The following is a 72089-nucleotide window of genomic DNA, read 5'->3' on the forward strand; positions in this document are numbered from 1 at the left end:
GTAACCCACCAGGGTTCCCTAATAGCTTGTATCTCCGCTGTTAACCCAAAATCAAAACTATAACCTGACAAATGGCTCACCTTTCAAAGGATTTTGAGGATGTTGCCAAATTGCCTGAATTTCATACTTTTGAATGGTAAAACCTTTTGACTTATCACAAACTGCTTTAATGCTATTTCACTCACCTTTCTCAAATTGAATTTCTAAAGGAGCCTGCACTGACCATTCAAAATTAAAAATAAATAAATAAATAAAAAATTACAGTTTGGCATGTCTAAACATTTAGGGCATGTCTGGTGTGAAGGACTAGGACCATACTAGAAGTTCCAATTTAGAATTAGACATGCCTAAGCACTGAAATCTACTCAACTAAAGTTTAGCACTATTTTGGCACTAGATAAAGATCAACAGAAATCAAGAGGGTTTGGACTTAGTCTATTTGTGGCTATATAGAGATTCTGGGCTGATTCCTTTGCCCCCAGGTTCTGTCGCTCCTTGTCCTACAGCCACAAACAATCCATAGGGCACCCATCCTGTCTCATCATTCTCTTTTTGTGGGTCCTGAAGCATGCTTCTCAGACCAGCACAAAAAAATTACAAAGAAAGATATATAACTGATGTCTTATATTTATCTGTTGCACAATACAATATCAAGCAATATATATGTGAGAAATATTACCTGGATTGATAGCATCTACTTTTAATATGCCCTACACAAAAAAGCATAAAAATTGAAAATATATAATCTACAAGGAGAGGGGGGGGGTTGAGAACATTCCATTACTATAATATGCCTTGTGGCCTTTAGAGACTGAACTTTTCCCAGCAGGCAAGTAAGTGGCATGCTCTCCTTCCTTCCTTCCTTCCCTCCTTCCTTCCTTCCTTCCTTCCTTCCTTCCTTCCTTCCTTCCTTCCTTCCTTCCTTCCTCTCTCCCTTTCTCCCTCCCTCCCTTCCTCCCTCCTTTCTAGCCTTCCCATCTGAGTGTCTTTTGAGTCCTTAATGTCTGATCTGCTTTAAAGGCTGGATCACAGCAGATTTAGGTAGGGATCTAACCTGCACCTTGACCTGCGGTTGCCTGGTTGATTTAAAAGCTGGGAAATACTCCAGATAGGCAGATTTATCATACATCCCTGTTTAAAATTTTACTAAAATAAGTGTGCAGCACTCAAATATGGGCAGCAAAGAAGAAAGGTTCCTAAGAAATAAATGCCTATAAAGTGAATTACATCTGCAAAGTGACATGGATGTCCAAAGCTACATTCATTAAAAGGATGAATGCTTGCAAAGGAGAAATGCTTTGCATTCAAAATCCAGTGACAAAACATCTCATCAACAGTATGAAAAAGTCTGATAGAGGAGCTAATCCAGTAAAGAATGTATGTTTTTTTTTTCGTTTCAGCAGCACTGAAACTCTCCTTTAAGCATAGTAATTCTTCTGCATTGAAGCTTGAATCTATTGAAGCCATTAAACTTTTCTATTGTTCAATTCAGCATTTATGTGGCAAAGAAGAGTTAACATATAAAATGCAAACAAATATTTACTTGATAGGTAGGCAGATGGCAGACATAGAATACCAAGTGTGAAATATTGATTACTCTTTTTCCATTTGTGAAATGCCATAGAAAATGGATTTCCATTTCTAAAATTCTGAATAGGAAAAAAGTAATAGCATTCCACATCAAAAAATGTCTTTGAGGGCAACAATCATTGAATATAACTGTCTGACTATATCCTTGCATATTCATTGTTAAACTTATGGTATTTAAACTAAAATTTATCTACACGCTTTAAAATCTTTTTGTTCAATAAGCACTACCGATTAGGTGGTTCCACCCCAGGCATTTAATGGACCCGGAGGGGTTCCAAATAGCGCTTGGGGGTTTTCCTAATTCCCTCCTCCATGAACCGGCTGAGTCCTTGGTCACTGCTTGGAATAAGGTGGCATCAGGGGCATTAGACCGGATCGCGCCTTTGCGACCTCTCCGTGATTGTGGATCCCGGAGGGCACCTTGGTTTACCGAGGAGCTACGGGAGATGAAGCATCAGAAGAGACATCTAGAGCGATGCTGGAGGGCTAGTAACTCCGAATCCGACTGGACACTTCTAAGAGCCTATATTAGGACTTATTTAGTGGCGATACAAGCGGCAAAATGTTCACATTTTTCCGCACTTATTGCATCTGCAGAATCTCGCCCCGCCACCCTGTTTAGGGTGACCCGTTCCCTACTTAATGTTCGGAAAGCTGGGGAGCCCTTACAGGGTAGAGCGGAGGAATTTGTGCAATTCTTATCAGACAAAATCGCTCGGATTCGGACAGACCTAGACTCCGATTGGGCAGGGCCTTTTGAGATGACTGGGGCAGGTCTTAGCTCAGTTTTATGGGATGAATTTGAGTCTGTGACCACTGAGGAGGTTGACAGAGTGGTGGGAGCAATGAGTGCCTCCACTTGTTTATTGGACCCGTGTCCTTCCTGGTTGGTCTCGGCTGCCAAGGAGGTGACACGAAGCTGGCTCCAGGTGTTGATCAACGCTTCGTTGAGGGAGGGGTCTTTTCCACAATCCCTGAAGGAGGCAGTTGTGAGGCCCCTGCTCAAGAAGCCTACCCTGGACCCGGCTGATTTAAATAACTTCCGTCCAGTCTCCAATCTCCCCTTTGTAGGGAAGGTTGTAGAGAGAGTGGTGGCGCTCCAGCTCCAATGGTCTCTGGATGAAGCGGATAATCTAGACCCTTTTCAATCTGGCTTCAGGCCCGGCTTCAGCACAGAAACCGCTTTGGTCGCGCTGATGGATGATCTCTGGTGGGCCCGAGACAGAGGTTATTCCTCTGTCTTGGTGCTACTTGACCTCTTAGCGGCTTTCGATACCATCGATCATGGTATCCTTTTGCAACGACTTGAGGGGTGGGAGTGGGAGGCACCGTTTTACGGTGTTTCTCCTACCTCTTTGGCCGGTCGCAATCGGTATTGGTGGGAGGCAGAGGTCAACCCTGAGACCCCTTGAATGCGTCGTGCCACAGGGGTCAGTCCTCTCTCCCCTCCTATTTAACATTTATATGAAGCCGCTGGGTGAGATCATCAGACAGCACAGGGGGAGGTTTCATCAGTATGCTGATGATACCCAGTTATATATCTCCTCCCCAAGCTCTCTCAGTGAAGCGGCCGATGTGATGGGCCATTGCCTCTAAGCCGTGAGGGTCTGGATGGGGGTTAACAGACTCAGGCTCAATCCTGACAAGACCGAGTGGCTTTGGATGTTGCCTCCCAAGGATCATGTCAACTGTCCAGTGTTGACTCTTGCGGGGGAAAATATACCCCCTTCAGAGCGGGTTCGCAACTTGGGTGTCCTCCTTGATCCACAGCTGAATTTGGAACATCAATTGACGGCTGTGGTTGGGAGGACCTTTGCACAAGTTCACCTGTTGCACCAGTTGTGACCCTACCTGGACCGGGAGGCTCTCCTTACAGTCACTCACGCCCTTGTCACCTCACATTTGGACTACTGCAACGCGCTCTACATGGGGCTACCCTTGAAAAGTATTCGGAGACTACAGTTGGTCCAGAATGCAGCCGCAGGAGTGATAGTGGGTACTCCTCGATACATCCACGTTACACCTATCCTCCGTGAGCTGCACTGGTTGCCTATTGGTCTCCGGGTCCAATTCAAGGTGTTGGTCATTACCTTTAAAGCCCTATATGGCTCAGGGCCAGGCTATTTGCGAGACCACCTACTACCTCATAATTCCCTACGTCTGGTTAGATCCCACAGGCTCGGCCTCCTTCAGGCCCCATCGGCCAGCCAGTGCCATTTGGCGGGGCCGCGGAGGAGGGCCTTTTCTGTGATGGCGCCCACGCTTTGGAATCAGCTCCCCCCGGAGATTACGACCGCTCCCACCCTGTAGGTCTTCTGTAAGCTACTTAAGACCTGGCTTTTCCAGCAGGCCTGGGGTTTATAAAATCTTACCCCTGGATGATTGTTTTTGTATTGTTGTTTTGTTATGTTTTATGTGTTTTTTATTGTTAGCCGCCCAGAGTCCTTCGGGAGTGGGGCGGCTTATAAATTTTAAAAATAAAATAAAATAAATAATCATAAATTGCTTTATGTTTTTATTCTTTATAAACAAATTGTTATAAATAATAGTGTGCAGTTGATTAAGAGATTATTCTTAAATTATAATAATAGGAACTACTGATTTGCTTTTTCTTCTGTTCAGTTGCCTCAGATTATCAGAGAGTGCCTACATATGTCTCTACAGTTTTCCTGGCAAGATTTTGCAGATTGCCATTACATCCTTCCTAGGGTTGAAAGAGAGTGACTGGTCCAATATCACCCAGTTAGTTTTGTGCTTAAAGTGGGACTAGAATTCAAGGAATCTTGGTATCTAGTCTGATGTCTTAATTATTACATCAAATTTGCTTTGTTACTGTTAGGATTATTACCCAATTTACTGGGATATTTACTCAATCTCAAATTCCCACCATGGCTTCTGGAAATATACATGTAAAAGTTCTATAGTTCCCACTATACTCAGGATAAAAGCTGGAGATTTCAAATGAGGGTTGAGGATAGAACAGTTTAAAGATAAGTTGCCACTGGCTCATTAATTGATCAGCCTATATGGCACTTTCACATTCTGCTTCCTGAAGTTTACAATTGGAAATTGGCAAGGACAAGAGGAGAGAAAGAATAAATGATCGGGTTTTTTGACATATGCCATGGGGATGGGAGAATAAAGGGAGTATATAATGGAGGAGTTTGATGTTATAGATCCTGAATTCATGAAATTTGAACTGATCCAACTGAACAGTTTAATCAAAGGTATCCATCCTTCCTCAAGGCCAGTAGGTATCCATCCTCCCTTAAGCCCTCTATTTGCTGTTATTCAGCAGCTAACACTTGGTTTGTGAAGCACTTGGCTAAATTGCCCACTGAAAGTGGACTGCTAATAGTTCTCTATTCTAGGGCTTTATAGCTTTGTGATAATGATGTCAATGGCAAACACATAGGTTGCCATGTCTAAAAGCCAAAGCTGCTTGCCAATGCAGCCTAATGGAGCTCGGCAGTGAAGAGAAGAGTTGAAAACAGATTGCAAATTTGAATGATAATTTGGCTCATTGATTTCCAGAGAAGCAAAGCAGTGCGCTGATGACCCAAAATGCAGAATCTGCAGCTGAGCAAAAACTCCATCTAATCCAATTCATTAAGGCAATGCAGGATGTTGGAAAATTGTGTTTATATATATATATTTTCTAATCCATCAATCAGTCCTGATTAGAAAGGATGGGTTTTATTAAAAAAAGTTTTCTGAAGTTATACTTTCTTATACACACATAGATGAGTGTGTGTGTGTGTGTGTTTGTGTGTGCGTATGTACATGGGTGTCTGAATGCATGTCCTCAGGATTAATGTGGCATCATGTGATTGTGTAGTGAAAGATAATACAGAACAATATAATATACATATACCTAAGTGACAAATTCTTACAAATATTGAAAGCAAGGGTAGAAGAAGGAATGACGGGTGTTCAGTTTATTATTAATATTTGATTTATTGCCGCCAGTCCAAAAGATTCTGAGCAGCTTACAACTTCAAATATATAGTTTAAACTAATTTGAATTAGTCCTACCTTCCTGGTGCTGTGAATTCTCTTTGCACCAAAATTCTGTTCCAAGAAAGCTGAAAAATCATATATTTGTATCTATTTAAGCTGTATTTGCATGACAAACTGAACCTCATTTTAGTCAAAGAAATCAAATATAGTAAAGTAGTAATGGGCATTTTTTTGGTCTTAAGGAGAAGAGCATTAGGGTAAATAGAGCAAGCAACAAATTCTACTTCACGAAATCTTGACCCTGACTACTCTGTAACCCAATCATAATCTCATCCAGACATCTTGAGATCTATTTTCAAAGCTGTGTTTGTCTAATCTAAGGATTAGATTTGTGAAATGGGAAAAGAAAACCAGATTTTCAGTGTGCTGAAGTATGTGTCAAATAGCACATCTATTGTTTGCATAGTGCTTTTATATCAGGAGTGCTGTTATATACCATTACAATGATATGATATTTCAGCTGAGTATTATATTACAACCAAAACAACAACTCTATAAGTTCTATAAAATTCATTTATGTCAGCTTACATGCAAATCTAAATAGAAACTCTGAATATTAAACAGTTATTCTGTACGGATCTGTTTCTCTAAAAACCTATCCAGTGTTTTTAATTGTAGCTGGATTCTTTTCCCCAATTTCAATTGGTGTTGTTAAAACTCAGAAAACAGCATCTGGTCAGCATCATCTAGGCGAGCACATTGCATATAATTGCCAATGGTTTCTGTTTAATCAGGAAGACCAAATGTATCACATGTAGAAAACTGGCAGCTTCAAAAAATATTTTGGGTTTAGCACAAATTTGGCCCTAAAAAAGCTCCATTCCCACCAGCCTCTGAAAGAGGCTTGTGCTCTTTTGACACTTCAGGTGATGAGCCTTTTAGTCATGATTATTTACTGACAATGAGTAGTTCCTTTTCATGGTGATTTTAAATAAGCCAATCCATACTAAATATACTAACTCTGCTTGTACAATATTGAACTTTTGATTTTTTTGAGGAGATGAGTTGATTGGATGCAGATCTGTCTATTTGGGGAAATATTACAGATCCTGCACAAATCACAGGTGGATAATATGGTCTCTGAGGTTGCTTCCAAGTATATGATTCTATAAAATTAAATATTAGAATATGAATTCCAGATCAGCATGTTTACACCTATCTTGTATATAGTAATGTACTGTATATGGCGATAACCTTGAAAAGTTGCAATTGGTGCAGAAAGTAATAACTAGACTGCTATTGCAGAGTTCACATGATGTCTAATCAGAAAGATCTATGCAAGCTACCACCTACTTGTCAGGCATAAATAATAGATTTAAACAAATATAAATAAACAGATTATTTGTGATGCTGCTACTAAATGAGTTATGTTCAAACACAGAATATTAGATATATATTGTGAGCAACTTAAGTAGCTGCTCTCTGTTTTGAAATATATTTTCAGCAGGACAAACACATGGCTGTACTCAGCAGATGTGTGACTAAACATTTGGCTCCTTCCCAAGAATATATATTCCATTTTAAATCAAATTTAAGTACATATTCACCTTTAAATCAGTGTAATTATATGTGCTGTAGGGAAGGCATTTCTCATTCACAATTTATCATATTCTAAGCCATCCTAGAGCTCTTAAAAACTGCTTAAGCATAAACTCTTTTTCCTGTTCAGACCTTCTCAGTTAAAATGAAAAAGTTCAGGATAGTCAATCCTATTAACTGGTTTAACTGGTGGGTCAAAAAAGCCAAGATGTGCTTTAATGACCCTAGTTATGGAATCAAACTGGCAAGGCAAGTTTCAAGATTAAATGTCCTGAGTACCTTCATTGAGTTGAATATAATATTATACAATATCAAAGAAAGGAATGATCAAGTATGACAAAAAAAAATTGATAGCACACAAGGTGATATTGTGTGTGTTTGGTGTATATTGTGTATATGTATTATGACCCAGGTGGTGAAGGCAAGGCAGGCCTCTAAAGAGCTCTTTATTTCTCTTAAACAATGTTCCAGCCAACAGCCCTCCAACTACTGGTAAGGTTCCACCCTCACGCTACCCTGAAGGCAGACATCCTCATTCCCCCAAATAATAGCCCTACAGTACCAAGAAAGCCCCCAGAGTAGGAGCACGCTCACAGGGCAAGGTCCAGGGTTCCAAGTCCAATCCACCAGGTAGGGTCCAGACACAAGACAAGGGCAGTCGAAACAGGTCCCAGAAAGAAGCAGTTCCAAAGCTCCAGTGAAGCAAAGGCCAAACGTAGGCCACCAGAGAAGGATGAGGTCCAGAACAAAATGAGAAGAGCAATCTTCCAAATGAGGCAAGGCAAACAGCAACACCCATGAGTAAAATCCATGGGAGTATAAGCCAAAGCAAATAATTGTTCCTGGCAAAGACTGACTCCCCATGGCTTTTCCTTAAGTTATTCCCATCCAGGTGTTCTTAGTGAGAAGGGATGGGGAGACCTCCTCCCAAATAGCCTTTCAGCCCTTCTCTGGGCTTGCCTATACACCACTCTCCCTACCCTTGGAGAGGCAACTGTTCCTCATCAGAGGAGATTGGCTGCCTGTCAGCACCACTGCTGGTCAATAGCCGATCCTCCCCTGTGACTGTGCAGGCAGGCAGCTCTCCATATGGTCAACCACCTCTCCCAATGCCTGAGGGGTCCAGGATAGCATCATCCTCAGCCCCTGGCATGCCTTCCCTATCAGATGGTCTCAGCTCCAAATCTTCCTCCTCTTCCTCTGAACCAGCCTCTGAGGGAGGCATGACAGTATGTGTCAGTGTGTGCTGTATGTATGTATATTTTTAATTTCTTGATTGATGTATTTCTAATAGTGCACATTATTTTGTATAATTAATTTCATTGTATAACCATTCCATGTATAATTGAGCATGATTGCTCATGACCTCACTCAGAACTATTTTACATTAAAATAGTTCACAGGTTTACTTGAAAAAGTTCATAGTCATTCATGTTTGAGAAGTTACATTTCACAAATACTTCACAGTAGATACCAATAGCGGTAAATAACTGCATTATCAAATTTATTCATAAAAATAATACCTCAATAAGACTGCCATTTTTTCTATTTATAGTGGCTACATAAATGCATTTTTGGGGGGTAAATTTATCCATTCATTCTGCAGTTGGAGTTATAATGATTGAAAAGCTCTGATTGATATTGCAATAATCATACAAATTTTAAACAAAGACACAGGAAACTTAGTCTCAAGTAGATGGGAAATTAATTCACACTCATTTGTTACAGTCTCATAAAAATATCATCAAAAGTTGAACCATTTATAGAGATTCTCAGTCATCCCAGTTAGGCAACTGGACTTTCTTGTTTTTCTTTGAAGACATTTTGCTCGTCATCCAAGAAGCTTCTTCAGCTCTGACTGAATGTTGGGGAAAGGAAGGATTTGTATTCCTTGCAGACAGATGTTGTCTTGGAGATAGATGTTGTCATATCCCTCCCCTCTATTGAGAGGAGGCTGTTCAGTTTTGACATAGATGGCATCTTTGATCCCTCTTTCAAACCAGCGGTCCTCTCTGTCCAAAATGTGGATTTTGCTGTCTTCAAAAGAGTGGCCTTTGTCTTTTAAATGCAGATGGACTGCTGAATCTTGTCCTGATGGACAAGCACCTTGAAAAAGCACCTTTGGGACAAAAATTGAACCCTTCCTACATATTCTGGGTGCTTATACAGGCTTCTTTCTGCATAAAAGTAGCTGCCCTGGAAGATGTGGTTAATTACTACAATTGCTGCTTTCCTAGTTGAGGAAGATTGATGAGTGAGTAGAAGGAATATTTCAATGCTTTTGATCAAAGCCTCACCTATTAAAATCCCTCTTTGAACCACAATTTGGCCTGTGATATTCCTCAGTATGAAATTTATATCAAAAGAGTGGAAATAAATTGGAGAGGAAAGGAGGAGAATCAACCTAATTAAATAACCTCTGTACAGCTTTATAGTGATCAAAGAACAGGGTCAAGTCTTCAGAAGATTACTCTCAGTCTGGTACAGGATCCAGCCTGTCATTGAGCTTCAGAGGAATGCAGAACAAAACCATACCCAGGGATTTCTACATCATTGCTCCTCCCATATCCCATTTCACTTCTCATCCAAGAAACTTCTTAAGTTGAGTTCTTCAGAACTAAAGAAGCTTCCTAGATGAGAAGTGAAATGTCTTCAAGCAAAACAAAGAAAGTCCAGTTGCCTTTTGAAAAAACACCTTTGGGATAACCATCACCTGAATGACTGAGAATCTCCACAGACATTTTGCTCCTTCCATGATTAACCAGAGGTATGACATTCATTCATTCATTCATTCATTCATTCATTCATTCATTCATTCATTCATTCAGTATCCTGTCTTTATTATTTTTACAAATAATGCAAGATGGCGAACATGTCCAACACACATCTTCCTCCTCCTATGAGGTGCGGTTAGGCTGAGAGAGAGTGACTTCTGGCTTTCATGGCTAAGGTGGGACTTGAAGTCAGAATTTCCCGCTTTCTAGTTTCATGCTTTGACTTCTATAAAGCTGTCCAGTTTTGTTTTCTTCTTTTCTTAGTTTTGTCAGTCTTGACTGGAGGATCTTTTGCAATCACTTTACTTCTAATAATTATATTCAAACCCTTTTTCTAAAAGATTTTTGCCCATCAGGTTAGCATGGCTTTTCTAAAGCTGATGTGGGGGAGAGGATTTTTACATAATATTCCCTCATGAGCCAAATTGTGCCAGGGCATGCTGAAATAGTGACCTGTATGAAGAAATGAATCTGTCATATATATCATAGTGTCTTTCATGCCTGAGAAGAAAAACAAAGTGGCTTGTTTTTCAGTGGAAAGAGGTGATACCGTTAATAAATTTGACTTTGCCAGTAAACAGCAGTATATACTTCCTGCTTTTTGAATCAGTTCAATATGCCAGTTCTGAAGAATTTTTATAACTGTCTTTGCATATTTTGCTAAATACATACTGACATAATAGTGACTCTTTTTTTCTTCACTGTCATTAGAGATATTTTTTAGTTCCTGTCTGTTTGCTTTCTCTACTTGTAACAATAGGTGACGTGGCCTGCAGTCCATATTGTCTGAGACTAATAAATTGATGCCATGACTATATATGTGTAGCATTTGGTTAGAAAGCTAAGTCTGACTTGTTATAGAAAAGATATAAATGTGGTGAAGGATCATGGGTACTCCCCTGAAACATTTCTTACTATTGTATTAATTCTCCCAGTATAGAATATTTGTATATATAGGTAATCCTTGACTTACAACCATTTGTTTAGTGACAAAAATTAGGATGGCATTGAAAAAAATTTGCAACATCCCAAAGGTCACATGATTAGGTGCTTGGCAACTGTGAAGATTGCAAGCTGCAGTGAGGTGATGTCTCGTGTTAATAACCACAGTGATTTGGGGCACAAAAAGTCATAAAATTGGGTTCTGTCACATAATGCCTCACTTAACAATGACACCATTTAATGGTAAATTTTATAGTCCCTATTGCAGTTATAACTCAGGGACTACTGTACTGTATAGAGCAGATTTCCTAAAGTGTGATATGTACTTTCACTGAACAGGTTCATTTTCTGGATTTTTAGAGGAGGAGTGTACATTAAGATTACACTAAAGAAAGGTGTATGGCAAAATGCTTGAGACAGCTGAAACAGAACAAAATTCTTACTTTTCTAATTGTGATTTTTCCTTCCACTTAATATCCCCCAATTAATTATTCTGGAGTTATGTCAGCGCAGAAGGTCACGGTTGTTAAGCAGTGATGGGATTCAAATATGTGAACAACCAGTTCTCTGTGTGGATCCACTTCCGGAAGTCCATTCTGGCCTGGGCAACAAAAAATTAGCTACCGGTTCTGCCAAACTAGTGCGAACTGGCTGAATCCTACCACTGTTATTAAGCCTGATTTAGACTGATAATTTTATTTCTTTCTATGTGTGTATACACATTCAGCTAAATTAGATTAGTAGCATCTAATGATTTGACTGTTCAGGAAGATTTATTCTCTGTATAAAAAATATTTGTTATATATGAAAATTTTACCAAATGTATTCATATTATTTATACTGATAGGGGTCATTATGTGGCTGTTATTTATGGATCCAACTGTCATTTATGGACCCAATTGTCATTTATGGGCCAAGTGCCAGTGACTACATTTTTGTTTCTAAGGCTTTAATTTCTCTCTGTGCTGCCAGAAGGAGCCATTAATTTATGTTGTGTATTGTAGAGAGAAGTATGAATGCCACTGATCTGTGTCTGATATACTGGCTTAAGCACTTACTATAAAAGATTACATCACTAGAACAGATAATAATTTCAAATGCTTAATGAAAAAATCAATATATTGCTGAAACACCTCAAACAAGTTGAATATATACTGCAGCTGCAGAAATAGCCTGACTTGAATGTTTCCTTACCCATGCAGATTTAGCTGGCCAATTTCTTTAATGGTATCAAGATATAAAAAGTCTCACAATGCTGTTAATAAACTGCTTGAGGTAATGATACTCGCTCCATTAACTGGCCAATACCAAGAAAGACAAGAGACACTTGTTCTCACATTGCCAATTGAAAGAACTTAATTTATCTTCTTCAATGTAAAAAAAAAAAAAGAAAAATCTATAATCTACAGTGGATAAATAACGGTGATACAATCGTTGTACATAGCCAGAAGAAAGAATTGTTCATTCCTTTACTGGGAAATAACAACAACAACAACAACAATAATATAATAATAATAAAGTTGGATGGGATCTTGGAGGTCATCTAGTCCAACCCCCTGCTCAGCAGAAAACCCTATATCATTTCAGACAAATGGCTGTCCAGCCTCTTCTTAAAAACTTCCAGTGTTGGAGCATTCACAGCTTCTGGAGGTAGATTGTTCCACTGATTAATTATTCTAATTGTCAGGAAATTTCTCCTTAGTTCTAGGTTGCTTCTCTCTTTGGTTAGTTTCCATCCATTGCTTCTTGTCCTGCCTTCAGGCGCTTTGGAAAATAGCTTGACTCCCTCTTCTTTGTGGCAGCCCCTGAGATATTGGAACACTGCTATCATGTCACTCCTCGTCTTTCTCTTCATTAAACTAGACATACCCAATTCGATCAACCTTTCCTTATATGTTTTAACCTCCAGTCCCCTAATCATCTTTGTTGCTCTTCTCTGTACTCTTTCTAGAGTCTCAACATCTTTTTTATTTCGTGGTGACCAAAACTGGATGCAGTATTCCAATGTGGCCTTACCAAAGCGTTGTAAAGTGATATTAATACTTCACATGACTTCCGGTGGTTAAAGCGGTGGAGATGGCGGCTACTTTGTAGCCGTCCTCCTGAGAAGGTGTCAGATCCGCGGAGCACAGCGTTTACCAGCTGGCCCGCGGCTCGCAATCCCCTTCCCGGGCGAAGGGAAGGGGTAGAGATCGCATGAATAGAGGTAGAACCTCTTAACTCTCCCTGGATTTTTATTTTTAGGGGGGTAGAAAGAGGGTTCCCTCGGAGTTCATTGCCTTCTCCGCCTCTCAGCTGTCTTTGTTTCTTCGGAAACAAAGCGAGACGCCGCTACCATCTCCGTACTTAAAGAAACCGTGAGTAATCTTAAACCGGACAGAACTGTTTAAAGGATTTTATTTATAGTTTAGCTTTATTTTATTTTTTTTAGTTTATTTAGTTTATTTAGTATCTGCTGATTTTTTTTTATTTTTTTGAGCTTTCTCTTTTTTTTCGGGCGGAAAAGTGAGAGTGAAAGTAAAATGGCGTTTTGAAAGTTTTTTTTCCTTTAAAAGACGGATCGGCTGAATTGTTGTTTAATACTGCTTTTTTTTTACTTTTTTTACTTTTTTATTCTTGGGGACTTTTAGATTGATCTTATTTTATTTTATTTTATCTTATTTTTAATTTTTTTTTGGATTACTTATTTTTATCGGTATTTTTAAGAAGAAAGGAAGATAAATTAAAATGGCTTCAAAACGACAACCAGCTACTGCAGCTTCTAAAGTAACTTCTTCTCCTGCTACTTCTACTGTGCAACAACAACTTAAAATAATACCCTCAGTGCAGCAACCTAAATCCACTCCACCTTCACCTCCCCCATCTGGCACATCAGCACAAGACATTAAAGAAATAATGGTAAGTGCTGTCTCACAGTTTAGGGAGGAAATGAAACAACTTTTGGACCAGAATAAATCTGAAACTAAGGAGGAAATGAAGAAAGAGATGAAGGAGCTTTTAGAACAGAATAATGCTATTTTGAGGGATGATATACTTCTAGCTCTATCTGGAATGGCCTCAGTGGTTGTGAAGCTGGACTCCAGAGTAGAGGAAATTGAAGAAACAGTTGAACTTTTGGATTATAAATTTCAAGATATGGAGAAAAAAGTGGAGACTTCACAAGATGATATTCTTATGTTTCAGTATAGACAGATGGAATATGCTTTGAGAATAAGGGGTCTGAAAGAAGATAAAACTCAAGATTTGATGGAAATGGTGATTAATGACTTGGCTGTTATTTTGAATATTGATAAAGAAGAGTTACGTGGGGATGTGGAAAGAATTTATAGAGTTAATTCTTGGATTGCAAAACAGAGGAATTTGCCTAGAGATGTGGTGATATATTTTGCTAAGAAGTCTTTGCGAAATCAGATTCTACAAACTTTTTATAATAAAAGATTTCAGATTGCTGCCCAAGATATTATTATTTTAAAGGAAATTCCACCTAAAATTTTAAGAAGCAGAAAAGATTTTGCTTTTTTAGTAAATGAACTTAAAGCAAGACAAATGCCATTTAGATGGGAGATTCCGATGGGCATTGTTTTGAGCCATGCGGGGACACGTTATAGACTTAATACAGTTGCTAAAGCTAAGGAATTTTATAAAACGGTCCTGGGAGCAGGCTCTCCTTTGCCCATGATGCATAAAGTCTTGAGTGACAAAGAGATGGAACAGAAATCTGAAGGTACAGGGATGATGACTGCTGGACAGGTGGTATGGATGTCTCAACCAGAGGTTAAAGAACAGAGAATGACCCGTGCAGCACATAAACGTAAAGAAAAAGAACAACAGAAAAAAGAAAAAGAAAAAGAAATTGAAGAATCTACTCAGCAAATTGCTTCAGTGCCGGTGGGAGGAGCAAGACCCAAAAGCTCTGCTACATATTCATCAGCAGCAGAATTTGAGCGGATCTTCTCCAGGCTGAAGGCCAAGGGAGATGGCAAAGCTCCTGTCCTGGAATGTTAATGGATTAAACATTCCTCAAAAGAGAAAAAAAATTTACCACTATTTGAAACAACATAACAATGATATTATTTGCTTGCAAGAAACTCATATTACAGCTAAAGATCAAAAATATTTAAATAATCCTCGCTTGGGATCTCATTTTGTATCTCCCGCCCCTGGGAAGAAAGGGGGTGTGGTAATCTATGTTAAACAGAATCTATCCGCTACCTTGTTAGAATCAGATCCTTACGGAAGATATGTTATGCTTGAACTTGGTTTATATGGCAAGAAAATTCTTATTGTGGGGTTGTATGCACCAAACCAGCAACAGGAGCAATTTTATAGGTTACTACATCAGAAAATAACTTTGTTGGACTATAGATCTGTGATTTTAATGGGAGACTGGAATGGTGTCTTAGATATACAAATGGACAAAAAAGGCTCTTCTACCTTTTTTAAACAGGCTAAATTACCTAAAGCCTTTTTTGATATGAAAGAAGATTGGGAATTGAGAGACTATTGGCGTGAACGTAATCAAGAAGAAAAGGATTTTACGTTTTTCTCAGATAGACACCAATCTTTCTCAAGAATTGATTTCTTTTTGATCACAACAGATTTATACAACAGGGTGAAGAATGTAAAAATTTTTCCTAGGACATTGTCCGATCATAGTCCAGTTTGGATGGAACTGTTTGTAGAGAAGGAAGATAGGAGATCCTGGAGGGTGAATGAGAATTTATTTAAACAAGAAAAAAATGTTCATAAATTAAAGGAATGTTTAAAGGAATATTTTACTTTAAATATGAACAAGGGAACATCAATGTCAATGGTCTGGGATGCAAGTAAAGCTTTTATGCGTGGTATTTTGATAAAAATGAATAATTTGCATAGACAGAAACAGACTCAGAAACGGAAAGACTTGGAAGAGGAGATTAAATTAAAAGAGAAACTTTTAATTTCAAATCCCTTAGATGAAAAGGTTAAAGGAGCTTTAAAATTGTTAAAAATACAATTTAACATGCTGATGGCTGATCAAGCTGCAACTAATTTGCTATTTATGAAACAAAATACATTTTGTAATGCTAATAAACCAGGGAGATGGTTGGCTTATCAGTTAAGAAAAAAACAGAAACAGAGGAATATAGATAAAATAAATTATAATGGTAAATTGGTTTATCAGAAAGAATTGATTAAGAAATCTTTTTTAGAATACTATCAAAAATTATATAAGGGTACTAATATTCAAATTACAGATATAAATAATTATTTAGGCAAAGTTAACTTTCCTAAATTAACAGAAGATCAGGAAAAAAAGATTAATGGTTTAATTACTAAGGAAGAAATTGTTACAGCTATTAAACAATTGAAATTGGGCAAAGCGCCGGGTACGGATGGGTTGACATCTATTTATTATAAAGCTTTAGTAGAAGAGATGACTCAACCGTTGTGTGAACTGTTTAATAATTTATTACAGGGGTTAGAGATCCCTCCATCCTGGCGTAATGCATTTATATCATTGATTCCAAAAGATAGTCAAGATCTTACTTTGCCTAAAAATTATAGGCCTATATCTCTTTTAAATGTGGATTACAAAATTTTTGCAAAAATTTTAGCTAACAGGCTTATGGGGATCTTGCAGCAGTTTATACATAGGGATCAATCGGGTTTTATAACTGGAAGGTATATGAAGAATAACGTTAGACAAATTATTAATTTATTAGAGTATTTAGAAAAGAATAACCAAGTCTCTGCAGGCCTGATATTTTTGGATGCTGAAAAAGCCTTTGATCAAGTGAATTGGCAGTTTATGCTGTGTTTAATCAAGGAGATGAATTTTGGACAAAATATATTACAAGTATTATCCAATATATATCAAAAACAGACTGCTCAAATTATTGTAAATGGGGGTTTGTCAGAGGCTTTTGTAATAGAAAAAGGAACAAGACAGGGATGCCCGTTGTCTCCGTTATTGTTTGTTTTAACACTGGAAATTTTGTTGATTAAAATTCGGGAGTCTCAAGAAATAAAAGGAATAGAAATTAATAAAAAAGAATATAAATTAAGAGCCTTTGCAGATGACTTGGTTGTTACTTTGTCTCAACCTGTTTCTTCGGTGGTGAAATTATTACAATTGATTCAACAATATGGACGTGTTTCTGGCTTTAAAATTAATAATAATAAGACCAAAATATTAGCTAAAAACATGACTAATGGTGATAAACAGGCTCTAGTTAACTTAACAGACTTTGAAATTGTTGATAAGGTAAAATATTTGGGGGTTACATTATCTGCTTCTAATGTAAAATTGTATAAAAATAATTATGAAAAGCTGTGGATGGAGGTACAGAAGGATTTAAAAAACTGGAATAATTTACAGTTATCCCTTATGGGCAGAATTGCAGTTATTAAAATGAATGTCCTGCCAAAGTTTATTTTTTTGTTTCAAATGTTACCTATCTTAAAGAACGAACGTAATTTAGATGAATGGCAAAAAGGTATTAATAAATTTGTTTGGGCAGGGAAAAAACCAAGGGTGAAACTTAAAATAATGCAAGATTTTCGTGAGAGAGGTGGACTCAAGGTACCAAATATGAAATTGTATTATGATGCTGTAGTATTGACATTGATTAGCGACTGGGTGAATTTAACAAATACAGAAATACTTCATTTGGAAGGCTGGGACCTATTTTTTGGATGGCATGCCTATTTAATATTTAATAAAAAAGTGGATTGGGTTTTTAAGTCTCATATTATAAGAAACTCTTTGCTAAGAGTGTGGAGAAAGTATTATAAAAGTGACTTCAAAATACCATTATGGGCTATACCTCGGCATGCCATAGAAGGTATAAGGAAAGGGGTAAATATGGACAAGGTCTCTTACGTACAGTTATTAAGATGGGATGGCCAAGACTGGCAGTTAAAATCTTTGGAAGAGTTAACACATGAAAACTTAACTTATTCATGGTTCCAATATAGACAAATAGTGGATAGATGGAAGATGGATTGTAAAATGGGCTGGCTTAGAGAAGATGAAATTTTTTTAAAACAAGTAAGAGATCAAAGGCCAACCCATATTAAGAGAGTTTATGGGGTTTTAGTGGAATTAGATTCAGAACTTGAACTAGTTAAAGATTGTATGATTAAATGGGCACAGAATATTGGTGAAACGATTTCAATGGATACTTGGGAACTTATTTGGATAAGAAATGTTAAATTCACACAAGCGCAAAACTTAAGAGAGAATTTTTATAAGATGTTTTATAGATGGCACCTTGACCCAAAGAAAATGTCCATTATGTACCCTAATCTACAGCCGAAATGCTGGAGATGTGGATATTTGGATGCTACCTATTACCATATTTGGTGGACGTGTAAGCATATAAAAGCTTTTTGGATTAAGATATGGTGGAATATTCAAAGAATTTTTAAAAGGAGGGTAAAATTTACTCCGCAATTATTTTTACTAGGTATTGTTATTGACTGTGATGCTAAGGAGGTTATATTGATGTTAAATTTGATTACAGCCGCTAGGTTGTTAATAGGACAATATTGGAAGAAGGAATCTTTGCCTACTTTACAAGAATGGTTTCATAAAGTTTCGTATTTGGCAGAAATGGCAAAGATTTCGGCTTTCTTAAAGGAGCAATCTCAAGAAAAAATTTTTGCGGTATGGGAAAAATGGATAAATTTTATACAACATAATTTGGATATGGAAAAATATTATTTAGCCTTTTTATAATTTGTAATGATTGTTTTTTCTTTCTTTCTTTCTTCTTTTTCTTTTTTTATATATATACATTTTTTATGTATTATTATTCATATATTTTTTTTTTATATATATATATGCTTTATTCTTCGTCTACTTTCTTCTTTCTTCTTTCTCTCTCTCTCTTCTCTTTTTATTTTTTTTTTTTCTTTTTTAGTATATATTATTCATTTTAAAGTTTATGTTATGTATATTATTATTATATATATTATTACTGTGATTTTTATTATTATTATTAATTATTTTATAAATTGCAAATGTTATTTTTAAAATATTTGTTAAATAATCCTATATTCAGTTCTGGGAAGTCGGGGGGGGGTGGGGTGGTTGGGGAGGGGGGGGTGGATTTTTATTTGTAAAACTTTTGAAAAATTTCAATAAAAAAAAAAAAATACTTCACATGATCTTGATTCTATCCTTCTGTTAATGCAGCCTAGCTTTTTTGGCTGCTGCAGCACACTGCTGGTTAATATTTAAGTGATTGTCCACTAGGACTCCGAGATCCTTCTCACAGTTACTACTATTGAGCAAGGTACCACCTACTGTATACTATTCCTGTGCATTTGGTTTTTCTTGCCTAAATGTAGAACCTTACCTTTTTCACCAATGAATTTCATTTTGTTAGATAGCACCCAATGTTCAAGTCTATCAAGATCCTTCTGTATCCTAAGCCTATCTTCTGCAGTGTTGGCTATTCCTGCAAGCTTGGTGTTGTTTGCAAATTTGATGAGTTCCTCATCTATCCCATCATCCAAATCGTTGATGAAGATATTGAAGAGCAGTGGGCCTAGAACAGAACCCTGGGGCACCCCACTACACACTTCCTTCCATGTAGATGCAGTTCCATTGATGACCACACACAGAGTATGGCTGGTCAGCCAGCTATGAATCCATCTGGTGGTGATGCTGTCTAACTCACATTTTTCTGTCTTATTAAGTAGTAGGTTGTGATCTACTTTATGTAATGCCTTACTGAAGTCCAAGTAAATTATATCCAAAGCATTCCTCTGGTCCACTAATTTTGTCACTTGGTCAAAGATTTGTCTGGCATGATCTGTTTTTGATAAACCCATGTTGGCTTTTGGTAATGACTTTGTTTGCCTCTAGGTGTTCGCTGATTCATTGTTTGATTATCTTTTCCAGAATCTTTCCAGGTATTGAGGTCAGGCTGATAGGTCTGTAGTTTCCTGGATTCATTTTTTTTTCCTTTTTTGAAGATGGGAACTACATCAGCTCTTTTCCAGTCCTCTGGTAGTTTCCCAGTGCTCCAGGATCTTTGAAATATATAGTTCAGTCATCAAAGCAAAATTGTTGAGCCAGTACAGATAATATAGACTGGTTTATTTATTTGTTTAATCACCAGACAATAAATAAATAAAATTATATTGACTTAAATCTGAGTAACTGTACAAGTATCCCTAGGTATTCAGTGCAAATTGCAACAAAAGACAAAATCAGAATAAAGGTACGTACAATGAATGCACAAACATTATTATAGTTGGTCGCACAATGAGGCAGATGTTTAGACCAGATTTTTATTTATTATTAATTTTTATTCCAGTTATTTATTTTGTATAAATAACACAAGATGATGGACATGTATAATATTTCTTCCTCCTATTTTGCCCACAATAACAACCGGTGAGGTGAGTTGGGCTGAGAGAGACTGACCCAAAGTCATCCAGTTGGCTTTCATGCCTAAGGTGGGACTAGTATTTAGAACATAGAATAAGAGGGTTGGAAAGGACTCTTAGAATTCTTCTAGTCCAATCCTCGTTCAAGCAGGAGACTCTATATCATTCTGAACAAACTTTGCAGCCTAAATATTAGCTTTTTTTTCCCCTTACACAAACTGTTTCATGATAGTCACTATTTTATAGCCACAGGCAAGCTCAAGTGTATTTGTATTCAGTGATATAGCAATAAGATCTCTGGCAAATGAGAATGGCTCAAATAGTAGTGAAATAGGACTTTTTGCATCAGATCTTCAGATCTCTGCCATTTATGTCTCTGGTTTCTCTTGGACTGACAGTATATTCCTGAGACATTTTCCATAACTATGTATATTGCAAATGAGGAATATGAAAATATTTCGCTCCACGTGTGATCTAAGAAGCTGACACTGCTTCCCACTGTTTCACGCCTAGAGCAATCATATCTGCTGTATTGCTAGAGGTCTCTGTTAGTTTTCCATTGTCTAATCTCTTTTAAAATTGTACTTATCTTGGCTCCTGCTTCATTTTCTGGCATTGAATTCAGTCAACTAATTTTCTTCTGTGCTTCTTTGGATCCTTTCCAACTGGTTCATTCATCATGTATTTAACTATGACCATGTCTTATCTTAATTTTCAAGGATGCCCCAGAGCTTTGCTAAATGAAAGCCTTTAATTGGTTAATGATATCACACTCCTTTACTCCTGGCTGACTTGCTTAGAAAGGAGTGGTGGAAGGAAGAAAGCCAACCTAATAAAATCAAATCCAGTCACTAAGAATTGGATGCACTGCACTTACCTAGAGGCAGTGAAATGTCTTTTATATCGCCATAATCAATGAATTATTTGAAACAGCCAAAACCTTCATGCTTCAATAAGATTCTAACTCAGGTTTACTAATTTTACTACAAATATAAAATGGTAGCAATCTGATTTCTTATTCCAAAGTTCAATTTTATTCGGACTCTGAAGTACGAAGTTTGATCCACATGTGGAAAGAAATACATAGTACAATTTAGAGAATTTAAAAAATAAAATTTGAAATGAAATTACAGATTTTTTTAAATTCTACTAGGCATAATTCTAAGATATATTACCAAGCAAACAAAACAACCTACAACTTACTAACATTCTAACAATCCACAATTTACTAACATACTAACATATTCATCACCATGAGGATGAATTTACCACAGCCCCAATATCAGACTTGGAAAATATATAGTAATGGCAATTAATAACACAAAAACACAACAGAAGTTTATCCAAATTTAATCAAGAGTACTTTTTGTGTATATTTCATATTATGAGTATGTAAGGCATATTTAAACATTTATAACAGGTTGTCCTTTACTTCTGAACACAATTGAGCCCAAAATTTCTATGGCTAAGCAAGACAGGAATGGTTGTTGCCCCATTTTATGAACTTCCTTACCACAATTGTTAAATGACGCATTGTAATTGTAACATGTAAAAGTAACACAGTTGTTAAGTGAATCTGGTTTCCCATTGACTTTGCTTGTCAGAAAGTTGCAAAAAGGGATCACATGATCCTGGGACACTGCAACTGTCATAAATGCAGGCCAGTTGCCAAGTGTTCAGATTTTGTTCATGTGACCACGGGGATGCTGCAATGCTGCAATGCTGTGCTGTTAAGTATGAAAAAGCCACTTATTGTAGGTCACTTTTTTCAATTATATTGTAACTTCAAATGTTAACTAAAAGAATGGTTGTAAGTTGAGGACTACCCGTAATATAGGTTTTCTTTTTTAAAAAAAATAACAGACAATTTGACTAAAGAATTGAAATCAGAAATACATGACAATTTTGATTGTTTAAAAATATTATATATCAAAGGGAAGTTAGAAATTAAAGATTCATTTATAATGTTTTTAAAGATTTTTTTCTGTTTTTTCTTGTGTTTGTATTTATAACCAACATGGTGAAAACTTTGGCTTTCAGCTGAGAAGTCTCTAAAATTCTTTTTTCTTATTGTAGAAAAAGCTATTCTGATTTTTATGATTAATTCTGGCTAATGGTCTCAATGATATACTGAGCACTAACTGTACAGTATCAGTAATTTCTTTGTTAATTTACTGATACTGTATCTCTGCATCTTTTTTTCCTTTGCTTTGGTGTTTTCTGTTATTTTCTTCTTAAAATGTTTGTAAAATTCATAATTGAAATCCCTAAAAGATTCTTTCCTTTTCCACCTTCCTCTATTGTTACATTCTTGATCTGAAATACCAATGCAATGAAATTTCTTCATCCTTTCGCTAAGCAATGCACAATTTAGGGTTACTATTGAAGTATTTAATATGGTCTTCTGTAGAATTACTTGTGAATTATTCTTGAACTATCAAGAATCCTACCTCAGCTTGCCAGAAATGTGATGGGAAGTTCTAACTATCTTTCTGTTTGCATTACATTTCTGTTCTGTGGGGAATTATTCTAAATGCAGAATGTTATTTTTTGAATCCCCTATAGAAAATGATCTCTACGGAAAATGTAGCTGAGAATGAAAAAGTAAGCTATTCTGACTTCTTTGAAATTTTTGCTGTTGCAACAATTGGTGAGGGGTAATGTGATTGTGAAAGTGGCTATTTTTGCTACTATTCACAAAAATAAATATTTCAAAATATGTCAAAATATAGCAAAATACTACAGGTATCTACTTTCGCAACAGTAGTTGTATCTAGTAAAATCTGATCTATTTCATAAGTTCAAGATAGGTAAAAGAAACAGATAATGGATATGGAGAATTGACTATCCATCTTTCATTTGAGTCAAATAATCTGAACGGAAACTTCATGGAACCAGATATCTCATAGAAACTGCCATGAGAACTTAAAGCAGAGTATTTTAGATGTTGTTTCTTGGTCTAGCCTCAATGAATTTTAGCATTGGCCAACCTTGTTGGAACATGGAAGTTAAACAGGGTTGGAAGACCATCAAGGAATGCAAAGAGTTTAGGCTAGATTGGGATAAGGACATTCAGAAGAGAAATCTGTTAAGACAGTGACAAAAAGCAATATGATGATTCTGCACTATTTCTTCCAATCCCTGGAGTGAATATCAGCTGGAAAAGTGTCAAGAATCTTCTTCATGAACCATAGTCCAAAATGGATTAAGAATCCTATGTTTCCCCATTTTTTTTAAAGAAAATGCAATCAGCAATTTTGCAGAATAACATGTGATATAACATGCTGGTGGTAATATCTCTTTGTCAAAGGTAAAGCCCCCAAACATATTGATAGCACAGCCCGAAATTGAAACTCTGAAACCAGGAGCTCCATTTATCCCTTTTAGCTTTCTCTTTTTGTAAGTTCAGTACCAGCATATGGGGGTTGAAAGCCAAACTTGCTGGAAAAAATGATGGAGAGTATGGTTAGATAGCCTTCCCGTCATGGAAATGAGATTGTGTGAAATTTGAACAGAAACTGAATTTTAGCATTCAACTGCATAATGGACTTATTTTGCCTCTCTCCATGATTTTAGAACTAATACATGGCACATATACATGTTTCTTTATATGGCAATATAAGTGCTAGTAATTTTATAAGACTCAGCCAATTCTCTTCTTCCTCATCCTTTTTTTTAAAAAAATTAAAATTATAGAATTAATTGCAATGACAGATGAATCACACCCAGCTGTATTTTAAATGCTAAAAAAGACCATAGGAGAAGCAACTGAGATCCCACCTGCTGAGGTAATGCAAATGCTAGTTTAGACATTGTGGATGGAATTTTAAAAAATAACATCTGATTAGATTAAAAATCCACATTCTTTCATATTATTTTATATCTAAAATGCTCTGGTATAGTCATTCTTGTTGCAATGCCACATTGTACTACTTCTAGTGGTATTCTGTTTTTCCTTACAAAGTGTGACGTGAAACCTTAAAATGGACATGTCATGGATTAAACCTGGAATGTTACAGATATAGATATATTGTGTCTATCTAGTCTGAAATAAGATTTTGTAATGTAGTTTTTATTGGAGATATAGGGATTGAACCCAGGATCTTGGTATATCACCTAGCTATTTGGGGCTTCCCTAATCATAATATTTAGGATTTATATGTACCATTGTTTGCATTTTTCAGTCAGTATTACATCTTTAGTTGTAGCTTAATATTATATTTTAAATACAGGTATACTGTCAGTTACTGACTGGTAACTCAGCCTTTAAGAGAAACATTTACTAAGTGAATATCATCATTTTACAATCATACAGTACTTCAGCTTTCATTTGTTTTACAGATTTTGCAAAGGTCATAAATGTGAAGATTAGTCACATAAATATGAGGGTGGTCACTGTATGAAACAGTTGCTAAACAAGGAGTATCTGTAAAGTATTTTGTTCATCAAATGTATGATTTATTTTGAAGATGTGATTGGACAGTTCTTTTTTGCTAAATTGAATTTGGAGTCACCCTGATTCTAATGATTGCATTCAAATGTGAATCAAGCAAGAATAACACAGATTCAACCTTTCTGCTTTTGAGAAGCTGTTATTATATGATGACAGATTTTTTTTTCAAAGAACCACCCTTATTGAGTTAGTGCCCATTGGGTGGAATAACATTTGAATCTCTAAATTCAGATGGAGAATATACTTTGTAAATCATTAATCATTTTATATGACAAAATGTGATCCACTGGAGAAGGAAATGGCAAACCACTCCAGTATCTTTGCCATGAAAACCCCATGGACAGTACTAAAAGGAAAAAAGATATGACGCTGGAAGATGAGCCCCTCAGGTCGGAAGGTGTCCAATATGCTACTGGGGAAGAGCAGAGGGCTAGTACTAGTAGCGCCAGAAAGAATGAAGCGACTGGGCCAAAGCCGAAAGGACGCTCAGCTGTGGATATATCTGGTGGTGAAAGGAAAGTCCGATGCTGTAAAGATTTTTTCTCCATAGGAACCTGGAATGTAAGATCCATGAATCAAGGCAAGCTAGACGTAGTCAAAAAAGAGATGACAAGACTGAACATCGACATCTTAGGAATCAGCGAACTAAAATGGACAGGAATGGGTGAATTTAACTCAGATGACCATCAGGTATACTACTGTGGGCAAGAATCCCTCAGAAGAAATGGAGTAGCCTTCATAGTCAATAAAAGAATAGGAAAAGCAATACTGGGATACAATCCCCAAAATGACAGAATGATCTCAATTCGAATCCAAGGCAAACCATTCAATATCACAGTAGTCCAAATCTATGCCCCAACCACTGGTGCTGAAGAGGATGAAATTGACCGGTTCTATGAAGCCCTACAGCACCTTATAGAATTAACACCAAAAAATGATGTCCTTATCATCATGGGGGATTGGAATGCTAAGGTAGGAAGCCAAAAGATAACCGGAATAACAGGCAAGTTTGGCCTTGGAGAACAAAATGAAGCAGGGCACAGGCTAATAGAATTTTGTCAAGAGAATACGATGGTCATAACAAACACTCTTTTCCAACAACCCAAGAGACGGCTCTACACATGGACATCACCAGACGGTCAACATAGAAATCAGATTGACTATGTACTCTGCAGCCAAAGATGGAGAAGCTCTATACAGTCAGTAAAAACAAGACCAGGAGCTGACTGTGGCTCAGATCATGAGCTTCTCGTTGCAAAATTTAGGCTTAAATTGAAAAAAGTAGGGAAAAGCACTAGGCCACTCAGGTATGAACTAAATCATATTCCTGATGAATATACAGTAGAGGTGACAAATAGATTTAAGGAACTGGATCTGATAGACAGAGTGCCTGAAGAACTATGGATGGAAGTTCGCAACATTGTACAAGAGGTAGCAACTAAAACCATCCCAAAGAAAAAGAAATGCAAGAAAGCAAAATGGCTGTCTGAGGAAGCTTTGCAAATAGCTGAGGAAAGAAGGGAAGCGAAAGGCAAAGGAGAAAGAGAAAGATACACCCAATTGAATGCAGAATTCCAGAGAGTAGCTAGAAGAGATAAGAATGCCTTCTTAAATGAACAGTGCAAAGAAATAGAAGAAAACAACAGAATAGGGAGGACCAGAGATCTCTTCAAGAAAATTGGAGATATGAAGGGAACGTTTCATGCAAAGATGGGCATGATAAAGGACCAAAATGGCAGAGACCTAACAGAGGCAGAAGAGATTAAGAAGAGATGGCAAAACTACACAGAAGAACTATACAAGAATGAGCTTAACATCCCAGATAACCACAATGAGATGGTCACTGACCTCGAACCAGACATCCTAGAATGTGAAGTGAAATGGGCCTTAGAAAATCTGAGCAACAACAAAGCTAGTGGAGGTGACAGTATTCCAGCTGAGCTATTCAAAATCTTAAAAGAAGATGCAGTAAAAGTGCTACACTCAATTTGCCAGCAAATTTGGAAAACTCAACAGTGGCCACAGGATTGGAAAAGGTCAGTTTACATTCCAATTCCAAAGAAAGGCAATGCCAAAGAATGTTCAAACTATCGCACCATTGCACTCATTTCACATGCTAGTAAAGTTATGCTTAAAATCCTACAAGCTAGACTCCAGCAGTATGTGGATCGAGAACTACCAGAAGTACAGGCAGGATTTCGAAGAGGCAGAGGAACTAGAGATCAAATTGCCAACATACGCTGGATCATGGAGAAAGCTAGGGAGTTCCAGAAAAACATCTACTTCTGCTTCATTGACTATGCAAAAGCCTTTGATTGTGTGGATCACAACAAATTGTGGCAAGTTCTTAAAGAGATGGGAGTACCAGACCATCTCATTTGTCTCTTGAGAAACCTATATGCGGGTCAAGAAGCAACAGTGAGAACCGAACACGGAACCACTGATTGGTTCAAAATTGGAAAAGGAGTCCGGCAAGGCTGTATACTGTCGCCCTGCCTATTTAACTTATATGCAGAGCACATCATGAGAAAGGCAGGGCTAGATGAATCAAAAGTTGGAATTAAGATTGCCGGGAGAAATATCAACAACCTAAGATATGCAGATGATACCACTCTAATGGCAGAAAGTGAAGAGGAACTAAAGAGCCTCTTGATGCGGGTGAAGAAGGAGAGTGCAAAAGTTGGCTTGAAACTCAACATTAAGAAAACCAAAATCATGGCATCCGGCCCTCTCAATTCCTGGCAAATAGATGGGGAAGAAATGGAGGTAGTGACAGATTTTATTTTTCTGGGCTCCAAGATCACCTCAGATGGGGACTGCAGCCAAGAAATTAAAAGACGCTTGCTCCTGGGGAGGAAAGCTATGGCAAATCTAGACAGCATTCTAAAAAGCAGAGACATCACCCTGCCAACAAAAGTGCGTATAGTCCAGGCCATGGTTTTCCCAGTTGCAATGTATGGCTGTGAAAGTTGGACCATAAGAAAGGCTGAGCGCAAAAGAATTGAGGCCTTTGAACTATGGTGCTGGAGAAGACTCCTGCGAGTCCCTTGGACTGCAAGGCGTTCAAACCGGTCGGTCCTAGAAGTGATCAACCCCGACTGCTCTTTAGAAGGCCAGATCCTGAAGCTGAAACTCAAGTACTTTGGCCACCTAATGAGAAGGAAGGATTCACTGGAGAAGAGCCTAATGCTGGGAAAGATTGAGGGCAATAGAAGAAGGGGACGACAGAAAATGAGATGGCTGGATGGAGTCACTGAAGCAGTAGGTGTGAATTTAAATGGACTCCAGACGATGGTAGAGGACAGGAAGACCTGGAGGAGCGTTGTCCATGGGGTCGCGATGGGTCGGACACGACTTCGCAATTAACAACAACAATCATTTTATAAATTCGCATTATTGTTTAAGACAAACCATAATAATTTTATTTTGTCTTAATTTCAAATATTTATAATCAGAGAACATCTTAGGTAAAAAAAATATTTTTTTTCAAATTGCATGTTTGTCTGAAAAATATAAATGGATATCTTTATATAGCCAAGTTCCTACAAAAATCTTGCTTCCCCAAATTAGGGGCAGAAAACAATATTCTTCCTTTTATTTAAAAATACTTCAGCTTATTCTTCACAAATGCACTAAGAATGGTATATTTGTCATTATATTTATACAAATATTTTTTTCCTATTCTATATCTTTACTTCTACTCTAGGCTGAGGGAAACAGCCCAAATTATCTCTTGACATTAAATAAAGAACAATCCTTTAATCAGGGGTCTTCAAACTTGGCCCTTTTATGACCTGTGGACTTCAACTCCCAGAATTCCTCAGCCAGCATGACTCCTGCTTTAAATCTTCATTATTTTTAAGTGATCAAAAATTACAGGTCTCTAGTTCTATTTTTTTCTTTATATTTTTTAATTTTTAGTTGTTATTGCTGTAAATTGTAATTAAAAATTACTTTTTAAACTTTACAGGTCTGTATAGCATATCCTGAAAGCAGACATAAAGAAATCAAATAAAATAGAGGCACACAAATGAGAAGTCAAGCATTGTTACTACTCAGAAGAAAAATCACATTGATAATGCTTTTGGCTGTCCTGTTCTCAAAACACTAAAGTTACCTTAAATAAATTACTTCAAAAGAGCTTCAAGAAACATTAGCCATAAAAGCTGATTGGGTGACTTTGGGCCAGTCACCCTCTCTCAGTTCAACCAACCTCACAGGATTGTTGTGGGAAAAATAGGAGGAAGGTGTTTTGGGTATGCTCACTGCCTTGAGTTATGTGCAAAATAATAAAGGCAGGATACAAATACAGGTAGTCATTGATTTATGACCACAATTGAGCCAATATTTCTGTTGCTAAGTAAGACAGTTGTTAAGTGAATATTGCCCAATTTTACAACTTTCGTGACACACTTGTTAAGTGAATCACTGCAGTTGTTAAGTAGTAACAGAGTTGTTAAGTGAATCTGGCTTCCTCATTGACTTTGTTTGTCAGAAGGTCACAAAAGGTAGTCACATGATCCCAGGGCATTGTAACTGTCATAAATGTGGGTCAGTTGGCAAGCATCTGAATTTTGATCACTTGACCACAGGATGCTACAATAGTCATGTGAAAAATAGTCATAATTCACTTTTTTCAATTCTTTGTAATTTTGAATGGTCACTAAATGAACTGTTATGTCAAGCACTATTTGTAAATAGATAAAAAATAAGTTATAGTAAATATGCTCATACTTTTTGCCAAATATTAAATAAACAATAGATAAGCAAACATTCTCCAGACTTTTTCAGACTCTGCTTCTGAAATTCTGAATGTAGAGTGGATTAGCAGGTGGTGTGACTTTCAAAAGCAGCTTTCTTCTCTGGAATTGTCAAATGTATTTTATTCACTTGGTAAAGAGATCTACCTACCTCAGTATAAAATCCAACTGCATCAGTGTGGATAGGCATTTATTGTTTTAAGGATTGCACTATATTTAATTAAAAGTTTACTTTCCAAGGGTCCTACCTGCTTTACTTCATCTTATTGATCACTGGAAGTGGGGAAATAAATACCCATTTTCCCCCTAATTTAGGTTAATTGCTTCAGTATCTGGGGATTTTTTTTAATATGATGTGGGAGGAAAGAATGCTTTGATTATGGGCTCCCTTATTATTTTCCTTTTCTTATTGTGAGATAACTTTATAATGAAAACAAGCAATTCATATCTTTTGCAAGAGAAAATAATTTAAGAAACAGTTCAGGTTATTCAGCTGCTATCAACAAGAATCAATTATAAACACCCAGGATTATGGATCTCATAAAGCTCTGCCTAACCACATATTTCCAATTTGATGGACAAAGTTACCAACAAATTAAAGAACACCTATGGGATCACCGCTGTCAGGATTTATAGCGGAGGTTATCATGCAATTCTGGAAGCTGTGGCACTTTCACAAATACAAACCAAAATATGAATCAGATATGTAGATAACACCTTCACCATAATAAAAAGGACCAATTGGAGAAAACCCAAAGAACCATCAACAACATCTTCAAAGGAATCCAGTTTACTAGAGAAGAAGAAAACAACAGCTCACTAGCTTTCCTGGACATCCTAATCAGCAGAGACCAACACTGGCAATCTAGAAACACAACTGTACAGAAAAACTACCCACACCAAACAAATGCTCCACTAACAAAGCAACAACTCAACCTCATACAAGAAAAGTGAAGTGCCATAAGAATTTTATTTAGATGAACACAAACTCACTGCAGCAACCCTGAATAGCAGAAAAAGGAAAAAAGAGTATTTATACAACATATCCTAACAAAATGGATATCCATTCAACTTTATCAAAAAGTGACTACCACTCAAACCAATACAGTACAACCAACACAAGCTGTAAAAAGAATAACATTGCCGTACATCAAGAATATCTCAGAAACTACTAACAGACTACTACAACCAAATGGAATCAGCATAGAATACAAGCCATCTGAACCCTTTCAAAACATCCTAAGTAAACCAAAAGACTCAGCAACCCCAGAACTAAAAACAGGAGTCATCTACAACAGTGGCCCCCAACCTTTTGGGCACCAGGGACCAGTCTTGTGGAGAGAAGTTTTTTTGTGGACCGGAAGGGGTGTGGTTTCGTGTACTGCCTGCATCTCTTGAATGGGGCTTTGCTTGTTTGCTTGGCCCAGTTTCTGGCATGCCATGGACCAGTGCCAGTCCATGGATCAGGAGTTGGGGACCCCTGATCTACAAAATACAGTGTAATGGCTACAACAGCCACTACCTAGGACAAATAGGAGAACAACTGGCAGAATGCATCCATGAACACCAACTAGCAGTCAAAAGACATGATGAAAAACTCTTTAATTTCACAACATATGGACACACTTAATCATAGTTTCATTTGGGAAACTGACCGTCCTAGACCAAGTCAGGTCAAAAAATGCTAGGGAACTTTTAGAATCCTGGCACTCTGGCAAATCAGCCATCAATAGGCACATCTATTACAGCAGACATGTCAAACACAAGGGTGGGGGCCGGATTTGGCCCGCAAAGTTGTTTCATGTGGCGTGCGAAGCCATCCTGGAAACAGTGAGGGAATGGCTCCCACTGCCTTGGCCCTGGCCTAGGCCAGCCAGGAGCCAATGTACAATTTTGTGGTGGCCATCTTTGCTGAAACACATTCAGTCTTAGCTCCACAAGGCTGTCTAGAAAGAGCAAGGAACCAGCCCCTGCCATGTCGGCCCCACCCCCTGGGTGCATGCAGGGGAGGTGTCACTCTTTGTGAGGAATGAAGAAATGCACCATTCGGTCCCACCCCCTTCTGCCAGAGACCCTCAGATCTGTCCCACTCTTGCCCAGGCCCCACAGGCACCCTTGACATGAATGATGTAGAATGGCCATGCCCACCCAGTAGGCCACACCCACTCCATCCACGCCCACCCTGTAGACTGCACCCACCCTGGCCACACCCACCAGCCCCCTGAGGGCAATTGCAATGCTGATGCGTACCTCAATGAAATTGAGTTTGACACCCCTGAATTACAGGGTCAGAAGAAAAAAATATCTATATACTATGCAAAAGAGACAGTCAACTAGCCAAAAAGGGAACAAAAGTGCCTCATTGGCAATCAGCATCCAGATGAGCATAGATTAATTCCAAGATTAACAATACCCAATCAAGAAACTGCCAAACAAGCCAAAAGTAAACCTCTAAGACTACTCCCACCAACACTGACAGGGCAAACCACTAGAATAGGCATGTCAAACTGCTGGCCCACAGGCCAGATGCATCACGCAAAAACTGCGCTCACCCCATTGCCAGCAATGGGGAAAAAGTCATGATACGTTATGCAATATCATGTGATGTCATGAGTTTGACATGCTTGCACTAGAATATAAACTGAGAGCAAACCTCACTCCTTACTAGCATTGATGATGTTATCTTTTTTGGGTAATGAAACATATGCAATAAAACAACCAAGTTCAGAGAATACCAAGGACCTCTCAGCAATTATATGGGTTTAACCCTTCAAACTTAAAGTTTTTTATTAACTTTGCAAAATATCAGGACTTCTGTAGCAAGCCAAGATTTTGTCAAAATGATCAAATTTGCAATGTGATGTCACAACACAAATTCCGCATCTTACTTACTTGCACATGATGCAATGATGCAAGTTCATGAGCATAGAATATGCTTCTTGACAGAATGAAACACATTTTGTCTTTTGTTCCCCAGTCTGAAAAGCTATGGAAAAGAGCATTATTTTACAAACAAACAAGTGAACAAGGTTCAAAATGTCAGGCACATACGTACATTATTAAGCATTTTACCAATTCCAGAGTTTTCTTCTTAAACATTGAATAAATATGGAACTGCTTTGGGATACTTTTGGCATAGTTTGAACTTCTTCAAGGTCAGGATAGAGGTCATACCGTAAGATGTTCCCTTATTTTTTAGTTTTAAAGATATTTAGCCGTTATTTTTTTACACAGCATCTGCTGAAAGACATGTGATGAGCGAATGGATAAAATCCATAATAATGTTGAATATTAGTGTAGCACTGGTTATATTTAGAGCCTGTTGCTTATTGTTATATATCAACTTGATTCTATAATAGAATATTAAGTAAATATAGAATTCCTTGAAAATGAGAAGACAGATGGTCCTGGACTTTTTTTCTTGATGCACTATGACTGAAGGTGCATTTTTGCCTATGAGTGAAATGGCAGAGTTGGTTAATTAATCCTTTTTGATTGAAAATATCCAGTGGATAATCTTATGCTATGAATTAAAGGGAGGAAAATCAGGAAAAACGGAGGGATAATGCAGATAAAATAAGGAGTATGTCTGCGTAAACCATAATGGAAAATAAATTTGCAGATTTCTAAAATGCTACAGTTTTTAAGATCTGAGTTTTATTTTTCCACAGTACATTTGGATAGTATATCTTTAAACAATGAATCATAGGTCTCATATCATTATAAATCTGTTGAGACTTTTGGATGAGGTAAAATATAAATTGTAATTCATTAGTTCTAACGGAGCTATAATAAGTCTAGGTTTGGCAGTGGATTCAATTTAAAAAGAAACTGGGGATTAGTAACATAGGAGAGGGGGAGAGAGAGGCAGAGGAGATGAGAGGAGATGAGAGGAAGAAAGCACCACTTATTTGACTTCTTGAAAGGGAAAAGAAGGGAAGGGGGAAGGAAGGAAGGAAGGAAGGAAGGAAGGAAGGAAGGAAGGAAGGAAGGAAGGATTTCCAACACTGATTGCCAATTTCCCACAAGGAATTTCAATCCAGAAACTGATTGGAAGTTGGTAGTCAGTCCTGCTCCCACTGATTTTTTTTTTTTTTTTGTACACCCATATTCATTCTATTTTTAGGTAAGGAAATATCTCTGAAAGTATGACCCACTGGGCCATGCGTTGTATTAGAACTATATATAGAAAGAGACAATTATCCTATGAAATGCTCAGTTTTCTTATCTTAACAAATTAAGGTTGATCATTCCCGCTGAAATGCAATCTTGCAGATTCTCCCATCTCTATAAATTAATACTATGCTGTTCACATACTTTGTATGTTTGTTTATATTTGTATATATAAGTGCCAGAAGCCATACATCAACATAAAAATGGAAAATAAAAGAACAGGATTGGGAGAAGAATAATAACTAACCACTACTAATTAAAATTAATTTCCAGGCAAACAGCCTTTCTCAAGCAACAACTAATCTTCAAAACTATCTGAGGTTTTGAATCTTTCTTACTTCATTTCCTACAGTTTATTTTAATCTCCCTAGTTCCCAGATAATTAGACCATGCAAATTACTTTGAGAGAAAAAAAAAAACCCTCAACATTTCTGCCGATAAATACAGTTCTTGCAGTACTTGAATAACATATTGTAAGTGTAACAGATATCTGGTTTGGAGGCATCACTGCTTCAGACAGGAAGGCGGTGCAGAGAGTGGTGAGGATGGCCGAAAAGATCATTGGCAGTTCCCTCCCTCCCATCCAGGACATAGCACAGAAGCATTGTTTTAACAGGGTCCGCAAGATTATCTGGGACACTACACATTCTCTTCACGACCTGTTTTCCTTGTTACCTTCTGGGAAGAGGTTTCGTGGTATCCGTAGCAGAACATCCAGATTCAGCCATAGTTTCATTCCATTATAGCATTAACCTTGTGAACTCTCAAGCTTCCTCCTTCCATTATATATTCAAGACGGACAGTATTTAATATTTATTTGCTACGTATATATAGGGATATGGGTCTGTACATGTTGTTCATAGTATGTTCAGGTGTGTGTCATATATGTGTTTCACTTTGAGAGCGGACAACTAAATTTCATTTTTTATGTGTGCCGTTGTGCCCACAGTAAAAAAATGACAATAAAGGTTATCTATCTATCTATCTATCTATCTATCTATCTATCTATCTATCTATCTATCTATATCTATAAATCTGTTTTGGAATCTTCTGTGCATAACTTTAGGCACAGGTAGGACTCATGTCATATGAACCATAGAATCAATTACACTCTGGCTGTCTTTCATTTTATCTTTAAAAAATCTAGAGTGACAGACATGTGGTAGACACCTTAATATATGAGGTATCTGTTTTTGTGATCCTGGTAGAAAACTTTCATTTTTCTTAAAATATTAAAACAGCACAGGGACAGAAAACATCAAAAGATACTCTACTTCAGCTATTTTGCAATGTTTTCCAAAATGCTTCTTTGACTCATTTTGCTATAGAATATATTAATAAAATTAATATAATTAAATTATATATTTATTATAATATAAACATAATAAAATTAATTTGATTCTATGGTCACCCAGATCATCTAAGTTACTCTGGGCAGCTGACAACAGTAAAAACAAAAATCTAATAAAACACATTAAAAAGCAATTTGCAAATAAATTTTAAAAATCAATAATCATTTTTTTAAAAAAATACATTCAATTACAGAATACAAGGAAAGCTATATCACATCAATTAATTATTACTAAGCAGTCACAATTAGTCTTTTACCTCCATATGTATAAATCTGACAAACAGAAGTTTCCATAAAGTTTCATTCCAACATTTTACTTAATGTCACATGAAAATCAAATGCAAATCCACTCTCAAGACTAAGTAGCTTTGACAGTTTGTTGGCATGAAGTTCTGTCAGGCCTGAGGGAAAATAATGAACAGGTTGTCTTGATGATATAAAAGAACCTGAATCCAAACAGAAGTATTTTCTGCCTCTGATGCCAAAGAAATTTATTTAGGCAGTTGAAAGACATCATGAGCTATAATAAGAGTCTCCTGTTTCTCTAAGTTTTGGAAGATAATGCTCATACCCTGGGACTTTATGGGAAATTTTGGGTGTAACTTATTTTAATTTTTATGATCTATTGTGGAATATAAAGTCTGAAACCTTTCAATCATGTCTTTCCGCCAGTCAAGAAGATGACACTTGTGTGATTTGAAAATTAGTAGCAACAGCCACATTAAGCTAACACAGACTTTTAGATCAATAAAAGCACATTTCAGAAACAGCAAAACTGAAATTATATTCACTTGTATTTGGGAACAAAATATATATTCAACAATTAATGAATGCATTTACAAAATACTGTAATGGCCCTAAAACCTAGTAACAAACTGGGTGCACACACAAATTCATACAGTTGAATTCAACATTTGCTAAGTAATTATATCTATGTTTAACTTAAGGTCTTAGTATTGAATTTCAACCCTTATCTCTTAAAGGCAAAAGTGTACAAAACAGAATCATGTTAAAACATGTAGATTGATCATGTTTTATTACATTTGTATTCTGCCTTTTCTGCAAGGAGCTCAAGTTGAATTAGAAAGTGATCTCCTCACTCAATTTGATTCTCACCACAATCTTGTGGATTTCATTAGGCTTAAAGAAGGTGCTTGCTCAAAGGTCACTTAGCAAATTTCTCTGAAATTATGTACTGCATGTTCTATAATGGACCCGTATGCATGATCCATTGTTTATGTGGGGCTCTCTGGATCCAGGCTGATTGCTATTCTCCCTACCAATAGGCATTCAAACATATTTTAGTTTCAAATACTTCTAAAGTTTAAGGAGAAATGCTTAGAATTGTGAATATGTAGATAAATAGTACATCACTGACTCCCTTTGCAACTCTAAATTCCATCTTTCCCAAATAAATAAAATATTTATTTGGTTGAATCCCTGGCAAGTTGTTTTGAGCAAGTTGTCAAAATTGAGATGTTCTAGGGATTATAACAAACAACTCAGAAGAACCCTCCAGTTTACCTTGAATTAATATTAAGGCAATATACAATGGCCCATCAAAAAAAAATCCATCTGTGCTGCATGGAAGGACAATGATCTCAGGATTGCAAATAGAGGAGAAAGTAGGCCAGACCAATATATTTTCATGCTTTTAAATGTAAATGTGGAGTCTTTCTGTAGAAATCTGCCTGCAAAAATGTAATTTAAATGCAGGGCAGAAAATAGGAAGCATGTAACTCAATGACTCCATTGAAACTATAAATATTGAACCCTCATAAAATATATAAGTATTTTCAAGGAAGTTTGAGTAGGGACAGCTTTCTTCACAGGAGGTCTCTTCAGGAGGTCTGATTCATGAGTAGATGACAGGCTAACCACTAAGTTCACTAGAGGGAGTGGGAAATAAATCCTTTTAAAAAGTGTCAAAAAACCTGTAAATGAGCTTTGTCCCTAAAGCTAGAGACAGCTAAAAGCAGAAAGAATATCAAGATGAATGTTATATTATTCTTGATGCTTTCTGCCACAGCAAGATAAGTAAAGCCATTCAAAATAAGTGTTCATCTCACCCATGGAATCAGTCAGGCTAGATGGAATGAAATACAAGAGTGTTTCAGTGCAAACTTTCTGCATTAAAATAAATTAATCAATTACAGTTAGACTATGCATTACACAGCTGATTGGTCCTTCCTAATAAAATACTCTCTTTCTTCAATTTGTAAATTTGTTCAATTTAACAGGAGGGGGAAAGCATAGATTAGTTCTTTTCATCAGGATGGTTGTTAATCAAAATTGAATAGTAAAAGAACAAAAATGTCTTTTGTCTTCTTTCATTGACTATAATAACAAACCTTGTATCTCTGACATGCATTTTTCCTTCTCCTCTCAAAGGATTTGCTTAATATGAGCGGGTAGTGAACTTGAAAACTTTGTCATTATCTTGTAATTAAGATGTTGTTTTAATTGTGAATTTTTGAATGAGAAAAAAAGCTAGCTTTTCTATATGTAAACAAGTTGCAATGAATTTCTCCAATCATTCACTTCAGGTAATACTATTTGTTCTTTATACAAGATTACAATAGAATTTTAAAAGGATTTGCACAGCTATATTTGTTTGATATGTGTTTCATTAATGAACAATAAATGAAATATGTGGTCATGCCAATGGTGTTGCTTTCAACACTAACATTTCTAGTCTTGATAGTAATATGTAAAGATCACTTGCCTGACCCACATGATACTTCTGTTCATGATTAATAAAATAATAGAACAGAATAGAATTCTTTATTGGCCAAGTGTGATTGGACACACGAGATTTTTTCTCCAGTGCATAAGCTCTCAGTGTACATACAAGCAACTTTATGGGCAGCTTTGAGACAGAGAGGGGGGAGAAAGAGGAATCATGTCATAATGGTAAAATATTGTTATTTATTTGCTGCTATTTACTACAGTTAAGACCCCAACCCCACAGAGGCAGCTGCCCTGAAAGGGATGTTAAAAGTTTGTTTATTTAAGGGGTCTAGTAAGCAAATGGCATAGTTTCTTTGTTTAATAACAATTTGAAGCAAATTATTTGTTTTTCACATGAGGCCTTATTTCTGTTTTTAACACCAGGCATATGAACATCCTTGTCCCAAGCACTGTGTACATGAGGATGAAATGGAGAAGCATAATATAACACATCAACAACTTCAGAACTTGGATCAAGCTAACTCACTATAGGATGGTAAGAGTGGATGGTGGTGGTTGGTTTTTTCACATAAATTATCCCATTCTCTAGTCAGTGAGAGAGAATTTATAGTCAATCTTCAATCCACCTAGCAACAATGAAAACAAAATATTGTCATCAGATGTGAATTCAGTTGTATCTGCATACACTTACCATAAACAGATTGGCAAAATGATAATGTAGCTCACTATTTCCTCTCATTTCTGATAATACTGAAAGAAACTGGGGGACAGAATTAACTCCCTAAGGGTTTTACTATGTAAAAAAGATAATGTAATTTGCAAAGATTTTGGAGCCATATAAACTTTTTTTTTTCCCATTCCTGCTTATAAAGGAAAAACCATCTTAAACCTGGTAAAATCCCCAAGAAGGTATCCTCTTTTTTTCCCCAATTGATTTTTCTAGTGTACAAAGTATTTTAACTTGATTATAATTTATTTAAAAGCAGCTCTAAATTATTTTAAACTGCTTATTTTTTTCCTCTGATTTTTTTGGAAACTGAATTTCATTCTGCTTTTTTTTTAAATGGATGGTATGTTTAACAAAACACTGAAAGTAAAAAAAGCAGAGAATGATCAAAGCAAAACCAAACATTTGAAAGCAAACTTTAAGAAAAACTACACCCACACAATTTCAAACTGCGCATAAATACATTTTTAATCTTCAGTAACAAACAATATTTTTAACCAATAGTAAGCAGGGCTAATGCAACCGAAGAATGGGACCAGGACAGCTGCTTCCTTCTTCTTTTCTAAAACTTCTTTTCTCTCAGAGATCTTCTTTTCCCATACTTCTTGACATAGGAGGCTGCCAGTGAAGGGACAAATGAACCTTTCCCCCAAAATAAATATCTTGTTTTTGAAAGTAGACCCACTTGGTTGAAGGCTGCAAGCAGTGCAACCCCAGGGACATGAGAATAGATCTGTCAGGACATCAAGGCAGGGCTGTTTAGCAAAAACGAGTTGGTTATCTCAGAAAGCAGATGAAGCAGGAATATTACCTGCTCCCTAGTCATCTCTCCAGGTCCCTATAAACATTCCCCTCTTTTATAGTCAGCAATTGTGGTAGCAACACACATGCTATTCTGCATATCCTAAACTAGAGGTCCCCAACCTTTTGGGCACCAGGGACCGGTTCCATGGAGAGAGATTTTTTTTTTCGCAGACCAGAGGGTATGTGATTTTGTGTGCTGCTGCATCACTCAGATGGGGCTTTGCTTGTTTGGGGGACCGGTTGCTGGCATGCCGCGGCCTGGTACTGGTCTATGGACTGGGGATTGGGAACCCCTGTCCTAAACTGTGTCATCCATTGCTGATGTCAGTGAGATTAATTTGTAAATCCAGTTTACTTTCTTGGAGTGAAAGGGGCATCCTCTCATCTGGTGCATGAGACAGCTTAAGGTCTTTCATCAGGCTTTCATAAAAAGTAATCCACAGGACCACATGGCTGATTTTGAAAAAAAGATTGTGAGAGTGCAGCATCTGGGCCAACCTCATCAGCATCCTCAATAACATGTTTTTATTTATTTTATCTCATTAAAATGCATACTACAAAACTACCTAAAATTGATGCAAATTCACTCTGACTTTCTCTATTATATAATAGCAATAGCACTTAGACTTATATACCATTTCATAGTGCTTTACAGCTGTCTTTGAATGGTTTACAGAGCCAGCGTATTGCCCCCAACAATCTGGGTCCTCATTTTACTGACCTTGGAAGGATGGAAAGCTGAATCAACCTCGAGACAGTCAGGATTAAACTGCTGGCAGTCAGCAGAGTTGGCCTGCAATACTGCATTCTAACCACTGCACTATCACGGATCTAACATTTCTTTATTTTACTGTTATTCTGTGTTGTTATTTTTATTATTTATTTATTTAAATTAATTAGCTCTTTGACGCCAATGAACTGGATAACATTCAAAACAATACAAACATAAAACAACAGCTAAAAACATTCAGTCAGGTGGGCAGCCCATATTAAAATAATCCAATAACAACAAAATCACAAAACAAAACAAGGGACTTAAATAAATAATAAGCATCAACCCTAGGCCTGGGACCAAAGCCAGATTTTCAGGGCTTTCTGGAATCCTAGGAGAGAGGGTGCCATACTTAGTGGTGATGGGGGGATGCTATTCAGATGGTGGGGGATGCAACCGAGAAGGCACACTTCTTCGGTCCTACAAGTTAGCACTGTTTAATGGTGAGGATCTGGAATGCACACATTTTGCCAGCTAAGCAGAAACAATTGAGCTGCTTAACTCATACTTTTCATCAGTCTTCACACAAAAAGAAACTATAGCACAACATACCAAAAAACCCACTGCAAAAGACATACTAGAAACAAAAATTGAAATAAGCAAGAAAATGGTAAGAGAACACCTATCCAGCCTTGACTAATATAAATCACTGGGATCTGACAGATACATCCCAGAGTTCTGAAAGAGCTGGCAGATGTTATATCAGAACCATTGCACCACATCTTTCATAAATCCTAGAGTACCAGGGAAGTACCTGAGGATTGGAAAAGGGCTGATGTGGTTCCCATCTTCAAGATAGGGGAAAAAAAACAGATCCAGGAAACTACAGACCAAACAGTTTAATATCAATACCTGGGAAGATCCTAGAAAAGATAATCAAAAAAGAGATCTGTGAACAACTAGAAGCAAACAAAGTCATAATCAGTAACCAGCATGGCTTTGTTAAAAACAGATCATGCCAAACCAATCTTATTCCATTCTTTGATAAAGTAACTGAACTAGTAGACCAGCAAAATGCTGTGGATGTAGTATACCTAGATTTCAGTAAAACATTTGATAAAGTAGACCACAACCTACTTTTTGGTAAGCTAGAAAAAGGTGGAATAGACATCACCACTGGTTTGATCTGTGCTGGCTGACAAACCATACTCAACAAGTAGTCCTCAATCGCACTACATCCACATGGAGAGAAGTAAGCAGTGGGATACCACAAGGTTCCATCTTAGGTGCAGTACTCTTCGATATCTTCATCAATGACTTTGATGAGGGAATTGAAGGAGAACTCATCAAATTTACAGATGACACCAAACTGACAGGAGTAGCCAACATTCCAGAAGACAAACTCAGGATCCAAAAAGATGTAGACAAATTTGAACAATGGGCCCTATCCAAAAAAAGGAGTTTCAATGTGAAGAAAAGCAAAGTTTTACATTTATGCAGGAAAAATCAAAGGTACAAGTACAGATTGGGCAAAACCTGGCTCAAAAACAGTAACTGTGAGAGGACCTTGGAGTCCTATGGATGATCACTTAACCATGAACCAGCAGTGTTCAGCAGCAGCCAAAAAACCTAATACAATCCTGAGTTGTATAAACAGAGGCATAGAATCAAGATCACACAAGGTATTAATAGCACTTTATAAAACCCTAGTAAGACCAGACCTTGGAATACCGCAGCCAATTTTGGTCACCATATCACAAAAAAAAGATGTTGAGAGTTTGGAAAAAATTCAGAGAAGAGCAACTAAGGTGTTCAAAGGCTTGGAGGCTAAAACATACAAAGAACAGTTGCGGGACTCTAAAGAAAAGAAGAAATAGGGGAAATATGATAGCAGTATTCCAGTATCTGAGCAGCTGCCACAAGGAAGAGTGGGTCACGTTGTTCACCAGAGCACCAGCAGCATTCAACTTTCAACTTTCAACCAGCAGCATTCAACTTTCAAAAAAATACCATTATGCATACACCCAGATACACACACATATATGACAGAGAGAAACATCACAGTCTAGTTCGAATGTAAACATATACATCATTGACACTGAAATATTTAGTAAGTAAATAATTTTTGCTTTATAATCATGGATCATGACAATGTAATAGCATATAATATAATAACATTGCAGCAGGCTTCCTTGTGCAATTCAAGGTAATGACTATGGAGTCCTTGGTGTTCTGTGAGTTTGGCTGCTTGAAAAATCATCAGTGTGTTTAAGGGTGGGGTTTGCTTTCTATATAGAATAACTCCTGCCAGTTTTGATGGAGGTGTAGTTTTTTCCTGGTAGTTTTTTTATTAGGGTATTGTTTGTCTGGTGTTTAGATGCACAGTTTACTGGAAGGCAGGGCATGCTGATGTAGAGATTCATGCAAAAAAAAAATCACAATTCATCACTGAATATAGTATCTTATATTGGAAGGTGCTGGTTATTATCCAAATTGATGTTTGGCATAGGACATAGATAGAATAGAATAGATCTGGAAGGGACCTTAGTCCAGCCCCTTGCTCAAGCAGGAGAACCTATATCATCTCAGACAAGTGACTGTCTAGTCTCTTTTTAAAAATCACATAACAGGGCCATCATTCATCTACATGCATACTCACACCCACAACAAACATTCTCTAAAAATTAGTATTGCCCCTCTGTGTCCCAGGCTGGTCCAATGTGGCCGGCTAGGTGATCATTAGGTACTTGTCTTGGGGCAGACCATACTTGGCCTTATGCTCCTCGAAGAGCTGGGTCAACTTCTCCAAGTTGTGCTGGCCGTCACCGCAACGGCGGCAATTGCCGCCAAGGCAACGGGCAAAGTCACACGGGGAGCCCAGGTCACTGGAGAAGGCCCCGCCGTGGAGCCTGAAGAAAACAACGAGGCGGCGGCAGCGATGATAGCGGAGAAGGAAAAGGAAGCCACACACGGGGCAGCGAGGATTGGCTGAACGCCGGGCCAAATTGCCCAGGCGGGCTGCTGCGGCGAAGCCTGCAGCCACGGGGGAGGCTGTGGCTGCTGGTGGAGCAGACCGGCACTCTCCAGCGGCAGAAAGTCGGGCTGTGGGTCGCCGCCACACGGAACGCGGGATATGCCGGGCAGCAGGCATGAGGCAGTGGCGGCCTCCAGGCACAGCGAAGCAGCCGAGGCGGCAGACAAAAGCCCTGCACAAACCCAGTTAGAAAACTGGCTAACCAGGTCAAGCTTCAATGGGAAGGAAGCCATGAGGGTAAAAAACGCTGGGCTGAGCTGGGCTGGGCTGGGCTGGGCAGGGTAAGGCGGGGCAGCGGCAGCTGGGAGAACCCCAGACAAGGCGCGCCCCGCCCTTCTTCCCGGCGAAGGCCGAAAAGTCTTCCTCCGCCTGGGAAGCCACCTGGCAGCCCCGCCGCTTGCCCCGCCCGAGCCCGGCCTCCTCTCCGAACTCGCCGACAGGCCCAAACACCACCGAACGCCACCGCTAGCCCGGCTCTAGACCTTAATACTTTGTGTGATCTTGATTCTATCCTTCTGTTAATGCAGCCTAGCACTGTGTTGGCTTTTTTGGCAGCTGCAGCACACTGCTGGCTCATATTTAAATGATTGTCCACTAGGACTCCGAGATCCCTCTCACAATTACTACTCTTGAGCAAGGTACTCCCTATACTATACCTGTACATTTGGTTTTTCTTGCCTAAATATAGAACCTTACTTTTTCACCATTGAATTTCATTTTGTTAGATAGCGCCCAGTGTTCAAGTCTGTCCAGATCCTCCTGTATCTTAAGCTTGTCTTCTGGAGTGTTGGCTATTCCTGCCAGCTTGGTGTCGTCTGCAAATTTGATGAGTTCCCCATCTATCCCCTTGTCCAAATCGTTGTTGAAGATGTTGAAGAGCACTGGGCTTCCCAGGTATTGAGGTCAGGCTGATAGGTCTGTAATTTCCTGGATCCATTTTTTTCCCTTTTTTGAAGATGGGAACTACATCAGCTCTTTTCCAGTCCTCTGGTAGTTCCCCAGTGCTCCAGGATCTTTGAAAAATATAGTTCAGTGGTTCTGAGATCATATCTGCCAGTTCCTTGAGAACCTTGAGGTGTAATCCATCTGGTGCTGGTGATTTGAGCTCGTCTAGGCTGGACAGGTGCCAGATATGTTATAACTGCTGTTTTTTTCAACTTTTGTTAGCTCTTCTGGATATTTCTGTTGAAAGATTGGACAGCAAAAATAATAAAATATAAAATAAAATAATAATAAAATAATAAAATAAAATAAAATAATAAAATAAAATAAAATAATAAAATAAAATAAAATAATAAAATAAAATAAAATAATAAAATAACATAAAATATAAAATAATAAAATATTGTTGATGAGGAAAAATCTGATTAAAAATGGAGGACCTGTTTAGCTAAAACACAGATATAAATCAGAAACAGTCTGATATTGTCTACACAATACACTTAAAGTAGCTAGTAAAAAAACTCAGCCAGATCACCCTACTTTGTGGTTAACTATAAAACCAACTAGATCACCGTTTGGAAATAAAATGCCTGATGGTCCATAAGCTTTTGCACAGGGGAGAATTGGAAAGATTGCAAAATATCATCAGCCTCTTTTCAGATTGGAAAAGAAGACAATCACGCCAAACATCAGAGCGGTTCATAAGGCAAAAGCAGTGAAAAAGGGGATGAGAGGAAACTTACATATAAGTGTAAGATTGGGCAGAGTTTGGGTTCCTTTGCTCAAATAATGCTACTATTGGGATCTTTCATGACATTAGCTTTCTGGAAGACTTACACCCATTATGGCATCCCCACTTTGATGATGTTCTGGAAGCCTCAAGTTGTTCTCCCAGGCTATATGGTGGGATATTTCTGGATCTTTATAGAGTAGGTGACAGAGTAAATGTATCCACACACATCAGATTTTTGTTGATATTCTTCACTGTTTTATTTAACTTAAGCCACACAGAGTCATTTTGGAATTTCACAGCAGTTAAATCTCAGAAATAAATAATTTCAGGTGCATCCCTGGTGTCCATGTGTGATGGTCTTCCTTGTGTGAAGGAGGAAGAGCCACAGTGAGGGCAACAATCAGATAAAAGGCATCTCAGCCCACAAACAGAATGGCGGTAGGGTAAACATCTGAGAAGGGATCCTCCCAAGTTGCTTGGAAAGTAAAGTCCTGTCTTGAAGGACAGATACCAGGACATACAATTCAGTTTAGTGATCTGACAGATCATGGAAAAGCAGTCAAGAGATATGAAATGCCTCCTCTGGTATCTATGTTAAAAGATAACATTTTTAATAATTTGTTGGATGTTATTCCCCTACCTCCCGCCCACAATTTGGATTTATTTCTGATTAAAACTGCTCAGAAAAATACAGTAGGCAACAAGTAGCTAGATAGCAGCATTTGGCTTGGTCGGGAGCCCAGAGTCTGTTGATGAATTCTGTAACAGAAAACCCAACTTTTCTTCTCTAGGATCATCTCTAGCACCACCTGCTTTTCCACAACATCTTGGGGGGGGGGAGGAGCTGGAAAATTTATCCACTTTTGGCTAACTTACAATGCTCTACTGATTAGACAGGGCTCACTGAAAGAAGACATTTGAACCCAAGTTTGTTCATTTCAAACTGTGTCAATTTGGAGCCAAAACTGCCCCCTTATTAGCCCCACAACTGACTGAGTTTAGGTGTTTCCAAGATAGAATAACTCTACCTATGACACAGTTAATCATATCATGCAAAACAGCCAAATGAGACTCTGGTTATTTTCAATTTTCCATTAATAGAACCCCCTGAACATTCTTATGGGTTTATCCCAATTTATATGAATTTGAATGGTCCAAATCTATTTCTGTGGACTCACTCTCTTGTTAAGATAGATAACATTTATTGTCATTTTTTTTTTTACTGTGGGCACAATGGCACACATTAAAAAATAATATTTAGTTTCTTGCTCTCAAAGTGTACACATACATAACACACATTATGTTAAGATTGCAGCCTGAGTGACTTCCGGTGGATTTTGCGTGCGTGATGGCGGCTACTTTGTAGCCGTCCTCCTGGGTAAGTGTAAGAACCGCTATGAACAGCAGATATCAGCTGTTCAGCGGTTCAAAATCCCCCTCCCGGGCAAAGGGGGGGGGTAGAGAGTGTCTGAATAGTGGTAGAGCCTCTTTCGCACCCCCCAAGTTTTTTTTTTTGGGGGGGTGAAAGGAGTGCTCCCACGGAGTTCAGACTTGTCTCCGCTTCCCAGCTGTTTTTGTCCTCAGGGACAAAACGAGCCGCCGCAAACACCTCCGTGCTTAAAGAGAACTGGTGAGTTTTTTTTTTTAAATGGACAGAGCTGAGTAGAGGATTTAGTTTTTGCTTTCTTTGACTTATTTGGATTTTAAGTTTTAAGATTTGTTTCTATTTTTATTCTCTCTTTTTATTTTTTTTCTTTGTTGAAAGGGAAAGTAAAATGGCGATCGGCAAACTCCTCGGTGTTTTTTTTTCTGGAAGTTAGAATGCTGACCGGCAGGCTTTTTGGTGTTTTTCTTTCTTTCCTTTCCCTTTCTCTTTTTATTTCCTTATGATTGGAATGGTTGTTTTTGGTATCTCTAAGTATTTTTTTTGGAACGGACTTTTTTTATTTAATTATTTTTTTTTTCCCTTCTCCCTTTTTTTTTCCTTTGAACTCCCTTTTTTTTTTTATTGTAATGACCCTTTTTTGAAGGACTTTTTTTCTGTTTAATTTTTTGTAATTTTTAAGAAGGAGTAAAACTTTTTTTTAATTCTTTTTCTCTTCCTTTTTTTCCCTTTTTTCTTTTTATTATAATGACCTTCTTTGGAGGGAGTTATATTTTTGAAGGAATTTTTATAATTGCTTAAGAAGGACTAAAGGTTTTTCTTTAAGATGGCTCCAAAGCGTCCAGGGATTTCTACAGCTTCTAAATCAACAGTTTCACCCTCTTCTGGGGGTCAGCTAATAACTATGAAGGACTTGCAAGACATGATGGGAGATGTTATAATTCAAATTAGGGCAGAAATGAAAAAGATTTTAGAGGAAAACAATAAGATCTTGAGACAAGATTTTGTTTTGGCTTTAGAAGGTGTTGCTTCTGTTCTTGAAAAGGTGAACTCCCATGTGGAAGAGGTAGCTGAAAAAGTGGACATAATGGAGGGGAAAATTGAAAGTATGGAAAAAGAAATGGAAAATGAGATTCTTATGCTTCAATATGGACAAATGGAATATGCCTTAAGAATTAGAGGCCTGGGAGAGTCTTTGCAAGGAGATCTGAAGGAGATGGTTGCAAAGGACTTTGCATTGATTTTGAATAAAGAAAAAGAGGGAATACTTAATGAAATTGAAAAATTATTTAGGGTTAACTCTGTGGTGGCAGCACAGAAGAATCTGCCAAGAGATGTGGTAATTTACTTTGGTAAAAGATCTTTACGCAATGAAATTGTGCAAGCCTATTATAAGAAGAGATTTCAAATTGCTTCACAAGATGTTATAATTTTTAAAGAGATCCCATCTAAAATTTTAAGAAGAAGAAAGGAGTTTGCTTTTTTAGCAAATGAACTTAAAAAGAGAAAAATTTCATTCAGATGGGATGTTCCGATTGGAATGGTGGTGAATTACCTGGGGACATGTTATAGACTTAATACTGTTTCTCAAGCAAAAGATTTTTATACTTCGGTCCTGGGGGTATGTGCATCGCCATCAATTAAGTTTAAAGCTTTGGAAGAAAAGAATGTAGAATCACAGTTTGAAGAGCCTATATTTATGAAAACTGGAGAATCTTTGTGTGAGAGGCCTCAACAAGTCCAGGTTGAGGAGCAGAAGACAACTTGTGCAGTATATAATCCCAAAGAAAAGCAGCAACAGAAGAAGGTTAAGGAAGTTTCATATTTAGTGGTTTCTGAATCTCTGGGAGATGTTAGACCTACAAAGTCTTTGGAGCAATCTTTAAGGGTGGAATTGTTGCCTGAAATGGAAACTGGGAAATCTCAGTCTGAGGGGCATCAACAAGAGAGGAACGGGCAGAGGATAACTTGTACAACTTACAATTGTAAAGATCAATACAAGGAGGAATTTAAGGAACCCTTATTGGCTTCGGAGTCGATGGGAGATTCAGGAATTTTGGAGCAGTCTCCTAAGGCAGAACTTGCAGCATTTCTTACGAGTTTGATACAAGAATGGAGAAGGGAAATGGAAGAATGGAAGAATGGAGAATGGAAAAAACTGGAATGTGAATAATTAATAATACTAATATAATTGAGATTGATAAGGATGTAGTTTTTTACGGATGGAATTAGTTATTGGTGAAGATTGAAATGTTTAATGTGTTTATTAACTTTGTTGTTTTAAGTTTTGAACCTTTAATGATAATATTGTTTAAATTTGTGTTTTGAAGGGATTATAATTTGCTTATTTTAGTGAGTGGATTCTAATATTTTAAATTTTAAAAATTTGTGGTTTTGGAGGGAGTTTATATAGAGTGATGATTGTATTTAGATTTGTTTAGGATTTAAAAGTGTTTTTAGTTTTTAAATATTATTATTAATATTTTTAAGACAAAATAATTTGTTTAATTAAATGTGCTTAGATTTGTTTAGGACTTATAGGTTTTTTAAGTTTTTGTTTTTTTTTTTTTTTTTTTTTTTTCTTTTTGGATAGGAGAGAAGATTATGAAGATTGAAGGAAATATGTACTTACTTTAAGTTCTTTAAGAGTATTTAGCTTTAATGGTATAACAAAGATTTGTATGTTTATTTTTTCGTTTTAGGATAAAGAAAGAGGGAGAAATTAGATTTTATATTATAGATATAGATATTCAAAGAAAGTAATGTTTAAATTTGTGTTTTTGGAGGGAGCTTATATAGAATGATGATTGTATTTAAATTTGTTTAGGTTTTAAAAGTGTTTTAAGTTTTTTTTTTTTTTTTAATTAAGCCTGTACTCAGCTCTGGGAAGTCCAGGGGAGGGTTTGGGAGGTTGGGAAGGGGGGGGGTGAGGTAGGGGGGGGTATGGGAAGGGGATTTGTTTTTGTAAAATGTAAAAATTTTCAATAAAAAAAAAAAAAAAAAAAAAGATTGCAGCCTGAGTTAGGATTGCAATAGGTTGATCTAATCAAACATCTGTTTTGTTCAGTTAACCATGAAGGCAAACTAACAAGAATATCTACTGCACTGCAGTTGAAATCCAGTACATGTAATCACATACCAGATAAGGAAATATGTTCCAGGCTTCCCACCAAGTTCTCAGATATCTGGATCATGTTCAAATAGAACTATTGATTTACAATTACTGAAATACAGTAGCTGTTCATGATGACCTGAAAAGCTATGTCATTTCAATCGCACACTTATGTCAACTGATTAGCATCTCTGTAGCAGACTAAGTAAGTAAGTTCTGTCTTCTAAGTGGGTTTATTGAGTAATGAACCTGTGACTTTCTCCACCAAACAAATCCATAAAAGATGCATTCTTGAGCCAGAGAAAATGATTTATACTTGTAAATAATTGCAGAGCATAAATCAAAATGAGACTTCAAGTACCAGGAAATGTGAAGCAGCTTCTGCATATTAGAAAACAATGTTATGTCTGAAACCCAGCATATTCTGTTGAGAAACAAAGAAGAAACAGTATGGAACAACTATTTTTTTCATATGCTCTGGTGCTTTGCAACTGCTAGGAACAGTGCAAAGAAAACATGGTTCTTCCTACATTTGCCTTTCTACAATGCATTCAATAGGAAGGAAATCATGTTTATCAGTTCTGGAGCTAGGAGACTATTAGTTCTTTCCAGGATATATATATACACATGTGTAAATATGTGCAATTCATGGAAAAACAAGGCTGAGTAATTACTGTCTCTGAGTCATGAGCCCATTCAAGTGTTGTCATGCTCGAAAAGCAATAATTGTGAATCTTATTGCTACTGCACTAAAGTAATGACACCCATGTCCAGAAGTGAGCTTTTCTTTCTAGACTTGAACATGTGATCCTAAAAGCCCTGTGATTCCCGAGACCGTAGAAATGCATACTGTATTGTTCCCAGGTCGTAAAATTGCATTTCCAACACCTTTGCAAGATTTATGTTTTGTTTCCCATGTGCAGCAGTGTTCAAGGATGCCAATGTTTTATTTCCAAATTTTTATATAATAATACTAATTTAAATTTAAAAATATGCTATTTGACAGACAGAACACCTTCTGATTCTACAAAGTTTGATTAATTTAAAAAAAGATATGAAACAAATCTAAGTGATGCTCAATTTCAAGTTCAGAATTGTTCTTATTATTAAGAGCAGAGATAGAGGCTATGAGAAAGACATCAATCAGGAACAGCTGCTTGACGTCTTTCTCCATAACGGCTATCCAAAAAACTTCTTATTTCGACACACAGCATGCAAACCAAAACACACCACATAGACAACCACCACTCAAAACTAACCCTACCATACACAAAAGGGGTGTCAGAAATGACAGCCAGAATTCTCCAACCCCTAGGAATAGCAATAGCCCACAAACCCACAGCCACACTCCACCAGGAATTATCCAGAACCAAAGATGAGATACAGAAGGATGAAATAAACAATGTAATCTACAAAATCAACTGTAACCATTGCAGCCAATTCTACATGGGACAAACATCACATCAATTGAAAACCAGGCTCCACAAACACTAGCTGGCAGTCAAACGCCACAATCCCAAATCCTTAATCTTGATCCACACCGACATCAAACAGCAGCAGTTCAATTGGAGCAACACAAAAATCATCAGCCTTGCTACCACCCACCTTGCTCATGAGTTCATCGAAACCTGGCACTCCACAAGAAATTGCATCAATAGATACATTGATCTACAATCAGCCTATGAATCCCTCAGAATCCAAATGAACCACACAGCCAACCAGAGACAGCACCAACCCACAGCCAACCCACACAAGCCCCCTCCCCCCACCAGCAGTTCACCTCTCAATGACCTGGATCTGATGCAACCTCCCCGTCACAAGACCCATTATAAGACTCACTGATGACTCACACCTAACCCATCTCAAGATCCATCACAGACCCTCACTTAACACACCCACACCTGAAGCCCTTATAAACAGCAGAACACTGACACTGACATCCCCTAAACTTTGAAGATATTAACTAGTCTGGTAATGAAACAGAAACCAACCCACAATCTCGGAGAATGAATTTTCACTCTCATGGATGCTATGTTTTATTTTACTTGTTCATTTTGATATTTAAAGCTTTCTAACTATTAAAATTATTTTTAAAACAATATGTAAGTTTTAATTACCCAAATTAGAGGGTGCATCACACTCAGCCTTTCAAAAAAGATAAGAATATGTCATAGATCCTTTCTCATTGTAATTTAATTTCTAGTTTATATTAATTTTGGAAAGAATTTAGTTATCATTAAAACACACCATTCCTACTAAAACACATTTACTTCTGCAGCTGACAGCTATAAATAGCAATGATATGAGCCTGAGATAAGCACCACAATTATATGTATGATTACTAAGAATTTAATCATATTAATTCCTGTAATGATTTACACTTCAACCTATGTGAAATATATATATGTATGTATATATATGTGTGTATATGTGTGTGTGTGTGTGTGTGTGTGTGTGTAAAATCTGTTTGCAGAGTTCTTGAAACATCCTTACCTTTAGCAGGATTTACTCCTGAGATAGCAAGCCATAATACTATGCATGTTTAGCTAGCTTTTTACTTCCAATTTGCAAAGATAGATAGGGATATTCGAAACACTTGTAAAATAAAAGTAATCAGAAGAGTATAACCTGCCTCCTCTATCAATTAATAAGATGTGTTGCTTTTTAATCCTTTTTTTTAAAGCTATGATAGTAGTGCTGTAACAAAAGATTCAGAATTTTCTGCAATAATACAATAATTCTATTATTCTGATTCAAGTAAACACAAGATAAATGTAATGCATATTCCATAGATTTGTTTCTTTTCTGAATGATTTGTTTAGTGATGTAAAGCCAAATGCTTTACATGTGGAATTAGATTTGGCAAGAAGATGAATGTGAAATTTAAGGAAAAGCAATCAGACAGATTTGAATGCATCGTAAATGGGTCATTTCATTATTTTTTTAAAAAATGACAAGTAACTTGCTAAGTTGCCTAAGAATGCAATCCATAATCAAGTGTTAAAGTAGGCGTCAAATAGATTAAAAGTGTGATCCTACATTGGTTTATTCATTAGTTCTAGGATGCTTCATCTCTAATGTTTAAAAGCATATAGTACATGTTGTTTCAGAATGTAACATTTTTTAAGCCAGCAGATCCTCCTAACCAGCCCTGCTCTCAGAATGTTCCAGATCAGATTCTACAGCTAGCAGACCACTAGAAATGATTCCCATAAGTTAACAGTGGACAAAAATTACATATAAGTCCACATTTCCAAATGCCAGATAGGTCTCTTCACCTCTCTAGTCCATTGCTCCCCACTGGTGGAAACCTGGAATTCAAGAAGTAGTGAAAAAGGGGCGTTGTCTTACCTGAACGCCTTTTCTCAGCATGATGATGGAGAATCCACTCCCTCCCATTAGGTCAGTTGGCCTGGTTCCCATTTGTTCAGACGCGTCGGACTAAAGTCTGGGTATCGCCTTAGTCTAAAACTGGGGTGCACTTGGCACAGAGGGGGCGTTACCAATTTCAGACTTAGTCCAATTGGAGCAGATAGATTAAGACAACCCATCCGTGGATTCTCCAGCATGATTGGATGGAGAACCCACGGATGGGACATACCAAAGCCCTGTGTCCCTAGGGTGGGAAATTAGATTGGGCCTGGGTCCCATCCAATGTTAATGCGTGTTCTAGTACCTTGCGGCCGAATGAAGCCGTAGAGGATGCGTATACATCCATCTTGTAGTGACGGACAAAGGAGGAGGGCGATGCCCATGTTGCTGCCCTACAAACTTCCTCTATGGATGCCTGGGTAGACCAGGCTGCTGTAGTGGCTGCGCCCCTGGTGGAATGGGCCGTGATATGGCTGGGAGCTTGAAGTGACTGAGTCTGGTATGCCAGAGAAATACAAGCTCTAATCCACCTGCCTATAGTGGGCGAGGAAACCTTTTGTCCTAACGACGATGGGTGAAATGACACAAACAGAGCCTCAGTCTTGCGGAAAGATGAGGTTCTCTGTATATAACAATATAAGGCCCTGCGAACATCCAATCTGTTCCACTGAGCCTCTGTGTTATTAGATGGGTTCGGACAGAAGTCCGGCAAAACTATGTCCTGGGACCTATGATATAAGGAGTTAACCTTGGGCACAAAGGAGGGATCTAACCTGAGAGTAACCCTGTCCTTATGGAAAATACACAGGTCCTTTCTTACTGACAGGGCAGCCAGCTCAGAGATCCTTCTGGCTGAAGTTATAGCAACCAGAAATGCCACCTTCATTGATAAATGTTTGAGCAGACAAGTGTCAATAGGCTCAAAGGGTGGTGAGACGAGATCCTGTAGAACCTGATGAAGGTCCCAGGAGGGATATCTATGTACCGTTGGTGGTCTGGCATTGTTAGCTCCCTTTAGGAAGGAGCGTATCATAGGGTGTTGTGTTAAGGGCTCCTTGCCATAGGAAATAACCGTGGCAAGTGCTGCTACCTGCCTACGGATGGTACTTGTGGAAAGACCTTTGTCCAGACCATCCATCAGGAACTCCAGGATAACTGGCACTGCAGCCTGTAAGGGTTCAATATTGTGCGCTAAACACCAATTACAGAAGCTCTTCCACGTGGCATCGTATATTCTATTCGTCGAGGGTCGCCTGGATTGCTGGATCATGGCTATGACCCTTGACGAATATGAGTCTAGGCCTAAGGCCTGCCTCTCAAGTGCCAGACGGTTAACTGGAGCCATTGAGGGTCTGGATGATGTAACTCCCCCTGAATGAGGGAGATCCGATTGGCTGGAATCCTCCATGGAGCCGATGCGGAGAGCTCCATCAGGTCGGCGAACCAAGGTCGTCTCGGCCAATGTGGGGCGACCAGGAGAACCTCTGCTTGTTCGCGAAGGATCTTCCTGATCGTGGCCGGTAGGAGAGGTAGTGGAGGAAAGGCATAGAGCAGTTCCCTGGGCCAGGGACTGCGGAGTGCATCTGTTCCTTCCGCTGATGGGGACGGGAACCTGGAAAGGAATCTGGGAAGCTGTGAGTTGGCTGGGGAGGCAAACAGATCTAGGGTTGGGGAACCAAACCTGTCCACGATCTCTCTGAAGATCTCCGGATTCAGCTGCCATTCGGAATGGTCCACGGTGGCTCTGCTCAGTGAGTCCGCCTGCTGGTTGGCCACTCCGGATATGTGCTCCGCCCTGATGGAGGCAAGATTCAGTTCCGCCCAAGACCCCAGCAATCTGGCCTCTTGCATGAGAGGCTTGGACCTCGTTCCCCCCTGTCTGTTGATATGGGCCTTGGCTGTGATGTTGTCGGTTAAGACCAGGACGTGCTGGCCCTGTACTAAGCTGCTGAATCTCTTTAGGGCCATGTGTATGGCTCTTAGCTCCAGCCAGTTTATATTGTTCTTTAGATCCTGCCTGGACCATTGCCCTTGGGCCCAGCGTGTGTGGAGGTGTGCCCCCCACCCAAATAGGCTTGCGTCTGTGGTGATGGTGATCCTGTCTGGTTCTTTGAATTCTGCTCCCCGTGACAGTGCTGGAGAGTCCCACCAACGAAGGGAGTTCAACACCGCCTGTGGAACTCGGACCTTCTGGTGGGATGTGCTGGTATGAAGTCTCTGAAATGGAAGGAGAAGCCACTGTAATTCCCTGGCATGGAGACGTGCCCATGGCACAATTTGCACGCAGGACACCATCTTCCCTAGTAGCTGTGAAAGGGATGCCAATGTGACTACTCTGTCCCTTCGGATCCGACGTACAAGAGTCTGGATAGAGTTCCGTCGGTCCTGAGATAGGTATACCGTGCAGTTGTCTGTGTCTATAACTGCCCCCAAATGGAGGAGCCGAGTTGATGGTACAGTCTGACTTTTCTGGAAATTAACGGAAAACCGTGCTTCTGCAGAACTTTGATGGCTAGGGCGAGATCTGCTCGGGCCCTCTGCCATGATGATGACTGAATTAGAATGTCATCTAAATAACATTGAATCCTGATGGGAATTAGTCTAAGGTGGGCTGCGATCACTGCCAGTACCTTTGTAAATACTCTCGGTGCAGATGAGAGGCCAAATGGAAGGGCTCTGTACTGGTAATGGCGTCGGGCATAACTAAATCTGAGGAATTTGCGGTGTCCAGGAAAAATGGGAATGTGCAAATATGCCTCAGTCAGGTCTATGGAGGTAAGAAAGTCACCTTGCCTGACGCTAGCCAGGATTGATTGAAGTGATTGCATCTTAAATTTCTTATACCTCAGGTAGAGGTTTAGACCTTTTAAGTTCAAGATCGCCCTCCAGCCCCCTGAAGCCTTGGAAATGACGAAGAGGTCTGAGTAAAACCCTCGCCCTTCTTGTTCTTTTGGAACTGGTTCAATTGCTTGTATTTGCAATAAATGAGCTATTGCTTCTGACATAAGTTCAGCTCTGGCCCTGTTCGTTGAAATAGGGGAAGAGCGGAACCTGTCGGGTGGATGGGAATAAAACTCTAATCGTAGGCCTTGGGAGACGGTGTCTAACACCCATGCATCCGTAGTAGTGGCCGCCCAAATGTTGGAATAGAGGGCCAGCCGGCCTCCTATGGGAGGTGAGGCTGCAGACTCACTTGCCTCGCTTGAAGGAGCGGCTCCCTGTGCCCCGAAAGGACCGTTTAGTCTGGAACTGTGGTCTGCCTCTGTATGCTGAACGATCTTGTTGTCGTTCCTGCCTCTGAAAGGAGGGGCGAGAAGCCTGGGCCCAATCCCAGGATGGCGCTGGCCGAAAGGGCTGCCTTCTATAGTTACTCTGCGACAAGTTCCCCCAGCACCTATCTCCCCTCCTTGATGTATTGACCAAGATCTTGCGTTTATCCTTACCTTCGGTTAGGTATGGCTCTAGAGCCTTACTAAAGAGTTGTCCACCTGTGTAAGGCTTGGAGGCTAGACGCCACTTGGCCTTGGTGTCTGCTCGCCAGTTTCTGAGCCAGAGGAGCCTTCGTGCTGAAATGTCTGCCGCAATGGTCCGGGCAGTGTATCTGGCCGTGTGTAAGGAGGCATCGGCCAGATACTGGGACGTGGCCACCAACTTACCCAGATTCTGGTGGACTCTGAGCTGGTCCGGAGGGATCATGTCCTGGAGCTCCCGTAACCACAGGACCGAAGCCCTGGCAAAGAAGGCCCTGGAGGTTGCCGCCCTCGTTGCCCAGGCTGACGCTTGGTGGGCTCTGCGTAGGGCCGACTCGATCTTCTTGTCCTCTGCTCTTAGTGCCTCATTTATGTCCCCAGGAATATTGGACTTGGGAAACAATGAGTTCAAGGGTTCATCAATTTCGGGTATCTCCAAAAGGGAGGCCAGGGAAGGAGCGACATTGAACAATTGTCTTTCTGCTGCCCCAGGGCTCAAGGGGGATCCTAGGTTCTCCCATTGTTTCTGGACCATCTTTAGAAAAAGGGGAGGGCAGGGAATATGATTCTGTGAGACAGAGGGTTCAGTGTAAATGGCATGGGGACCTTGGGATGTTGGTGGGGTCTCCTGTTGTTGAGTGAGGTTAGCAGTAGTACAGGCTTTGAGTAAGAGGGAATTAAAGAAGGAATGGTCAAAGAGACCAACAGGAGGGGTGGGCTCGGATGGGGCGATGCCCTCGTCCTCAGACAAGATCAGGTCAGGTTGTTCAGCTCCTGTAGATTCCAGGTCCGATGTGGGGTCATCCATCCAGTCCGGAGATTGTGAGTGATGTGTGGTCTGGGGGGGGTGGCTGTGGAGTGTTGGAGGCCATAAATTGAGCCACAGCCTGGGCTATCATGGACTGGAGCAAGTTTGGGTTCAGGGCCTGGTTCTCAGGGAGGCGAAGCCCTGCTGCAGTGGGTGTAAATGTGGCCTGGGGCCCTGAGGTGTCCTGACCAGTCATACCCCTCCCTGAGGTCACAGCTATGCTTGAATCTGACTCGGTAATTCCTCTGGGGGGAGACCAAGCCCCTGGGGCCGAGGCACTATGTGAAGAAAGGGGCTCAAATATAGACCTCCCCCTTGTGCCTGCCAGATCTGGGGATACCGTTCTCGGTCCTTGGCCCCCTTCCTCTCTCTGTGGCTCCCTGCTTAGTCGGGCTCGCTTGGTGGTGCTCTTTCCACTTGCCTCTGATTGATGACTTCTCTTGACCGGCTCGCTGCCTCTCTCTGCCATGACGGTTGCTCTGGTCTCAACCTTGGCAAAACGCCCCCTCAGCGCTGTAGTTCACCAAGGGAGTCTACAGAGATAATTCAGCCCTAGAGGGGAAGGGCGGGGAACTGATGTGGGCACCCCGATCACTTAGGATCGATCAGGCCCTCCCCGGTCGGAGCTGCTCTCTGAAGCGTTGGCCACCGATGATCAAATGCTGCCTTCAGAAGAAGGTTCCAGACAGCCTGGACTCCGGCCACACCCAAAAAGGCCTCCGGTGGCTTTAGCCACACACAAAATGGCCGACGATGACTTTAGTAACAATTAAAATGGCCGCCGAGGCTTCAGCCCCACTCAAAATGGCCGCCGAGGGCTTCAGCCACAAACAAAATGGCCACCGAGGCTTCAGCCCCACTCAAAATGGCCGCCGAGGGCTTCAGCCACAAACAAAATGGCCGCCGAGGCTTCAGCCCCACTCAAAATGGCCACCAGTGACTTTCACCACTCCCAAAATGGCCGTCACTGGCCTCAACCACCTACAAAATGGCTGTCGGGCTGAGCCACACCCAAAATGGCCGCCGGAGGCAATTCAAAATGGCGGCCGCCAATTTGGCGCCTTAAAAAGGCCCAGAAAACAAACGGCCGTTGGAAGGAGGCCTTGAGGCCCGGGGTGTAAGCTGTGACGAGCCCTCGTTCGGATGAATCGCCTGGGCTCCTAAGCAGCTGGTGGCATGCGATTAGGCCGGCTGAGCTCCGAAAATTGGGCCGCGCCCAATTTCTCCCCTTTTGCTGTCGGCTGGGATCGAGGGACCTGGGAAGGCTCCCTGCCAGCCTGACGAGGCTCGACGACGTTGCGGAGCCCTCAGTGCGATCAGCAATGCCTCCGACGATCAGCTGGCAGTCGGAGGATCGTTAAAGCAGCTCCGGATGAAAGCGAGTGATTTTGAAGGTTCGAACTGCTGTCCCTAACTGAGGGAAATGAACAAGGGGAAAACTTCCCCGCCCAGGGGGAGGGGGTGTGGGTCTGTCAGCCTAAATAGGCTTCAGACTGGTCTAATTGATCCTTTTTCCTAGCTAATAATCGATTCAAATCAATAATAAAAACAATTAATACTAATAGCGTGAGCTAAGCAATTAAATGGAATCTAACAGTCTTCTGCTCCAGGAGCGAAGACAAAACACGTCTTAGAGCAAATAGGACTAAGTCTAAAACTGGGGTGCACTTGGCACAGAGGGGGCGTTACCAATTTCAGATTTAGTCCAATTGGAGCAGATAGATTAAGACAACCCATCCGTGGGTTCTCCATCCAATCATGCTGGAGAACTAAGTGGACAGTAGGAGAATCTTGAAAATCATCTGATCATGTTTGGTGTCAGAGGTATAGCGGCACTCTTTCCCAGAGTTTTGTAATATCTTCCATGCAAGTATAAACAGGAATTTGTTTGATTTATAAATCAAAATGTGTAAAGAATTTGTTTCAGATTATACAGATTATATGGGTTGCAAAATGTTACTAAAAAGGGAGTGTTAATAATGTTCTGTGTTAGTCATGAGGTGAGAGGTTTGGGCTAACAAGACATATAGAATTATAGAAGTGGAAGGGACCTAAAAGATCATCAAGTCCTGGCCCTCCAGGATTTTCCATACCATTGCTAATAGATGTAGCCTATTTAGGCTGTATTTGAAAACCTCCAATGAAGGGACAGAAATCATTCCATGCAATTGTCTGTTTTGTTAAATTATATTGTGTTTTTATTGTTAACCGCCCAGAGTCCTGCGGGAGTGGGGCGGTCTATAAATTTTAATAAATAAATAAATAAATACCCATTCCACTAATTGACACCTCTTGCTGTCAAGAGGTTGCGATTTTTCATGTCTAATCTGTATTTACATCCTTGAAATTTCATCCTATTTGTTTTACCATCTGGAACACATGAAAATAAATCTGAATCTTCTTCAATGTGACAGCACTGTCATATTGAATATTTGAAGACAGCTACAATGTCCCCTCTCATTCTTCTCTTTTGCAACCTAAACCTATCTAGGGTTGTCAATGTCTTTTTTAAATTGGGGTGTGTAAAACTGAATGTGATACTCCAAGAGAGACCACAGCAAGGCAGAGTATCAGGATAAATACTTCCCATGATCTGGACTCTGTGCCAGAGTTTCCCAACTTTTCCGGCTTTGTGGGTTGGTAGAGGGGACAGGGGATTTTTCCACATGAGCATCAAGCAAGTGTGTTCAGCCCATTTAGCGTGAGCAGTGGACATGTGCACCTGCCACTCATGTAAATGGAGTGGGTGCATACACGTTCACCCACTGCTCAGGCAAGTGGGGATCTCCTTGTGTGGCCTGGTTCCAAATGGCTCAGTAGTGGGGCATGGCCAAAGGGTTGGGAACTCCTACTTTATGCTATTCTTGATACACATCACAATATCATTGTGAAACAATGATACAAGTAGTATGAGAAAGTCAGACAAAACTCTTAAATTTTGTTACCTAGAAATTGTTCTTCTATTTATAAATACAAAGGTTTTTTTTTTTCTTTTACATCTGCATTGCGCTACTGGGACATATTGAGATTGTGATGCATTAATACAACCAGGTCCTTCTTGCATGTACTGCTCTTGAGACAGATTTTCCCCATTCTGTATAGTTTCTTTCATTTTAATTTTACTTAGGTGCATGACTTTATGTCTCTCCTTGTTACATTTCATGCCATATGTTTATGCCTACTTTTCTTGCCAAAGTCTTTCTGAAAATTTTCCCTCTCTTCACATTTGTTAGCCAACCTTACTAACTTTGTATCATCTGTATCATAAGCATATCCTTTATTGGTCTGCTGAGGGACTTGCACCTATGAAATTAGTTACATTTGTATCTTTAAGTGTGTGTGTGTGTGTGTGTGTGTGTGTATGTGTGTGTGTGTGTGTGTGTGTGTGTAATTTTAATTGGGGGAGCAATGTTAATCAAAGGATAATATTGCATCCTGCAAGTTCCGCTGAACTATAACAAAGTATCCACACAGAACATCTCTTGAAACAACTTAATTCTGTGTTTCATTGAGAAAAAACATAAAACATTTTTAGCAATGGGGAGCAATGGGCATTCATAAGAAGCCTACTCTGTTTAGATTTTTGTAGCCCAGATCTTGAAACTTTAGCACTAGCACATTGAAATCAGAGTTTACCACCTGCCCAAACAGAGGAACTATTTTAATTGAAAGGTGTGTGAGGAGACAGAAGCTATTTCTGTATTTTTTAATCTCTCACGCAAAATACAACAATCCTTTCAAAGAATTACATCTTCAAGGCCAGAGGACAACTTGGCAAAAAATATTAAAATTAATTCCAATCAGCCCGGTAAGTATTTGCTTAAAATGCATCAAAATAAACCTAAATGTATCTTGTAATGCTTAAAAGTTCACCTATGGATTTATCATATTATTGCTTTATTTTGTGTTTAGTAGTGGGGGATTGGCTGGCTGTTAGACTGAAACTAAAATGTAACAGATTTTTTTTTTCTATTTGGGCGAGGGAGGGAGTGGCATCCTCTAGTGCAGGGATTCCTAAACTTTTGTTGTTGTTGCCATGTTGTTTTCAGCCACAACTTCAACAAGATCAACAAATGGCCAGCTCACTGAATGGTTTTCATCCCAGATGTCGAAGTTGAACATGGGCCCAGAAATAAATCTTATCCAAAATTCTCAAACTGCCCAAAAAGGGATCCTTTGAGAATTACACCTTTCTCCAAAAACATTGGATATCCTTACTCTTGTTTTGAGAGCATTCAAAAAACATGCTGCAAGTACAGTTAAGATTGTAGCTCCTCACCAATAGTTAGGCTATATACAACCTTATTTTTTAAAACATCTCCCCCCCCCACACACAGCTAACTTCCTTGCTCTTAATATAGCTTCTTGTTTCAGTAGCATTTCTGTTTCAATGCATAGTTCTTTAAGTAGTTTTTGGTGAACTACAGGAAAGAGAAATCACAAAAAAGGAATGTGTTTATTTTTATTCCCTAAAACAAACTACAAGTAGTATGAGAAAGTCAGACAAAGCTCTTAAATTTTGTTACCTAGAAATTGTTCTTCGGTTCGTAAATACAAAGGTTTTTTTAAAAAAACCAAGCATTGTATATTCTAGTTAGATAGTTTGCCTAACTAGACATCTGAAAACCATGGACATAGATAAGGCAGTAAGAAGAATAAAATATAGGTTCAAGAACAGTGGTTTCTTCAAAGGCCTAAGTATTCTTTTATGGACTTTTTGTAACTTTTCTGTCTATACAAGGCCATCCTTTATACTAATTCTGGTTTGGGATTGGCCAGTTCTGTTAGATACCCCACCTGATCCATCAGCATTATATATATATATATATATATATATATATATATATATATATATATATATATATATATATATATATATATGTTTTCTGAGGTTTTCGCAGGTGTTTGTATGTTGGTCTTTGGTTGTTCGGGTTTTCTCCCACGTAAAATTGGAAGTGTCTTGGTGACATTTCGACGAAGTCCCATTCGTCATCTTCAGGCTGGTGTTTTCAGCTTCGTGCTTCGAGCAGCAATGTGTGGTCTTAGCTGTTTCTTCCTTTTAACTGCCAGTGGGGGTATGAACTGATTGGGTGGGAGCTTGGCTGTGTTCTGATTGGGTGGAGGTGTGTTCTGATTGGTTAGGGGCTTGGCTGTGCTCTGATTGGCTGGGGGAGTGTTCTGTTTGGTTGTGCTCAGGTTAGTCTGAGTTGCAGAGGGGTTTAAGATTTTGGGCTGCCTTGCTATTTTTTGGCTTCGCGTTCGTGGTCGTGCCTCCTCTTCATGGAGGGTGTCAGTTTGCTTCATGTATGGATTGGAGGGGTTTAAAGTGGCTAATGATGCAGCTGTGGTCTGGCTTCTGGTTTGTGGTCGTGCCTCATCATCGGTGTGGCTTTGGGTTTGTTTTTTGCGTGGATGTGTGGTGGTGACATCCTGTGTGGTTTTTGTGAGTGTGGGTCTGGTATCATTTTTTTGTGTTAGGGAGTCGTTTGTCAATAAGGGCGGGTTTCCAAATGGCTGGTAGGCGGGAGGTATCATCTCGCTTGTTCATGCTGTGTGGGCGTTTTTCTATCTCGATGGCTTCTCTGATTATTCTGTTATTAAAATGTTCACTTTTGGCAATGGTTCTGGTATTTTTAAAGTCAATTTCATGTCCTGTGGCTTTAAGGTGTTGGACCAGGGAAGATGTTGGTTCCTCTTTTTTGACTGAGTTCTTATGTTCTTCAATGCGTGCACTTATTCTTCTGTTGGTTTGTCCGATGTATGTGGTGGGACAAGTAGTGCATGGGATTTCGTATACTCCTTGATTTTCTAATTCAATTTTATCTTTGGGGTTTCTAAGGATGGTGGATATTTTTCTGTTTGTGCAGAATGCTGTTTTGATGTTGTGTTTATGGAGGATCTTACTGATTCTGTCTGTGGTGCCTTTTATGTATGGGAGGAGGGCTTTGCCGTTTTCTTGTTCTTTGTCTTGGATTTTAGTGGGGGTTTCTTTTTGGATTAGGTTTGTAATCTTATTTCTATGGAATCCATTGGATGTTAGTACATTGGTGAGAGTGTGTAGTTCGGGTTTTAGGTGTTGTTCGTCAGCTAAGCGTTTTGTTCTGGAGATGAGTGTCTTGGCTACAGAGTTGATCTGTGCTGGGTGGTGGTGTGAGAGAGCGTGCAGATAGCGGTTTGTGTGTGTTTTCTTCTGGTAGATGGTGTGTCCTAGGGAGCCATTGGATTTCTTGTAGACTAAGACATCCAGGAAGGGAAGTTGGTTGTTAGCTTCTGTTTCCATGGTGAACTGTATTTTGGGGTGTAGGCTGTTGAGGTGTGTGAGGAAGTTGTCCAGTTTTTCTTTCCAGGTGGGGAATAAAGACTTGATTGTTGAGGCATACCATACCCGGATAGGAGCTGTTAACATGACAAAGGAGGAGAGAGATACACAATTGGGAAGGGATATTAACCCACGATTAGTGGAGCCCTATCCCCATTGTAAAACACAAGAAAACATCAGATCAAGTCCTCCCACCGACACGGCAGACGTTGGTATTGTCGGAAGAGGAGGGGATGTAAGGTTACTAATGCCTCTAAAGACCAATAGTGGAGGGATAGGGAAGGGTATCCGAGGAAAAGAACATAATATTATAGACGCATCTTGGCTTTCAGCTGGCCAATCAGGGCCAGTAACACGGTCTAAGAGCCGTGCGCAAACGTTACTTGAACCTACTTAAACCATCTTTACTGCAATGGCCTTTTAGCCCTGACGATGCTGGGGAGTTCCCCCAGCGAAAGCTTGGCAACTTTTTAGTATTAGTATATTTTTAGTAAAGTATTTCTACTTCAACTCTCCCGGTGATCGTGTTTTATTCTTTTATTTATATAAGAATATAAATAAATAATAAAGAAAAGAAAGAAAAAAGAAAAAGAAGCAGCTTCTGACTTTTCTGACAGTAGTTATAAATGCATTTATATTTTACCTTCTCTCTTACATCATAATTTCCTTCTTTCAATAAGCTACCCTACCTAATCTTCAAACCCATAAATCACAACTTCATTTTACTCTTTTTTCAGCAAAAAGTCCATAAGGGGTTCACCACTTGATCCATCCTGATGAAAGCCTGGATATACTTCTGTTGTTTAGTCCATGCAAACAGTCCAAGAGCTCCTTCTAGACTCTATTAGTTCTGTTCATCACCTATGGTCTCTGTTGGGGTTAGGAGTGATCTTTAATTCCTGCTTAGGACAGGGGATAAAAGATTTCCAAATTCCTTTCCAATCTTTGATTCTGTAAGTTTACAACCCTAACTTCTAAATATTTTTTTTTTACTTTGATAAATCATTCTTGCTAAGCTAAATAATTTAACTAAGAATGTAATGTACTGTAATATGTGCTTATAGTTCAGTGTTCTCAGCCATGGCCACTTGAAGATGTGAAAACTTCAGATCTGGGACTTGAATGTTGGGAGTTGAAGATTATACATCTTCAAGCTACCATGGTTGAGAAACACTATATAGATATTATATGAAGTCTGAATTAGTGTTCAAATATTCCAGTTTGATTCTTAGTACAAATCTGCAGCATAATAAGATAAGATAAGGTAAGGTAAGGTAAGGTAAGGTAAGGGGTGAGGTGAGGTAAGGTAAGGTAAGATAAGATAAAATAAAATAAGATAAGATAAGATAAGATAAGATAAGATAAGATAAGATAACCTTTATTGTCATGATAACACCACTAACCAATATGGTACAAATGCAAAACAACTTCAGATATAATCCCACTTCATATATAAAAGGGTCTTGAATATCAGCAAGAACCAGGAGTATGCGCTTTCACTCTCTCTCTTTCACACTACATAAACATTTAGCAGACAATCAGCCAAGCAACATGTAACTTTATTTTCTGTACTTTGGGTATGAATTTCAGCATAGAACTGAATGTATATACCAAAATGTACAGTTTTAATTTACATCCTGCATGCCACATACTTTTTAAAGGTCATTACTCCAAGTTCATGAAAGCCAGCTTTCCACCAAAATCTCTACAAAAAATACCAATAGCTTATCTTCTAGACAGTGAGGTAATAGCATAAAGAGTAAGAAAGAGCATATGAATCTCTGTTTCTTTTCTTTGAGCTATGTGGTTTGTTGGTCAGAACATCATCTCCATGCTGTGCAGAATTTCAAGTAGTTTTTTTCATCATAATTTCTTGACCGTGATAATTTTTGTGGGTGATATAAAGGAAGTGGTTCTCTTCAAACATAAGTCATTATTTAATATTCTATTGCTAAGAGCCAAGATGGTTGAGACGGATGATTGGAAAAATGTTACGAAGGCAATACTACATAATTATCTGTCCTGACTTGTTCTTGACTCGATGAGTAAAAAATATTGAAATAAAAGTAAATGTTGCATAGATTACTGGTAACAGTTGGGATTTAAAGAAATGGGCCTTCTCTTTTAATTTTAAAATATTTTTCTCTACCATGGAAAGCAGCGGCAAACATCATGAGCAAATCTCAGTGAAAATAGAATGATGTAAAGATTCTTGCAGAGCTTGATGATTCCAGCTCCATGAAATGTGCTCAGTAGCAGATTGTGATCATTGAAATTACCTGAAAATTGATGCTTCTGATACATTTGCAGTAAATGTGTTAAATTTCTTGTTAGAAGTTCAGCATAAGGGAGAATAGGAAATATGCCAATGTAATCTGATGGAATGCACTCCATGCACTGTCTATTTTTGGACAATTCTATAAATCAATTTTAATTTCCATCCCACCTGCTTTCCAATCCAAATATTTTAGTAGCTTTCTTCCTGAAAACCTACTGGATTTGCTTTGTTTTCCCTGGAAAGCCAACAGCAGGAAGCAAGCAAAAGAAATCTTAAAATTATTCTCAGATTAGGATTGTGATTCAACTGAAGAAATGCATTTCTTTATTCATTTTTAATGCTATACAAGTTCATGCTCATTGCAGCTATTGTTTCTAGTACAATTTCCTGAAACACTAGAAACTGTTTATAATTAAAGTTTAATTAAAGCTTATTTCTGATTTTGACCTGTAATTCTAATCTTTTAAAACCCATTGCTGAGGCTAGTTGAAAATGCTATCTTATATTACTCTGCAAAGTTTCAATATGCTTAAGGCTTTAATGCAATTTAGAATGTATTAAATTTTTGTTCTTGAGATGGGATTAGGTTTCTTTCAAATTCAAATAATAATAATACAAGTGTTCCCTGTGTAAAGCTTCAATATTTGTTTGGATAACTTTATCTAAATATTAGATATATCTAGGGGCATATATCTCATAGCAACTGTATATATGTTGTTCAGCAGCTCCGCAAATAGATTGGGGTGGGGAGGAAGAGGAGGAGGAGGAGGAAAACGGCACTATTCCCAATAGTTGGCCTTATCTACTATAAGCTTCAGATCCATCCATCTTTGGCATGCAACCACTCAGGGCTTTTTTTCTCATAGAACGCCCAGAATGGAGTTCCAGCACCTTTTTTGGATGGAACCTTGTAGGGTAGGCAAGGCGGGTTGTATGACGTTTGTGAGTTCCGGCACTTTTTTTTTTTTTTTGAAAAAAAAAAACACTGCAATCACTTAATACATTGTCCTTGAGAAACCTAGAGACACTATTCATAAGAACAAGTAAAAAAAATTAAAATGAATATCCACCTTCATCATTTACATGAGTTACAACTGGAACCTTGATTTAATGGGCCTCTATTTAGTGGATTTTGGATATAGTGCACTAGATTTCTCTCTATACATCTTCCTGAAACAACAGGCAAATATTTTGTATCCAAAATAGTCCAGGTGAGTTAAATTACATTTATTTTTAACTTTACCTTAATATATGAATTCAATAAATTGGTACAAGTTTGAATTATTCGATGCAAGAAATGAACATTGCTAAGATGATATCCATTAGTATTTAATGGTCATTTGGGTACAGACATTTCCTTCTCCTTGGTGGCTATTAAAATGAGGTTTTACCGTAGTTTGAATTGGAACACTACATTGTGTTTCTCTTACTGGCTTTTCAAAAGTCTTGATTTCTCTTCTATTCTGTCCTGTGTGTATATTGGAGGTCAATGAGCACCAAGAATTTAGGGAACAGAAGGTTCCCAGCTTCTTCTCTCTGACTAGGAAGTGAAGCCTTATTACAGCAGAGTTTTGAATAGGAGAAAATAATTCGTCCTTTCTCAATTTGCTAGAATATTACTTAGATTGGCAAGCATTTATTTTTATTTATTAAATTGATATGCCAAATATTAAATTGATATGCCAAATATGCCTTTTGTAAAATCACAGTGAACCAGCTGTTTGTGTGTTGTGTTTGTGTATATGTGTATGAAAGAGAAGTTCCAGGTAAATTTAGCATTGTTAAAAGCCTTGCTGTTCTATGTCGGTGCTAGTTCTTTCTTTTCTGTTCATTATGCCATATGATCTTAATGCCTTTCTGTTATATGATGATGTTACACTTGGTTGAAATCCAGCAAAATGCTGAAGTTTCTTGAGGATCAACGTATCTTTGGTCTTTAACTCTGGTCCTATAGTTCTCTAGTCCTCAAAATAGAAAATAATTTTCTTTTGTGACCTATCCAATAAACTAATCTGTAGAGTTAACACTGTGTTTCCAAATGGCATTCAAAAAGGAAAAATAGGTTTGTTCAGTTCGTAAAACTATGTTAACAATAACAAATAAAAATTATATGCAAGTAGGAAATGTAAATTTTAAGCAGACTCAAGGGGAATAATTTTCAGATATAAAATATGGTTTAATCTGAAATACAGTGAGTTTAGAATAGCTTCACTGAGATTTTAGGATTAGAATGAATAAGAGGGGGAAATTAAAAGAAAAGAGAAAAATACAAAAAGCATATATAGACATACAGTAATAATTAATTTTTATAGAAAAAACAATATTATTAGAACTTCTATTGCTTCAGTAGAATGTTAGTTTGTAAATGGAAAGTTGAGCAGGCATCTAAAATCTAGGATTGTAATCAATCAATGCTGTCTTCCTAAGCCTCAATAAGTCTCTTATTGGTTATCCCCCTTTCTCTCCCTACAGAATAATTCTTCATATAACAATTTATTTCCAATGTCTGGCATATAGTGAAGAGCAAATTCACATTGGTAAACTTAAAAAATCTTAATATTTTAATATTAATAAAAATTGAAGCGTTAATTTGAAAAGATTATACCCCACAAGTAAGTATTCCCTCATAAATGTTAGTTTATGTAGAGAAGCACAGGTGTACTGATGTATGGTCTGGGAATGGGCAATAGAAATGACTAGGCAAAACATTCAATACAAACCTGAGAAATTACTATTAGGAATACTAGAGAAAAATGTAAATAAAGAGGATACATATTTAATTATTCACATAGTTATGGCGGCAAGGATACTATTTGCTCAAAAGTAGAAAGCAATGGAAGTACCGAGTGTGGAAGTACTAATAAGAAAATTATGTATTGCGCAGAACTAGACAGGATAACTAAAAGATTAAAAAATGAGGAAGAAACAGAATTTTATCGAATATGGAATAAATTTTATAGATGGAGGGAAAAAATGGAGGTCACAGCAAAGAGATAAGTTAAGATAGAGACCAGAAATGTATAGTTGTATATAGATATATTATATGTAATTAATGTACAATATGGACTGAGATGTCAGTCAAAGACAATTTACCATGTACAATGTTTTTAATCCTTTTTTTTCTTTGTACTCAATAAAAACTTAAAAAAAAATAAATGTTAGTTTCCATCATATATGACCTGATAACCAAGATATCTTCAACATTCTCTGAGGACTTCAATAGACATGAAAGAATATTTGTTATCAGTATACTCGTACAGTCATCCATATATACTTATTCTTAAAAAAAAACCTTTGCATTATAATAGGGAAAGTTCTAGCTACTTATTCCAAAATTCCAGATGAATACTAACATTCACTTCAGAAGCAGACTCTGACTATAAATATTTATGTGAGATTAGATGTAGTATCCATTACTCTTGACTCAAACATGTCATACAAAATATGTTTCAACAAATACATGTTGAACAGATATTTAGAAAATTTGCATCTCTCCTAAATATGATTAACTGTCAAAAACAACATATTACAATGATTTACATGCTGAAAAAGTCCAATATTATGGTAGATGTATTCAAAATAATTCACAAGATGTTACATGGTAGTGGCTTGGTATCACAGCTTTCATATTTTGTATTAGCTGCTGTTTCTTGACTGTATATAAACTGCTAGGTAACTCTACAGGAATGACATCAGTCAGAAATAGTAAAAAGTGTTCCTTGACATGACAGCTACTTTGGATTCTAGTGATAATGATGGGTCTAAATACACCCCCAGGTTGATCTGTTTGATCAAATAAAGTGCAAGTTTACCCAGGAATAAAGAAACTATTCATAGTATTTCTCAGACCTGGAAGCCATCAGCCATGGAATTTATTTTGTAACACAGGGATCCCCAACCCCAGTCCATGGACCAGTACTGGTCTGCACAAACAAGCAAAGCCCCATCCACGGGATGCAGGCAGCACACAAAACCATACCCTCTCTGGTCCGCAGAAAAACCTCTTTTCACAGAACCAGTCCCTGGTGCCCAAAAGATTGGGGACCTCTATATTAACAGATTAACCTGTAGATTAACGTTTTGTGGATGGAACGTTGTTGTTGTTAGTTGCAAAGTTATGTCCAACCCATCGCGATCCTATGGGCAACGTTCCTCCAGGCCTTCCTGTCCTCTACCATCTTCTGGAGTCCATTTAAGCTCAGGCGTACTGCTTCAGTGACTCCATCCAGCCACCTCATTCTCTGTTGTCCCCTTCTTCTGTTGCCCTCAATCTTTGGATGGAACTTATGACAATCTTAAAAAGGATGCTGTAGCGATAGAAAAAGTAGAGAGAAGAGCAACTAACATTACAGCTAGTCCTCAACTTACAATTACAACTGAGCCCAGAATTTATGTTGCTAAGTGAGAAATTTGTTAAGTGAGTTTTACTCTATTTTACAACTTTTCTTGCCACATTTCTTAAGTGAATCACTGCAGTTGTTAAATTGCAACATGGTTGTTAAGTGAATTTCGCTTCTCCATTGATTTTGCTTGCAAAAGATGATCACATGACCCAGGGACACTGCAATTGTCATAAATATGAACCACTTGCCAAGCATTTGAATGTAAATCACATGACCACAGGTATGCTGAAATGATCATAAGTGTGTAAAATGGTTATAAATCACTTTTTTCAGTGTTATTGTAACTTCAAATGGTCACTAAACTAACTGTTGTAAGTCAAGGACTACCTGTATTTGAATATTAAAGGATGTTAAAGGTTCCCTGCTGAGAAAGGACCATAGAATATGAAGCTTCTTAGGTTACAGCAATGGGGAATAAGAGGAGCTATCAGAATTTATGCAGCTATAATGTGGATAATTCCACAAGGAACAAGCCCACCTGGATGCTTATGTTAGATAGAATATTCAATTTTTTTTCAAAATTCAGAACATGGGAAACGTGACTGTCTAATGACAGTGCTTCTCTATGGGAGCCTCATATTAGGGAATAATTTCCTTTAGAAAGTATGATTGGCGCTTACCCTGACATTATTTTTGAAAGGCTGTAAAAAGGAGCTTTTCCACAAGGACTTCATATTTATCACCAGTACTGAAATTAGAGTGGAGCAAATGGCATACTGTTGCTTATTGTTCTGTATTTTTTAACTTTATGGTATGATTTTATGTTTTTATTTACAGTGTAAACTCCTGGGGATTGGGCCTGATAACAACAGTATATTAGAGGAGAAAGAGACAGACAGACATGCTTCCCCCCCTTTTTTTTTCACAGTGTTGGTACTTGGAGCTACTGAAGGAATATGCAGACAGATTCAAAACCATGGAATTTGATATATTTTATTTGTGGTGTTCTCAAACTATGGCATATATTTCCCTGGGAAATACATTTAGGCCCCATTCCCTTTGTCTTTAGAGGTTGAGCCATTTCTTTTTAATTAGGACTTTTCAATTCTGAATTTGTAAATAATGATGAAAATCATTTCTACAGGTTTTAACTTAGTTGATGCTTAGTTGAATAGTGAAATGTCTGCAAGCAAACATCAGTTCAACCCTGTACATGTTTTCTTTTACAGGCAGTTTTAACTTTGCCTGTTTGGTATGCACTCATGCTACACAGACAGAAAGAGTATGTGTCCTGTAGGTGAGATGATGATGAAGAAGAAGAAGAAGAAGAAGAAGAAGAAGAAGAAGAAGAAGAAGAAGAAGAAGAAGAAGAAGAAGAAGAAGAAGAAGAAGAAGAAGAAGAAGAAGAAGAAGAAGAGGAGGAGGAGGAGGAGGAGGAGGAGGAGGAGGAGGAGGAGGAGTGGAAGGAGGTGGAGGAGGAGCAGGAGGAGGAGAAGGAGAAGGAGGAAGGAGGAGAAGGAGAAGGAGAAAGAAGAAGATTCTGTATCAATCAGATTGAAATTTGAATGTTTGAGAGGGTGACTGATTTGTGCAGGGAAGGCTACCATTAGCTACTCATATTAGAACACCATATTAGATCTGTCCTGCTTGGGAGCTTCCTTGATATTTCAAGTCAGTACTGAACTAGATGTAGCTTTCTTATGCTTTTTCCATCAGGAGTTTGGTTATTGCCCTAGGATCATAATTCCAGTTTCCAAGTCTTTGCAGATAACTGAAGCAACTAAATGTAGAAAAAGGACTGTTGTATAACCTATCAATAATGATAATGATATTAAAACTATTACTAATAATAATCTGCTATAAAAGCTATCAAAATATATTCTTTCATTTTGGCCTCTTAGGATTGGAACCAACCAAGTAGTGGCGATGCTTTGTAGTTATCTTTACTTTTTTATTCTTTAAAGAATACCCAAATTATTCTTTACTTTGCCTATAAACAAGGGAATACTGTAAGCAATGGAAACTTTGAGATGTTATTTTCCACCTACCCATCCATTCATTTATCCATGCATCCATTCTTCTATCCATCCACTTGCTATTATTTAACTAGATCTGTAAATATTACTATCACAAAAAGAACTGTTAGGCCACAAAATTACTTTTTGAAATGTGCCTTACAATAAGTGGTTTGCAACATTCAGCATTAAAAGGTGATGGCCTTGCACATTTGGGGACTCACAAAATTGACAGAAATCTTTTTAAAAGATGAAAAACACCTGAACTTTGCACTGAATATTACAAGCAATGATGACCCCTGAAAAAATGAATTCACAAGTTAAGCATGATAAAAACAATTAAAATGAATTTGTCAATC

This window comes from Crotalus tigris, unplaced genomic scaffold (assembly GCF_016545835.1).
Source record: "Crotalus tigris isolate CLP2741 ecotype Arizona unplaced genomic scaffold, ASM1654583v1 scf7180000017883.2314494, whole genome shotgun sequence".
Classification (NCBI taxonomy): domain Eukaryota; kingdom Metazoa; phylum Chordata; class Lepidosauria; order Squamata; family Viperidae; genus Crotalus; species Crotalus tigris.